The sequence below is a fragment of the Eleutherodactylus coqui genome, chromosome 5 (assembly GCF_035609145.1).
Source record: "Eleutherodactylus coqui strain aEleCoq1 chromosome 5, aEleCoq1.hap1, whole genome shotgun sequence".
Taxonomy (NCBI): Eukaryota; Metazoa; Chordata; class Amphibia; order Anura; family Eleutherodactylidae; genus Eleutherodactylus; species Eleutherodactylus coqui.
In genome coordinates this window covers 140,866,189-140,920,325 of record NC_089841.1, presented here as the reverse complement: position 1 = coordinate 140,920,325, position 54,137 = coordinate 140,866,189, and the positions used below count along the sequence as shown (strand labels likewise).

Below are 54,137 nucleotides of genomic sequence, written 5' to 3'. Positions count from 1 at the left end.
TCTCAGAACTTAGCCCTGCCCTCATCCCGCCTCCTTTCATTGCAAATAGTGCAGAGGGGCAGAGAGGAGGCAGAGAGGGGCGGGAGCTCAGTTCCTGCTCCTGGCTCTTCCATGCTGCCCCCCCCCTGCAGATGAGGACGACGTATATCGGCTCGGCGTGAAAACCGAGCCGATATACGTTCGTGTGAATCCAGCTTTATAGAGTGAAAAATATGGTATATGACAATTTGTTATGTTATTCAATGGGGAAGTGGTTGAACCTAGATGGTAAACCTCTAGCAACCCCTTTAAGTCTAAGGCATTCTATAATGCTACCCACATGAGGAAGCTAGAGTGCCTTGGACTAATGATACATACTAGTGTACAGCGTGCATCAGGTTGTCAGAGAAGTGGTGTAGCCATCTTTGTCCAGGAGCAGAGGGTCACTAACGCTGCCACAATGGCCTATCATTAGCAGGCCATCTAATATAGGTCCTAAAAAATAGCTTTGTCAGCGGACAGATAAGTCTTGAAAGCATACATTTCTGCTCCCAGCTATTGGATTACGGCTCCAATTCAGGAGGAATTTACGGTATTTCCGTATAGCAGATTCCATATGAAACAGAAAAAAATAGTGACAGCACATGCCTGATGTATACTCCCCTATAAGTACTGTATATGGTCTTCTTGCACTGCACCATGCTGCTGAGGTCACACATATACACTACTGAACTTGCCTGTAAATCCCCACCAAAATATTACTGAACATTTCATGCATATTCGGCATCAGGCAATAGGTAAAAATGCAAAAATTAGGAACCAATAGGCCGTATACAGCTGTGAAAATCTAGAGTCTGCTGTGGATTTTTACGTTATTTGTGAAAAGTCTTTAAAACTACATTAAATTGTACAATACTTTTTACAGAATTTTAGTACAAATTCTGCAAATGAAATTCCGCAACAAACATGTAATATGGGAACCTGGCCTTACGATTTGTAGACATTCTTTTCAATGGGATTTTCTTTTGCACTTTTGTGTCACGGAGACTCCCAACAAAGGAAAAAAGGAACATGGGTATAAAGAAGGCTGGGAAGGCTATATGGAGCTTTTAGTATTGTCTCCCTTATCCTTTCTTTACCAGTAAAGTGACGCTCCAGTGCCAGGACAAAAAGCGGGGTTCCATTAACTGTGACATGACTGCTCATGGGTTTCATTTTTTTTTTTTCTTTTTGTTATTTCTTATTCTTTTACTGCCTGGTTTATGGTTTTTTTTTCAAAGCATCAGCGATTGTCCATAATAAATGAATAGAGCGCTCTCATTTACATGGGTAGATTGCCAACCAACAGAATACAACCCCTCTGCCAAGAAAATCTAATGATGAAGTTGAATTTTAATTTTTTTCAGACTAGCCCGACTGAGCCCATAGCAGCCAATCACAGTACAGCTTTCATTTCACTTTTGACTGTATAAGAAATTAAAGTTACGCTGTGATTAGTTGCTTGGGGCAACAAAATTAGATTTTCCTTTTAGACAGGTTTCGTGATAGTGTGGTGCTGGGTGACTTTTCCACAGGCCACCCAGTATACTTGACATTCATTAAATTAACCTTTTTTTGTATTATTTGCTCTTGTATTAATTTACATATACAATAATGAAAACACTATTTTTTTTATGACAAATGTTACATGGGAAATGTAATGTCAACTTGTAGCATCATTCGGTAGTATATTTCATTGCAGGTGCAAACTCTCGTTAGCTATATTGTGACTCATGGTAGTTTCAGACAGGCGATCGTGAGAAAATTGCGGCAAAATCACATCTTTATTCATGCAGTTTTTGAGTGTCAGCGCTGCTTTTTCTTGCAAAATCATTGCGAATACATGCAAAAAACGCTTTGCTCACGCGTTTTTGACGTTATTTTCTCACAAGAAAGACAATAGGACTTTCTAATGTTTAAAAACGCATCACACAAAAATCGCAAGTTCGTGCGTTGCAATGTGATAAAACAAAGGCTCCACTGGGAAACATAGGCAGAAAAATGGGACATGCCGCAATTTTTATTTTTTCCACACATCGCATGAGTGAAAACATTGCAAATGTGAAGGAAACCACTGAAAAGCAGGGGTTTCACACTTCTGCGTTTTCATGCGATTTTATCGCCTGTGTGAAACCAGCCTAGGTTGTTAGATTGGATGCAGGATAAAGAGCCGAGTGTAAGCAAAAACACACATTAGAAAAAATAATTTTATTAGAGAATTCAGCAAACTTGAGCCTTTTCCTGTAAAACATGAAAACAACAGCACAGGCCTTGAAGAATCCTCAAGTGATATTTCTGAATATTTTAACTTTTGAGGAGTTTATTACACATTGTAACACGTGCAAACATCTCTAGAACTGCATCCTACTGAAAACTGCATATGGCGTACCACACATCAAAACCGGCACATCTGGTTCTACATATGGCTTTGCCTGTAGCAGGCCTTCCTTTGAAGACTTTCAGCCCATTGAAGTCAATGCAACAAAAACAGGAAAAAATAAATAAGTAAAAATCAAGCAAGGATGATTGTATATAACTTCTTGCATCATTACTGCCCATGTAAGCAGAGTCACAGGATATTTGTAGAACATATACTGAAGATGCCTTTTAGTTTTGTATAACAGAAAAGTACATACAATAAGATAATCAGAACAAATCAGCCTAAATTAACCAATGTTACAGAAAATGTGTGTGTAATTAATGAAACCAAGATGCTATTTCTTGTACTCATTCTGCTACAGCCGCAGAACTGTCCATGACGCCTACTTAGAAGACCCCATTATGTAGGATGAACATGTCATCAAGCCCAGGGCACTTGTCACATAGCAGATCCCTCCACATCACAGCAAAGTACTCCGTCACCGTGACAGTGTCAAGATAGTGAAATCCAAATTCCTTTTAGAATATAATTATTGGCATCATCATCATCATCCTCACTATTCATCTGCTCTGTCCTGGAAGAATTCATCAACATTTTGGGATTTATCCTCTTCAGTTTCCTAAAAGAAAAAAAAAACCTGATTTAATCATACAGCGCTTCTATGTGAAGTGCTCCTCGAGTAATGGAGAGACATCCCTCCACACCGATTGGAATTAGGTGGAAAGCAGCCTAGGAGGGTCACTGCAGTCACTGAGGCTAAAGGCGGCCTAACACCATACTGAAAGATGTGAATAAAATCGAGTTTCATCTATACTTTCGACAACATAGTATATAATTACACAGTTTGTTTTGCTTCTCAGCTAAACTTCCTCAATTGCTTTTTTTTTTAACCTCCTGAGCGATCTGTAGAACTGCAGCAAATTCTATCATTACTGAACTAATTTGGTCATTTTGTTTTAATTTTTTAAATGTAATATTCAATTGTCAATCTGGACCTTTGCAAAGGGAACAGCCACTTCTGCTTCAGGCCATTATTATGTAGTGGATTTGACATGGGATCTATACTGATTTTGTATCAAAAGCGCATCAAGGAAGTGTAGAGATCACGCTAAAGAAAATCTGCATCATATTCTATACAGCCCAGATTTCTTCCACAATACACATCTGAAATTCTTGTCTGCTTAGAAAAAAAAAGAAAAAGTGCCATTTCAATTTGATACAATCAGTATTGGGTTTACGGCATACAGATTAGCCCCATTTAATGGCTTTGAAAGTCTATGTGGATTGTACCATATGAACACCACCTTATAGTTCAGTTGCCATCATGAGTGGATACACTCCCCATGCAGTTTGAAACTTTGCTATGCTAAACCCCTTTTTCATTCCTTACTACTAGACTTTCTAGCAGGCAGCGTAGTTTTTGTAACGCTCCATGGCCGGTTTCACACGGGTGATAAAATTGTGCGAGATTTGTGCGTTGTGAGATGCACAGATATGAACCCTATTCTTTTGAATGGGGTCATACGCATGAACGAGGTTTTCCCGAATGGCACTGCAATGCGGTAAACAAATCGCAGCAAGTTCTATCTTGTGCGTGTTCTCGCATCGCATTGCCCATTGTTCTCAATGGAACCGACGGCAGCAGCGAAAACAATGGTAGAAGCTCCGCGATTCATGGACCCATATTGCCCTCACCCATGTGAAATTAGCCTAAAAGGTATGTTCACTCATGTTGGATTTATCTAGGGCATATCATATAGAATATGCTTCTTATAGTGGATAGGCATTGGGTATAAGCAATAGTGTGGATAGATATGTGTATTATGTTTTCTAATGGTTTTCGTAGGTGCGCCAACATTATGTTACAAAAGTATACAAATTATATTCTTATAAAAAAGGAAAAAACAGCACGCTTTGATTTATTTTCCGTAAATGTTGAATATACCTTTGGCTCTTTAAACTCCAGATCTTCCCCATATTGTATAGCAAAATCTATATGTTGGAGGACGATGTTAATGCATTCCTCATCTGATCGGTCGAATGGTAAGAACCGAACCATGCTGTAATCATCAATCTAATACAAAGAACAGAGAAAAAAATTATAAAAATGAGTAAGCTTAGCTTAAGGCCGGTTTCACATGGCCGAGAATCTCAAGAAAGTTTGGGGTGTTGCAAGACACACAAGACGCACACAAAATATAGACTCCATTTTTTTGAATGAAGTCACACACATGGACGGTGTTTTTCCTAACCGCATCGTGGTGAGGGAAAAAGAGATCAAGGCGTGTCCTATCTTTTCGTATTCCTCGACACACATCGCCCATTGTTGTCAATGGGACAGTAATACACATTGCATACCGTGCAAGGTTTCCAATTGAAAATAATGGCATGGTAATAATGCTGATCCTCTAATGCGCAGAGCCATGCCGGAGGATCGCTACTTCACCATAGTGATGGATGGCCCTTTTTTGCCAGAAAAATGCCTTACATCCGTGTAAAAACGCACCTTGGCAAGCACGATATCAGGCAGTTTCTCGGCCCAATATCGCGCTTGTCTGTGTACAGGTAGCCTAAAAGGCAGCCTTGGTTGTCCTTGAGCAACAGATTGCGCTGCAGTGGAGGACAGCAGAGGCTGGTCTATTGTCAGGCCTGTCTGTTGTTCAACAGAGTTGTAATATAAGAAGGAAAGAAGCCGGCAGTGCTCAGGCATATGTGAACGCTACTGCAAATATTTTGCACCATGAGGCTGCCCATGCAACATTGGAGACAATATTGAATCTGATATTTCCCTTCGCTTGCCCCATGACAAATTCTTCAAGACTCTTTCCTTATGACCCTTTCTACTATTCGTCTCCTTATACCTTCCTCTCCTTTTCTTGGAGCAATACCTCCTGAAGGGAACAATAGGACAGACACATGGAGCATCATAACCCTTGTTCTTCTCTGGTGCTGTTCGCTCTCCAATTAGCTATTGTCCTTCTAAGGTGACTCAGGACATTCCCTTTTGTCATTTTCAGGACAGAATTCACTAGAAGTGTGTCTTGAGATCATCATTTACATTCTTTTCAGTAGCTTTCTGTCCTTCGGGTGCCAGACCTACTCTGCTCAAAGCCACAGGAGCAGACTAAGGCAATTCAGTACCTAGCCCATGAGGCGCACAAACACACACACAAATTAATTTAGCTACGGCCATATCAGCGGCATCCAACATACTGTGGTGAACATAGTCCTAACATTACAGGTCTCCTGCTTTCCAAATCCATTGACAGACAGCTGGAGAGTAAGAATTAGCACAGCTCTCCTGCCCTTCTACATCTAAGAGCCGGCAACCGGAAGGGCTGACATTACCCGTTGGGAACACAGCAATCCAGCACCTGGGCCCCGCTATCCTGAAGAATGTCAAAATGGAATCTCCTTCTTTGCCAGTAACAAACCGGAGAACACACAGTACCTTCATCTTTTACTTTTTTCAACCTCTCTTCAGCCTTTTTAGAATAGAGTCGGTCTCTTCCTTCAACTCCTACAAGAATTACTTGCCCTCGGCCCGCCCGTCTATCTGTGCCTACCACCTGCGTTGTTACTGCACTTTTAGCACAATGAATATAAAAAAAATATTAACAAAAGGTCACAGCTTACCAATCCACAAATCGCCTTCGTCAACTTCTTAAATTTTTTGCTTCTCAGCTTACTTGTTGAGTCTTCAATCATCGAATACATGTCTGGGTCTAAAAATCTGTCAGTGGCAAAAGCAATGTGTTGAGGAAAAGCACAATGAAAAGCTACATATTAACAAGGAGGACTGTTTTAATCTCACTTTTCAATTTCCTTTTTAGCTTTCTTGTTCAATAAATCCATCTTGGTCATGATATTGCACTGCGGTACCTCCAAGGAGACCATGGCACTCAGGGCAGCCATGACACCAGAAATAAACTGAAAGAGGAAGATATGTAGACATTATAGCTAGCTGTACGAGGCCTAGAGAGGATTGTGCACTTTCTCTTCCCAATTCCAAATTAGAAAGAAGAATGGAATTGGAATGACATTTTAAAGGATTTCTTTGTAAGGCTGGTGACACACGAGCGTACTCTGATCTTTACTACGAACGCATAAATGTGGCCAGTGTCCCGGCCTGGCTACGGGTCTCCTAACCTGCAGTTTTGGTCCGCAGACCCACAGCCAGGCCAGGGCACATCTGTATTACAGATGCATTAATGTGGCCAGAATACACTCTCGTGTCAACTGCCTAAAGCGTACTTTCAAACACTGCATTATTATTTGGTATCCTTCGGGGTTTCATCTGGTGACAGTTTCTCTAGTTTTATATAGACTTCAACAACAAAGCTAATGTAAGGAGTTTGCAGAGGATGTAGATGTCAACTTTAGCATCAAAAATAATTCAAAGGGGGCTGCACTGCAATACTAACTTGGGCTGCTGCGCTATGGTCAGTGCTTTCTACTTCCTCCGCGGACCACAGTGACAGCAGCCCAGGTTAGTATTGCAGCGCAGCCCCCTTTGAATTATTTTTGATGCTGGAGGTGACATCTACATCCTCTGCAATCTCCTTACATTAGCCTTGTTATTGAAAATAATGGAAAAAAAATGTCCTGGTATACCCATTTAACCCCTTTAGTGGCACGCCCGGAAAATCTCAGGGGCTTGCTGTACTGACCATGCAGTTAAACCCCCAGAAGATTTCCGTGGACAGCTCTAGTGCTGAAATACTAGCCAGGACACACAGTTATTGTGCCACTGTACACGTTTGCCACTTCGAATTACCTCAGGAAAATCTCTGGGGCTTGCAGCACTGACATGGTAATAATAAACCTGCCACTGAAGGGGTTAAATGTTGTTGGTTTGACTTAGCCAGAAGTTACTCTTACCAGCTGCAAAGTTATGACACTAGGAGCCAGGGTCCATAAAGTGAAAATGTATAATATAAAGCATATGCATCGTGCTTGATCCTATGCATATGATGTACATGATTGGATTAATGTCAATTATTTACTATCCCAATGCAATCTGTAGAATTTTGTGATTGTGCCATATATTATTTTTCCTTTTTGGCCAAATGAAAACTGGATTTCTGAAGGTTCATTTTGCTGTTTGGATGTAAAACATACCTTGAAAGATTCCACCATAAACTGAGAATCAACCAGGAAAACTCCACAGACTCTGAACTCCCACTGCTGAAGCTGCTCCACCAGGTACTTCATAACTGGTAGATGAGTGTATAGTTCAATTTGACCTAGTGTAAATTCATACAAGCTAATTAACTAATTATGCTATAGCAATGTATTAGCCTTTTTTTCTTTACATTTTACAGCTATGTGGATTTTTTTCTTCTGCAAGAGCATCACAAAAACCTTCATTAGAGGGGTTTATCCATATAGGGCATTGAGTGAAGGCTGTTTTCACAGGTTAATAGAAGGCGATCCTCTAATAACGATATCTCTACAACCATGAGAATTTATCTAGTCATACCATCTGATTACTTACGGATCACCTTGAAGTCTGCTAGTCACTGTGGCATTTGCTCATCAGAATAGGAGATATGTAATGGTACACTAAGGCTGTGTTCACACCTGCACTAGGAATTTCCATCATAGTAGCCATGATGGACCCCATTGACTACAGTGGGGCCCATCAGGTTTCCAGCACGCTGCCCAGCCATTTCACAGGACAAAATAGTACAATGTGCTGTGATGTTTTGTACAGGATCTGTGCCGCAGGTGTGAACAAAGCCTTAGCATTAATTAATCTATTTGTTTAGATATTGTTGTAGCGAAAATGTTAACCATTTTAAATAGAAGATATACAAAAAATATATAGTCACCTGGGCAGTCAAACAGTATATAATCATCTTCAGTGTGGCCCAAGCAGCTCTCCAGCCAGTCAAAGTTATTAGCAAAATACTCCATACAATACACTAGTCCTCCGTTAGGACCAAATCGCAGGGATCCATCTTCCATGACATCATCTACTTCAATGAGCTCCCGGATATCTAAATTGGGATATAAAAGTCATTAGGAACACAGAAAATTGTAAGGCTCTACTCACACTAGGTGTCATATATAACAGTTATAACCAAGGCAGACCTGCTGCGATGGATTTATTTTCCAACTGATCCTATTGAATCCAATTGGGTCCATCAAGCTCTAATTTTTTTTGGGGTCAGTAAGAACAGCGATGCAGACTGCAGTATTCCTGCTGTCAAAATGCTGGAAAGTCCGTGAGACGCTTACAGCACAAGTGTCAAAAAAGGCTAATCTTATTGAAGAACGCTCCTAGTCTGAAATAACTAGGAACAATAAAACAGGGTAGCAAGAAGTATGTGGAACTCCGCTAGGTGATCTGGGGATTCACTGATCATTAGTGAGACTCCTTAATGGCCAATCCCAAACTCTGAGAAATATAGGTTGGATGATGCTCCGTTCTGGATCAATTTGAACGTTCAGGATGGAGTACTTGCGAAATCTCTGGATGGATCTAACCCTCTATCGCTGACTTGGGGAACAGACATCAAATACTTCAGTGATGTATATATATATATATTTTATTATGTTCGGTTAAGGTAGTCCCTAATAGTAGAGTTTCCACAGACCCCATTCTCTCTGTCTACATATGCCCTTATAGGTACCCCCGGAATCCCAGGGTCCTGGAGAATATCTACGTTGCCTAGAAAATGAGTTCATGCACAATCTACCAAGTTGAACTTGTTGCATCTTCCAAGTCGAAATAGTTCATCCTGTGTAGGACGGCGAGATATGAGGTGAGGTGATGGGATCTTACTTACAGACATCCCAATCAACTTATACAGCTCCATATAATTCACCAATGCTATCCTGCTCCAACAAGGTTGTTTCATGAGGGGAGATAACAAACCTCTCAAGGTCATTGATGCCCATTTGAAAGTGCAAAATTTAATAATTTAACGTGGCACTGCATGCATAATTATATATATAATTTTCTTTCTCAGATTATGAGACAAGTTTCTCTGGATCCTGCCCTTTGCCTTCTGAGTAATCTTGACGTGGATGCCTGGTCACACTATGAAAAAATTAATCCTACAGAAACTTTCTTCATAAGGCTATTGCTATCCGTTAGATGGCTGAGAGCCCCTTCCCCCACCCAATGGAAGCAATTAATGATTGCTTAATATATGAGAGTGTAGTTTATAAAAATAGAGGGCCTCCTGATAAATTCGCCCAGATTTGAGGTGTTTAGTGCTCTTCTCCCTCCACTGTTTGATGTACATGGGTTCCGTAGTTTGTTGGCTAGTGTTAATGCGGCTGATGCGTAGATCTGTACATTTGTTTGACTATTGACCCACCATTGTATAATTCTACTACCAAAACTGTAAGACAGCACAGAATGTTTATTTCTTTATTGCTGTGTTATTTGCATGCCATCTACATGGCCTTTGAAGCAATCTTTTCAATAAAACGAGTTTAAAAGAAAAAAGTTACAGTTGAACAACAAATAGATCTAAGATATCCTTTAGGTTTATTGTTCTGCAAAGATACTGGCGGTCACAAGCCTGCTATTTTCTGAATGCTTACTGCTCATTAGAGATGAGCGAGAACCCAAATGCTCGGGTCCGCGTTATTCGAGTCGAGCTTTTCGTAAAATTCGAGAGCTCTACTCGAGTAACGAACCCCATTGACTAAATGGGAGACTCAAGCATTTTTGTATGTGGGATGCCGGGTTCCGAGCTTTTTTTTTTTCTTTCTAGGGGTCTCTCCCTCCCTCTCCCCTGCCTGCCAGACAAAAAACTTGCCATTGACGCCCGCTGCATCACGGCGGGGAGGGGCCAAAACAGGGACGTCACAGTGGGGAGGAGCCAAAAACGGGGGCGGGGTCGAACACGGCTTGATGCTCGTTCGAGTAACGAGCACCATCGAGTACGCTAATACTCGAACGAGCATCAAGCTCGGCACAGTACGTTCGCTCAACTCTACTGCTCATGATTGGTCTGTGAAGATTGTAATTTGGGAAGACAATGTCATAAGTTAAAATGGCAAAGCATCACTCGATCTCTGGACTAGTCTGGGCCATCATTGATGTGATACAGATTTGTTTGGTATGAGCAACTTTGCAATGGCTGCAGCCAACAACAAAATACAACTTGGCCTATCAACTTTTTCACAGAGGTCTTTCTTCGCTTGACATCTGTCGCTAAAGCTGCCTTTTCAGATGTCCAAGATCATAGATGTATGGCTTTAGCCGAGAACAGTAATGTGCAACTTCTACATTAATTTCAACCTTTATGTAGTTTAGATACATATTTCACTCCACAAATTACCTGCCATGACTGGATAGTCAAAAAATTCAGCTGCAGGATCCAGATTTACTACTTGAACCGACCTGTTGAGAGCTTCGCAGTGTTGGACCATGGTAGAACAGTATGTGCTCTGCAGCAAGACAAACAAGTCACAAGGACAGATTATTAGAAAGACTAACACCATCATTCACAGTATGCCACAACATTATTATATATTGGGTAACATGTATCGATAATACACACATTGCCAAGAAAAAAATAATAATTAAGCACCTAGAAGCAGTTGTCGTTTTGCTGCAAAACTTGGCACGCAGATACATCTCGGGTAGATATATAAATGATTAGGAGTTGTGGGGTGATTAGATGAACGGTCTTGTCATCTGAGGCCCTAAAAGGTCTTCCACCCATAGCCTATAAAAAGGTTCTCAGAGGCCATTTGTGTGTAGTGACCACTTTTTCCGCTTGTGTAGAGCTAGTTGACCACTAGACGCCTCCACAGCGCAATTGAAGAGATTTTGCCCAGTTAGAGTTTGAGAGGAGGCGTATTATTGGGATGCGAGAAGCTGGGCCACTCTGACCAGACTGTTAGGTGTTGGGACCAGTGGATGAGTGAGGGCGAGCACACAAGGTGACCGGGCTCAGGACGCCCTTGACAAATCACAAATGGAGAGGACAAGCAGCTCCAACTGTTTCTTTGTCCACCATCTAGAGACAGGTGGCACCATTGTTACAGGCCCCTGTGTCTGACAGAACCATTTCCTGGTGCTTGGCTGAAGGACATTTGGTCTCACAGCGCCCATTATGTGTACTACCTTTGACACCCAACCATCGTCACCTCCGTTTGCCCTGCTGCCATGAACAACAAAACTGGACTACTATGGAGTGGAACAGGGTTCTCTTCAGCAACAAATCCAGGTTTAGTCTGGGCACTGACAACAGCCGTGTTCAGGTCTGGAGACCTACCGTAGGAGTGAGCGCCTCAATCCTGCCTTTGCTGTGGAACGGCATACTGCCCCCTACTGGTGTGATGGTCCGGGGGAAGGGGGGGGGGGGGGGATAAAACCTATCGCCAATAGAACATGTATTGGAACATCTGGGATGGGAACCTAGACAGCCTATGAGTTTGCACAATCCAGAGGCTCAGTTACTGCAAAAGTCGACTGATATGCTGCAGAATACCATACAGAACCTGTATGCCTCCATGCCCGCCCATATCACACCTTACATCCAAGCTAAAGGCGGACCAACAGGGTACTAGAGCCTCCATGCCCACCTGTATCACATCCTGAATCCAAGCTAGAAGCAGTACAACAGGGTACTAGAGCCTTCATGCCCGCTGTATCACATTTTGTATCCAAGCTAGAGGTGGTACAACAGGGTACTAGAGCCTCCATGCCCTCCTGTATCACATATTGGCACCAAAAGCAGATCGGAAGGGTCCACTGCTCAGGACCCCTGCGGATCAGCCGATTAGAATGAGCTGGAACATCTGATTCACTTCAATAGAAGAAAGCTGCTCAACCAATCTGCTACTGGTTACCAAATAATTTATTTTCTGGAAAACCCATTAAATAGCTATTCGAGCAGTTAAAGGAGATGTCCCGCGCCGAAACGGGTTTTTTTTTTTTTAACCCCCCCCCCCCGATCGGCGCGAGACAACCCCGATGCAGGGGTTAAAAAAACCACCCGCACAGCGCTTACCTGAATCCCGGCGGTCCGGCGTCTTCATACTCACCTGCTGAAGATGGCCGCCGGGATCCTCTATCTTCATGGACCGCAGGGCTTCTGTGCGGTCCATTGCCGATTCCAGCCTCCTGATTGGCTGGAATCGGCACGTGACGGGGCGGAGCTACACGGAGCTACACGGAGCCCCATAGAGAAGAGGAGAAGACCCGGACTGCGCAAGCGCGGCTAATTTGGCCATCGGAGGGCGAAAATTAGTCGGCACCATGGAGACGAGGACGCCAGCAACGGAGCAGGTAAGTATAAAACTTTTTATAACTTCTGTATGGCTCATAATTAATGCACAATGTACATTACAAAGTGCATTATTATGGCCATACAGAAGTGTATAGACCCACTTGCTGCCTCGGGACATCTCCTTTAAAGGGGTTTTTCAGGCAGTCCCGGCTGCTATAGCTGGAATACACTGGGGTCGGAATGGAAGCCGCTGCTCTGACCCCTGTGTAGTGGCCGATGCAGCTCTCAGTGAAATCAATGAGATGCGCCTGCATTTATAAGTGCAGCTCCCATTGATTTTAATGAGAACGAAACCTGCAATTACAAGCACCAGCCACTACGCTGGGGTCGAAGCTGAGAACCCGAAGGAGAGGGCAGGAATGGTTTTTAACCCCTTCTGCCTTCTCATTTCCCAAGTACACAGCGCTCAATGAGTGCTATGTACTAAAAAGTGGAAGTGTTTTTTGCACTACACAAGCCAGCGGTCACCTGGCCGCCGGGGTCTCTTTGCACAGGAGAGCTACAGGGTCCAAGCAGACCCTGATCAGCTCTTCCAGTGACTATTGTCACTCCAGGGAATGTTTCTCCCTGTAATTGGGGTTCCTATGTATGCCCCACCTACACAGTGGAAAAGTGTTAAATGAAAAAAAACAAACAAACATGTGAATGTCCCCCAGAAGTCTTATATGACGTCATAGGAGAGAACGTAAGTATAGCGTGAATACGCGCCCCACCCACCGCCGGCATCATATGACACTGCCGGCGCATCATTGCTGGAGCTACGCAGCGGATCCAGGAGTGAGAATGGGGTCATTAGGGGGGGCACCGTGACGGACTCCGCTGTGGTTTTTCGCTTGCGGGGCCCGTTACGACCGTGGGCATAAGCCCCAAGGATGTTTTCATTCAAAGATAAGCAGAATCTTTGAAAGTTTTGAAACACAAACAAATATGTAACCATTCAATTATTTAAACCCCTTCCCGACGTGTGGTGTACATGTACAGTGCTTGTAAGGGGTCAGTGTATGGAGTGGGCTCAGAAGCTACATACATAGTAGGTGTCGGACATCTTTGACAGCTGACACCCACAACAGCCATAATCGGAGATACCTCTCCGATCACAGCAGTTAACCCTTTATATGCTGCTATCAATTCTGACAGCAGCATTTAAATGTCCAGACACAGGACTCAGATGTCCTGAATGCCCACCTCCTGTTATGAGATCGCAAGATGTTGCCTGGGTGTCACGGCAGCCGGGGGCCTTCTGAAGGCCCACAGAGCTGCCATGAATCATTGCCTATTAAGATGTGTCTGTCACATGTTCTAATAGATTGCTGGTAAAAATAGAGTACAATGTAATACTATGATACTGTATAAAATGTTCAAACAATTGCAAGTCTAACACCCTATGGACACTTAAAAAAAATACATATAAATAAGTAAAATAGAGATTTTCTAATTATTAGAAAACATAAAATATATTTAAAAGTTTTTAAAAAATCCTAGTTGTCTCATCAAAAGATAAAGAATTAAAAAATGGTATCAGTGCGCCTGTAAACGTCCAGTTTATTAAAATATCACGTTATTAATGCTACAGGGTCACACCATCAGAAAAAAACTGCAATGCCAGAATTGCACTCTTTTGGTCAAGAAAAAAAATAGAATAAAAAGCAATCAAAAAGTCATCTGTACCCTAAAGTGGTACCAATAAAAACTACAAAGCACCTCGCAAACTACTATAAATAAATTACCTGAAAGTGCTGCGGAATAAGTTGGCGCTATACAAATAAGTCCGCCTCCCCTTTATAGAGTGGGATCGGCTCCATACAAACCCCGCACACCCAGGACATAACTGTACATCCTGGAGCCTTACCAGGTTAAAAGCCATTTTTTCTAAATTAATGCTACATAAAAGCAAAATGTGAATTTGGTAATGCTGTAACTTTACCGACCCACAAAATAAAAGATACCGTCATTTTCACTACAACTTGAACACTAAAAACGAAACCCCTCAAAAATTACACAATTGCATTTTTCTCATTTCGACTTAGAAATGTTTTACGTTTTCTAACACATGTACAGTAGATGGTACTGTTGAAAAATACAACTCGGCCCGCAGAACGCAAGCCCTCATGTAGCTACGTAAACGGAAAAATTAAAAAAGTCACAATTTTATGAAAGTGGAATTTTATATATATATATATATATATATATATATATATATATATATATATATTTTTTTAAGCTGCAGCAGGAAGGGGTACAAAAAATTCAATTTTTGAGGCTCATCCTGTAAATGTCCTCCCTTTCCATCAGATCTGACCAGTTTGGGAAGCACTGCACCGCCCCGTCACCATCAGCCCCCTGCGCTCACCTTCCCGCTGCCCGCCGGCCCCATCACCAGCTGCGCATAGCGAGGCATGGTGTCCGCAGTGCGCCCGGCGGCCGCACCGATAGCGCTTGCTCTCCACGTGCTACTACTTCCGGGGCAGTACGGTGGCCGCGGCGGTACAAATGCGATATGGCATAATGTCATGGAGTGACCGTCATTCGAGAAATCCATTGATCTCTAGATAACTGCACAAAGCAGTAACATGATAGAAAGCCATATCATGGGGATTATGTATAGCAGCAGGGCGGCGGCTGAGTTACATATAGGAATCTATACAGTAGTAGGTTCGGAGCTCAGAACGCTGGTGGTTGTTTGGCGCATGCGCAGTTATAGCCAATGCTGTACATCAGCACTCTATGACTTCTCTCCAGCAGCTGTAACCATGGAGACCTGGCGTGTTCCTAGAAGGCTGGTGAGCCGCCTTAGGAGACGATGGAGAGGCGCACAACCTGCAATGACCCAAGGTCTAAGAGGAAGCACATACCAGAGGAGAAGCACATAGTAAGGTAGCCATCTAGTAATGTGAGACGTGTAATAGCGCTGTGCAATCCTTACTAAACACAGTCCCATCTTTCCTTAGGACCTCAGCTTGCAGCCACAAGGATCTTGAAGAAGGTGAGATCTTACCAGATTTGTATATTATTCATTAAAGCGACCGTCCGGTCAGCAGCTTAAAGGGGTGCTCTGATCACAGGAAGTGGGACGTGACATCCTGAGCGGGAGAGGAGCGGGAAGTGAAGTGGCAACACGGCGCTCCCATTAGTGGCGCTCACACTTCCAACCGCTGATGACGACGTCTTTATATCAGACGCTGTAGCTAAACAGATCCGTCTTTGTAGCGAAGAGCTTGAAAGCAGCCAAGGAGTAAGTAGTGAGGAAAAATAAATAGCAGCCAGTCATCCTGCATATGATAGACTATGGGTGGTTTCATATCTGCGTTGAAACCTTCAGTCGAACGCTCTGTCGCAAATTCGGCGTATAATACCGGAAGAAAAAGTGCTGCATGCAGCACTTTTAATTCTGGCTAAAAGTTTGACAGCTGTGCGGAAAGTGAATGGACCCCATTATAGTCAATAGGGTCTGTCCGGAGCTGTTCAGTTCCATCCAGAGACAGAGCCATTCGGCCATATTGTTTTAAACATTTGGCATTATGGTTTCAATCATAGCTCGCAGCTTATTTAGATGAATATAAAAGGTAATGATAATGAATAGGGATGAGCGAGTATACTCGCTAAGGCACTACTCGCTCGAGTAATGTGCCTTAGCCGAGTATCTCCCCGCTCGTCCCGAAAGATTCGGGGGCCGCCGCAGCTGACAGGTGAGTTGCGGCGGGGAGCGGGGCAGAGCGGGCGGGAGAGAGAGATCTTCCCCCCCCGTTCCTGCCTGCTCTCCCCCGCAGCTCCCCGCCCCGTGGCGGCACCCGAATCTTTCGGGACGAGCGGGGAGATACTCGGCTAAGGCACATTACTCGAGCGAGTAGTGCCTTAGCGAGTATACTCGCTCATCCCTAATAATGAAAAAGCCCCCTCAGCAGGCAGAAATGGTATAGTCTATAGCTAATGCTGTGCTGATGCATCATGGAATAGATTTGAAAGTAAAAACTCTCAAGATGATGGCTGTTGAGCATCAAACAGGGGGCTGCACTGCAGGGAAGTGACTGCAATACGCAGAGTGTGACAGGCAATCCGGTGTGGAGGCAAGTGATGGAAAAATGTGTTTTTGCTGGAGTCAGATAAGGGACATGGCAGCAATATAGGCATAGCCGCATGTCTGGCTCCCAGCACACAGCCATCTCTCCAGAATACACGGGCAGATCGAGTCCACCAGAGAGGCGCCATGAAGGGCTGCTCTACATTCTGGTTTATAGCTGGAGGACCCCTTCTATGACATTCATATACCTTAGTAAGACATATGTCCAGGGGTCTTCATGAGACCACCTTTTAAGAAATACAAGTCATGCATGGGCAAACATACATCCATACCAACTGCTCACTTTCTTCTGACAGAAACTGATGACAGCACTGAGCCCGTAGGTCATACTGCACTTTGGGCATCAGTTTGGCCTAGAATTGTCAAAAATGTTATCAGTGTTTGTGACTGATTCCTTTGGCCCGGGGTAGAGAAACATTGCAAGTACTATATTTCTGTCCAGCTAATAAAGCTTCTGCATTGCCATCTAGTTGCAGCTTACCTCCAGAGCTGTCATGCCCATCCCGTCAGGGGGATGTCTATTCAATTATAAAGAGGGAGATTTATCATATGTGCAGTTTTGCTGCAACTATTTCTTCCAACTTTTTGGTTATGTTTGTGCTTAGGATGCGCCTACTTCTTCAAAATGTCACATGCAGCTTGTTAAAGTAGGTGCAAACACCTTCTTTCTCTGTGGTGTGAAACTTGCTCTGACAAAACGCCTCCTCAGCGCTGGAACAGCTGTGTGACTTTATATGCAGCTTTTAAAAAGTGGCGCACATTATAAATCAGGTCTGAACTGCTGCGCCACTTAAATCGCACCCACAATTTTAGACTGAAATTAAAATGGTAAAACCTGGTGTACAGATTAAAAAATGAGGCGCATGCTAACTAGACCAGAAAAGTCTACATTTTAGGACGAAATCCAGGCACACCAGCTTTGATAAATCTTCTCCAAAGTTTCTTTAAAAAAAGACCCTCCAATCCAAAACTAAAATGACATTATTATGTTGCAGATGTTTAGTAAACATACTTGGTGCCCTCCTTGGAGTCCATGCTGCCTCCGTTCCTCCACTCTGGTCCCTCGTTCCATTCCTCATAAAGCCATATTCAGACGACTGTATGTGGGTTGCACCCAAGAAACTCGGATGCGACTCATATCAGACAGGACACGGAATAATTTAAGAAATTTACTACATCTATAGTAACAATCTGATTTAAGTAATATCTTTTTTGATGATATATTTCAAAATTGCAATACCCATTAGGTGAATGGCAGAGGATCGCTCAGGCAGCCTGACTATACCTCAGAGGGGGAGTCAATAGGTTGGTTTTAAGCAATCCCAAACCCTTTTTTTTCCCAGGACGTTAGTGCAGCCAATGTTTATGGTAATGAATACACATTCTTGGCCAATCAAATGTCACGGCTGTATAAAGGTTCTGCACAGGTTAACAGCATTAGTGAAAGCGGAGAAAGAATTGTGACATTTTTTTATTTTTTTAAGGAGCTCATGAGGATGTCATTTCAAAGGATCCACAGAAAGGATGCAGATTGCAGATCAAAACTATCAAAATTCCCAGGGCGATGAAAAAGGAAGCATTTCTGCAGGTAGAATATTTACTTTGGTTGATACATATCAGGAAAGCGCAGATGAAAATATAGATAGTATCCAAGTTATAGGCTTTTTACTAAATAGTATTGCCAAGTCTCATGGCTCATTCACGGGGCTGTATTATGGCCCCATACAAGCTCCAAATTGTGCAAGGTCGTAATATGATGGCCATAGACGTCTGTGAGACCCTACTGTACCCCCACAGGCCTCCAGTTTCAAACTTTTTTTGTAGGATTCATAAGGAGATAATAGGTTTGATACAGGAGAATACCGTTACACACCGAGGTACCGTATGTTGGAACATACGCTAATTATGGTTCCATAGTACAGAGCCATGGGGACTCTGTGCTGCTGTACCAGCACCATCAGCCCTGACTACCAGTGCAGATCAGACATGTGATAGATGGAGACATGACTTTAAAAAAAAAAAAAAAAAAACAAACACTCCCATATGGCTTGAAGAAGTGACAGCAAAGCTGTCTAGCCATCTTTAACCCCTTCATGACATGGCCTATTTTGGGCTTAAGGACGCAACAATTTTTGGCGGATTTTCTTCTCCGTTTATCAAAAGTCATAACTTTTTTATTTTTCCGTCGACGCGGCCGTATAAGGGCTTGTTTTTTGCGTGGCGAACAGTAGTTTTTATTGGTGCCACTTTTGGGTACATAGACTATATTGTAAAACTTTTTTAATTTTTTTTTATGATAGCAGGGAGAGAAAACGCATCAATTCTACCATAGATTTTTTTTAATTTTTTTTTACAGCGTTAATCATGCAGCATAAATGAGACATTCCATTTTTTCTGCGTGTCGGTACGGTTACAACGATACCAAAATTCTTACATTTTTTTTAGGTTTTCCCACTTTTCTGCAATAAAACCCTTTTTTTTGGGAAATCTTTTTTCTATTCTAAATTGCTGAATTCAAAGTCCTGTAACTTTTTTATTTTTTGATGTACGGCACTCTATGAGGGCTTATTTTTTGCGAGACGAGCTGTAGTTTTTACTGGTACCATTTTGGGGTACATATGGCTATTTTGATCACTTTTATTGCGTTTTTAGTGAGGCAAAATGCTAAAAATTAGGATTTTGCCTCAGTTTTTTAGCGTTTTTTTTCCGTGCACAGTCAAAAGCATGTGCAACTTATTGTACGCGTCGTTACGGACGCGACAATACCAAATATGTGGGTTTTTATTTTTTTTTTACCTTTTTTTATGCTAATCTGAGAAAAAGCATAAAAAAATGTTTTTTTTTACTCTTTTTTTACATTTTTTTAAATTTTTTTTTAATCTTTGTTTTTTTTTACACTGTTTGTGTCCCTCTGGGGGACTCTGACCACTGCCCTGATGATCGCTGTCATAAGGCATGGCAGAGCTACTGCTCTGCCATGCCTTATCGCTTATACAGCGATCACAGGCACTGGTAATACAGGACGCCGGTATCTGGCGTCCTGTTGCCATGGTGACAGGCCGGGCTCTCGCGATGACATCGCGAGTTCCGGCCGGAGACACAGAGGGAGCGCGATCCCTCTGTGAACTCTTTCCCTGCCACGATCTACTTAGATCGCGGCAGGGAAGGGGTTAAAAGCGGGGGGCGCATCTCCGATGCCCCCCCGCTGTTGCAGCGGGACGCCGGCTGTGACTGACAGCCGGCTCCCGCTGCGGGATAGTGCGGGATCATATGTGATCCCGCACTATCTCCAGGACGTAAGTTTACGTCCTGTTGCGGGAAGTACCAGGCTGCCAGGACGTAAACTTATGCCCTGCAGCGGGAAGGGGTTAAAGACTTTTTTGCTTTTAAAGTGCAACATGGGTAATTTCCTTTTATTCATTTATTATGTAGCTATCCCCCCAGTATATATCAGTAAGCCAGTGTTGCCTTAGTTAGTTATTCCTTTCTGAAACTCCCACCCTCTTTTCCCTCAGATTGTCATGTGATCTCAATTCTGACCAGTTCAGATGTACTTGGGGTTATGTATTCATTTTCTAGTCAAATTGCACACAAACTGCCTAGAATGGGAAACGGGCACCCCTGTCACAGTTACTGATGATGATCACACAGTTCCTGTCACACAGTTATAATAAAGGAAATCACAGCTCATCATCTTGACTGGATACTAATGGTCTGTAGGTTAATTAGATAAATCTAGAAGGTAATGATAATTAAACTGACCCCCCAGCAGGTAGAATGGTATAGCCACATCTAATGCTGCGCTGATGCATTATGGGGTACATGTGAAACTGAAAGTAATAACTCTCACCATGAAGATGGTGCCTGATAAGCACCAGACAGGGTGATGCACTGCTTGGGAAGTGGCTGCAAAACAAAGACAAGGCCTTCAGAGTTTGACAGCGGGTGGATCGGCATGGAAAAATGTGTTTTTGCCAGATTGTCTTTTTAATATACTCTGGCAGAATGGATAGCTAGGGAGTCTTTCACACTGTGCACTTAAGTCCAGTGTTAGTTCTGTCATTGCTATATGACAGAATACGTATGTGCTGTATGTGTTCTACATAGAAAACTGCATAAAGACGAATAGCAGGATGGAACCACAGCTGTCAATATGTGAGACGGGGACTTCTTTGGTCTTCATTTGACATACCATAGCTTCCGTCCATATTAGTCTTATAAATTGGATAAGGGACGGTTCGAATTCAGGAGGCACTTAGTGTAAGGTCATTAGCAGAGGAGAGAACGCAGGTAAGGGGGCAGACAAAGATGAGGGAGAATATGTAGGGCAGTGCAGCGCTGCGGAGGGCTTTATGGATGAGAGATATGAGTTTAAATTGTATTTATTGGATGGGTAGCCAGTATAGTGACTGGCGCAGGGTGGAGGCGTCAGTGTAGTGACTGACGCGGGGCGGAGGCGTCAGTGTAGTGACTGACGCGGGGCGGAGGCGTGAGTGTAGTGACTGGCGCGGGGCGGAGGCGTCAGTGTAGTGACTGGCGCGGGGCAGAGGTGTCAGTGTAGTGACTGGCGCAGGGTAGTGGTGTCAGTGTAGTGACTGGCGCAGGGTAGTGGTGTCAGTGTAGTGACTGGCGCAGGGTAGTGGTGTCAGTATAGTGACTGGCGCGGGGTAGTGGTGTCAGTGTAGTGACTGGCGTGGGGTAGAGGTGTCAGTGTAGTGACTGGCGCAGGGTAGTGGTGTCAGTGTAGTGACTGGCGCAGGGTAGTGGTGTCAGTGTAGTGACTGGCGCAGGGTAGTGGTGTCAGTGTAGTGACTGGCGCAGGGTAGTGGTGTCAGTGTAGTGACTGGCGCAGGGTAGTGGTGTCAGTATAGTGACTGGCACGGGGTAGTGGTGTCAGTGTAGTGACTGGCGCGGGGTAGTGGTGTCAGTGTAGTGACTGGCGCGGGGTGGAGGTGTCAGTGTAGTGACTGGCGCGGGGTAGAGGTGTCAGTGTAGTGACTGGCGCAGGGTAGTGGTGTCAGTGTAGTGACTGGCGCGGGGTAGAGGTGTCAGTGTAGTGACTGGCGCGGGGTAGAAGTGTCAGTGTAGTGACTGGCGCGGGGTAGAAGTGTCAGTGTAGTGACTGGCGCGGGGTAGAAGTGTCAGTGTAGTGACTGGCGCGGGGTAGAGGTGTCAGTGTAGTGACTGGCGCGGGGTAGAGGTGTCAGTGTAGTGACTGGCGCGGGGTAGAGGTGTCAGTGTAGTGACTGGCGCGGGGTAGAGGTGTCAGTGTAGTGACTGGCGCGGGGTAGAGGTGTCAGTGTAGTGACTGGCGCAGGGTAGTGGTGTCAGTGTAGTGACTGGCGCAGGGTAGTGGTGTCAGTGTAGTGACTGGCGCAGGGTAGTGGTGTCAGTGTAGTGACTGGCGCAGGGTAGTGGTGTCAGTGTAGTGACTGGCGCAGGGTAGAGGTTTCAGTGTAGTGACTGGCGCAGGGTAGAGGTTTCAGTGTAGCGACTGGCGCAGGGTGGAGACGTCAATGTAGCGACTGGCGCAGGGTGGAGGTGTCAGTGTAGTGACTGGCGTAGGGTAGAAGTATCAGTGTAGTGACTGGCACAGGGTAGAGGCATCAGTGTAGCAGTTGAAGAAAAAGATAAGCTTGGCTGCTGCATTTAGGATAGGTTGCAGAGAGGGGAAAACTGATTAGTTCCGTACAGCTGAATGCTAATCTGTGCAAATGTTTTTGAGCTGTTTTCATATAATTTTATATTTTAGCATCCTGACCTTACTATGGGCCAAAAACGATATTTATGCAGCATTGCCCGAATCTACAGCACCAGCAACATGAGAGCCCTGACTGCAAAACATTGGCATTCACGGATAACGTGGTATGGCATGTTGAAATATGATGGAAAGTTTTTATCGAGTCATACTTGAGAGGTTTTCAAGGATTTTTTTTTATTGATGGCCTGTCCTTGGGATAGGTCATGAATATAAGGCTGGATTCACACGAACGTATATCGGCTCAGTTTTCACGCCGAGCCGATATACGTCGTCCTCATCTGCAGGGGGGTAGGCTGGAAGAGCCAGGAGCAGGAACTGAGCTCCCGCCCCTCTCTGCCTCCTCTCCGCCCCTCTGCACTATTTGCAATAAAAGGAGGCGGGATGGGGGCGGGGCTAAGTTCTGAGAATTAGCCCAGTCCCCGTCCCGCCTCTCCCCATTGCAAATAGTGCAGAGGGGCAGAGAGGAGGCAGAGAGGGGGCGGGAGCTTAGTTCCTACTCCTGGCTCTTCCAGCCTCCCCTTCCCTCCCCTCCAGCAGATGAAGATGGCGTATATCGGCTCGGCGTGAAAACCGAGCCGATATACGTTCGTGTAAATCCAGCCTAAAACTGAGGTCCGGCACTGGGTACCCCCGCTGATGAGCTGTTTTTGTCAAGTTGCTATTGGCCAGATCTAGCACAGCTTCTTTTACTGCCAAGTGGAATGAAATAGTACTGCAAGGTCAAGCTCATTCCTTTGAATGGGACTCAGCTTGCAGTACCATTACAGGCCACTGCACAGTATACAGAGCTTGCTAATTCCGATGCACAGCGGCTTCTGTAAACAGCTCATTGGCAGGAGTGCAGCGTATGGACCCAATCCAATATTGATGGCCTATCCTGAAAACAGATGGTCAATAAAACAGTTAACAGAAAACCCTTGAAGATGCATAAATGTTCCAACAGAATATGGAATGTAAGGCAATTTCTGTAAACTTTTTTTTCCACTTGACAAAACAGCTGTAAAATATTTTTAATATGTGAATATGACCAGGGCCTCATTTACATGGTGTGGGGTCGGAAGTTTGCATACAAAAGTGTGGAGCTGAAAAGACATTAAAGTTGGGAACTGTATATATAAACCATAATATTAAAACCACTGACAGGTGAAGTAAATAACATTATCTCAGTATAAAGGCACCTGCCAGAGGGTGGGATATATTAGGCAGCACGTGAGTCAGTTCTTCAAGTTGATGAGTTGGAAGCAGGAAAAGTGGTCAAGTGTCATGATCAGACTGGCTTTGACAAGGGCCAAATTGTGATGGCTAGATGACTGGGTCCGAGAGTCTCCAAAATGGCAGGTCTTATAGGATGTTCTTGTAGGGTATTCCCGGTATTCAGTAGTTAGTACCTCCAAAAGTGGTCCAAGGAAGTGCAACTGGTGACTCGTTGTCAGGGTCTTGGATGCCCAAAGTATGATGGTATGTGTATTTACCCCTCTGCACTGATCCCATATACAAGTTACTGGAATGCAAATCACTAAGAAAAAGGTGTCAGAATACAGAGTGCATCGCAACTTACTTTGTATGGGGTTGCAGACTGGTTTGTGCCCTTGTTGACCCTTGTCTACCACCAACTTTGCCTACAATGGCCCTGTGAGCATCAGAACTGGACACAAAGCAATAGGAGAAAGTGGCCTGATGAATCACATTTTCTTTTAGTTCACGTAGACCAGCGGTCCCCAACTCCAGTCCTCGGGGACCACCAACAGGTCATGTTTTCAGGATATCCTATAGTAAGAACACCTGTGGCAATGTCTGAGGCACTTACAATAATTACATCACCTGTGCAATACTGAGGAAATCCTGAAAACATGACCTGTTTGCGGTCCCTGAGGACTGGAGTTGGGGAACACTGACGTAGACAACTGGGTGCATCACTTACCTGGGGAAGAAGAGAAGCCAGCAGTCTGGGGCTCTAAGCAATGTTCTGCTGGGAAACCTTGGGTCTTAACATCTATATAGGTATTTCTTTGACATATACCACTTACCTAAACATTGTTGCAGATGAAATACACCCCTTCGTGGTAACGGTATTCCCTAATGACAGTGGCCTCTTTCAGCAGGGGAGTGTACTGTCCCACTGCCAACATACTTTAGAAATGGTTTGAGTAGGATGATAGTTTAAAGGGACACAGTCCTCACCTTTGAGCCCCATAAACTACGTTTAGGTTGTGTGAACTAGTACCCCATTCCAATTCTGTGTCTCCATGAAGTCAGCGCAGGCCAGCATAGAGATGAATGAGAGATGTGTTAGCAGAATCAATTAAGCTGCTTGTGTGCACTGACTTTGTGGGGACACACCGCTGGAACGGGGCACTTGGTGAGTATGAAAGATACCTCTGGGGGCTCCCTGCTCCATCATCTTTAACTCAAGGTGATGGCAGTGTTCCTTTAGGGTGTTTACTTAGCCTTCAGAATGCCCAGATCTCTATCCTAGCCAGCATGTGTGGTATGTGCTTAAAAAAAAGTCCAATATATATGAAGGTCCACACTTGCAACTTACAGTACTGAAAGGAACTGCTGCTAACATCTCGGTGTCAGATACCACAGGACACCTTCAGAGGTCTTGTGGAGTCCAAGTCTTGACAACTCAGAGCCATTTTGGAAGCATGAGGAGAAACTACACAATAGGTAGTTTAAATGTTACTAGTTTATCGCTTTCATATATAGACCAGTGTAGAACAGATGAATTAGAAAGCACTGGAGAATGGGCTAGGTGGGTCACAGAATAGGATTTCCGACTGGTTTCTCCTGAGAATTTAATACATGCATTCTTACACCTATATTCAAGACACAGATCCTATTCCCAGCGTTGGTCCAATGGACCAAACTAACAGAAAGAAACAGAACCCTTTCCAATACACTGTCTGACGTCTAAAGATATTCTGATTTAAGGCTGTACAGCTCCGATGTTGGAAGACATCCGTCAGGGTTCTCTTACTGCATATATTGCCAGCCTCTCTGCTGTCGGAGCGTATCCAACATGTCACATCATGCAGTACTGGCTTTAGCCAGCATATAGCGCCATTGTATAACAGCAGAAAAAGTAGTCCTGCTAGGAAAATCTGGATACAAATTGGATTGGAAAGGGTTAATTAAGTATCCATTTCACTAATGACAGTGAATAGTTCTGTTACAGTACTGTTTTTGGCAGCTGTGATATTACTCGTTGACAAAATCTTCATCTGTACTGTGGATGGTCTGCACTGCCCTCCGTCAGACATATACAGTACAGATTTTTTTATTTTTTTTAAACTCCTGCTTTTCCCACGGAACCCGTGGCCTGGACAGCTTCCATTGACTGCAATGGAAGTAATCTGTGTGGACACAGCAGAAAAATGGAGCATGCTGCGATTTTTCATCCTGGAGCAGAAAGCGCAATTGGTTTCTGCTCGAGTGCTGCGGAATCCAGCGCAGTCACCCGCTCCGGATTCTGTAATTATCTGCCCATATGCATTCGGCCTAAAGCTAGGTGCCTGCAAGGCTCGGGCACATCTCACATCGGACAGGACACAGACGTCAGTTTGTGTGCTGTTCGAATTACACGGGCCCTACACACTGACATGCATCGGCGTGTTCTATTTCTCATCCGTGATAGGAACAGGACATGGAGGAGTTTTTATTTTACGCTGACCCTCAAGCGGTGTGTAAAACAGTCAATGCGTATAACCTCATAGACCTATAATGTGGCCATATGCTATTCGCGAATTAACATGGACAGCACGCAGCCCCAACACAGACTAATGTGGGGGGAGGCCCAAGCCAAATAAGGTTGCTACATTGCTGACTTATGGACAGAGAATTACTGACACCGGGAGAAATTACATAATGGCATAAAGAAACATGGACAAGCTTTAATGTGAGCTGAAACTGAAAATGTAATTACTGCATTGTGACTATGTAGGTAGAGGAGTTTATAAATTGCTTTATAGCTTTCACGGTCTTAGAACTGTGCTATTATATTGTATATAGGTTCAAAGAAAGTTCATCTGAATCTTCCATCTTCAAGAAAAAGCAAGAATGAAATAAAAGGGACATTCCAGAAGGTACGGTTTTAGTAACATTTGGGTTGCAATTTGAATAAGAAAGAGGGCACCAACATGGTGTGGCATGCTGTAGTACACAAGGTATTGTCCCATGGAAACATTACTTCTATGGGAGAGTATTTCTGTGATACAGTGACAGAGAGCAAACGGCAGCACAGAGTGCCTATGACCCAGGGATCTGTGTGTCTCCATACACATTGCTATGCTCTGTGAAGGAGGCCTAACAAAATGACCTGCATATTAAGAAGGCATTTTAATAACAATTTTCTTTTCATTTCTGTTCAGAGTACATAGAGCAGCTAAGACTACTGAAGCTTCAAGGACCACAGAAGACACGCCAGAGCAAATCACGCCTTTCAATGAAATAGACCAACCGTGATGGCTGAAGACAAAGTATTAGAAAAGGGCTTTTTTTTCCACCTGCTGTGTTTGTTGACTAAGGCTGGTCTAACACAGATGGGTCGGATTCCGCAAGAGAGAGGCCTCAACGGAATCCGGCTCTGACCGCGGCAGGTGAAACCACGTACCAGTAATTTCTTTACTGCGGATGACCACGGACGCTAGCCATCGGTCATGTGTAGTAGAGATTTTTTTTCTTGTTTTAGATATTTGTATTTCCTGCACCGTCGCTAGGCAATAACGCAGGTACCCGCGGCCTAGCCGAAATGTCAGTTGCGGAGGGGCCATATGTCAAGCGGCTTCCACTGACTTCAATGGGAGCCGTCCATGTGGATTCCGCACAAAAATAGAACATGCTGCAATTTTATTTTCGCTGGCAGAAATCGCAATAGCTATCTGCTCATCTGATCGGATATGTAAATGTTCTATTTTTCTTTTTTGTGTGTGTGTGCGTAATACCGTGGATCGTCCACGCAGGTGATGATCGCGAATTATGCAATTCAAATCCGGTCATTTGAGACCAGCCCTAAACATGACCTTACTACAATCCACTCCATAGATAATGCATGTATGCATCTTTTCTTTCATGAGAATTTGATATAAAAGGGCTCTAAATTTTTTTTTTTTAATTCTCAATAGTCCAACAGAACCTGTTAGCATGTTTGAGCCCCATAAACTAAGTTATAGAGCTCAAAAGGAGAGGGAGATGTTTCCAGGGAGCTTCTTTTTTTTTTTTTAAACTCATTCGGTCCCACGGATAGATAGAGGGGGAGACAGACACTGTTTGTAGTTAGTTTACCATTTCTCTATTGACTTCCAGCTAACATCTGACCTCAGATGTTTTTTTTTCCTTAAGGGGTCTTGTCATTTAAAAAAAAAACAAACAAAAAAAACCCCTAAACTTTCCTACGGTATTCCTCCCTTATCAGTCTGCTTACCACATCATCTTCTGGCTCCTCCAGTCCCCCAGATGACATCACCTCCACCCGTCCGGATTCTCTTCCTGTTATGGAGCATCCATTCTCGGCCCTCTCCTTCCTGCAGGTCAGTGTACATTACGTCACTAATGATGTAGTTAGTGGTCACTGCCTAGCAGAGAATGCCGAGACCGCTGTCTCGCCACGAGTGTTCATATACTATTGTCGCGAGACAGCGCGCAAGCACAGTTTCGGCAATAGCTGGGCATAAGATTTGGTATTCCCCGCTAGGCAGTGAACTTTACATCAGTAGTGACGTAGCGTACATTGACCTGCAGGAAGGAGAATGCTTGTGAATGGACGCAACGTCACAGGAAGAAAAGGATCTGGCTGGCTGGAGGTGAGGTGACCCAGAGGACTGCAGAAGCCTGGAGAAGATGTGGTAAAAATACTGACAGGGGAGGAATAGATAAGTATAGAACTTCTTTAAGGCAACAGGGAAAAGACTCCAGGTAAAAACACCACAAAACAGTGTTTCTATACAAAACGCTATGTATGAAAACGGCACAAATGTTTTTTTTCCTACTTTAACCCCTTCCCGCCCCAGGACGTACCGGTACGTCCTGGGAGCCTGGTATTTCCAGCTACAGGACGTACTGGTACGTCCTGGGGATAGCGCGAGATCACATATGATCCCGCGCTATCCCGCTGCAACAGCGGGGGAGCATTGGAGATGCGCCCCCCGCTGTTAACCCCTTCCCTGCCGCGATCTAAGTAGATCGCGGTAGGGAAAGAGTTCACTCCCTCTGTGTCTCCGGCCGGCCTGTCGCCATGGCAAAAGGACGCCAGACACGGGCGTCCTGTATTGCCTATGATCGCTGTATAAGCAATAAGGCATGGCAGAGCAGTAGCTCTGCCATGCCTTATGACAGCGATCATAGGCATAGTGCTGCAAGTCCTTCAAAGGGACTCAAATAGTGTAAAAAAAAATAAAAATGTAAAAAAAAAAAACCCTTTTATGCTTTTTCTAATATTAGCATTAAAAAAAAAGGTAAAAAGAAATGAAAACCCCACATATTGGGTATTGCTGCGTCCGTAACGACGTGTACAAAAAGTTGAACATGCTTTTTATTTTGTACGGCAAAAAGCGTAACAAAAAACGCTAAAAAACAGAGGCAAAATGCTAATTTTTAGCATTTTGCCTCCCCAAAAAATACAATAAAAGTGATCATAAAAGCTGTACATTCCAAAATGTAACCAACAAAAACTACAGCTCGTCTTGCAAAAAATAAGCCCTTATAGAGCTCCGTACATAGAAAAATAAAGTTACAGGACTTTGAATGCAGCTATAGAGAAAAAAAAAAAAAAAAAAGATTTCCAAAAAAAAGGGTTTGTTATTGCAAAAAAAGTGTAAAAACCTAAAAAAAAATATTAGAAATTTGGTATCGTAACCGTACCGCAGAAAAAAATTGTGTGTCATTTATGCTGCATGATTAACGCTGTAAAAAAAAAATAAAAAAAAAAATAAATAAATAAATATATATATATATGGCAGAATTAATGCGTTTTCTCTCCCTGTTATAAAAAATTTTAAAAAAAAATTATATATATATATCTTACGATATAGCCTATGTACCCAAAAGTGGCACCGATAAAAACTACAGCTCGCCACGCAAAAAACAAGCCCTTATAAGGCCGCGTCAACGGAAAAATAAAAAAGTTATGGCTTTTGAAAAATGGAGATGGAAAAATACCCAAAAAAACCCAAAACAAAACGCTTGGTCCTCAACGCCAAAATAGGCCATGTCATTAAGGGGTTAAGCCAAAAAGGTCCCCGAGATCACACCTCCACTGCCAAGACATTCATGGCATATCACATCATTTTGTACTTTCCCTACGAGTTGTGTTATACTGCCAGGGTGCAGTAAGTCTGCCTGTATTTAAGATCCACCAAGACCTTTAAGACTAGCTTATTGTCTGCCTGGCCACCTGTATGTTGTTGGACATTAACAACGGTGTCAGACAGTCCTCACTCACTGTGTGGCCAGTAATACAGAGAATGAGGAAAAAGGTTCTTGACACAGTATTAAATGAATAAGCAGAGATGCTTTTGGTAAGAGACCTTCTACATGGGTGGAATTGTCCTGCCGAATTTGCCATCCTGCATGAAAATTCCACACCAAAATGTGCATGTCCGATGTCTGAAATGGCAGAATTCTACCAGCAATTCTGCATGAAAATATGCATTTAAATGTGCAGATTTACGAGACAGCAAATTCCACTGCGTCCTGCAGAACAATCTGCGTCTGTGTGAAAGGTCAGTAACTGTGCTCTGGGATACAGCCAGAAGTGGTATTGGTGCATAGTCAAGGGTAAAACAAGCCAGATAGGACATGAAGCTTAGGACATATAGGAACTGAAAAGGCATTTGTTATTTTAATTTGTATTTTTGTTACACCAGTGGAAGTTAACATTAAATGTTATATTTACAATGTTATTTATTTATACAGAGAGGTTAATTTAATGTGGCACACTTATTTAGAACACATGTAAACTAAGAAATCATCACTAGTTAGTTTACACCAAAGCAGCAGTAAGTGAAAATCACTTTCCATTGAATACACAGGGGAAGAAAGCTAACATAAACAGCCTAAAGATGTTCACTGATTAAATAAGTGGGAATGAAGGTTAAAAGGCAATGAAAAGTTCAAAAGGATTTGTTTTAGGACTTCTTGTACTCAATTCTTTCTACTTTGACATCATCTCCAATCAGTTGGTAGACATAGGTGACGACTGTTGAAGCTTGGATATCCATGAGAACAAAGGAAGGAATGATGTTGCTAAAAGCAAAGAGAACAACATTTCGTCAGTAACTGAAGACCATTATTCTTAGAGGCTTCTAGAAATCTATTCATTTCTATGGAATGACGTAAGCAATCGGGTTAAACCTATAATTAAACTTCACCATTATGAGATACTGGCGATTTAAATTACTACAGGCATTTCATTACTGTGATAGGAGAAGACTGCCATCAATTATCAGAGCTCTTCTTCCCCTCTGAAGTCAGTGCACAGCCGACTGTGTTAAAGGGATATCTTGCATTTCGGAACAACCCCTTTTCCATGCACAAATAGTGATATGCTCTCCTCTGCTCACTTTCCCATGCTGATGCTTAGTCCCTTACTTAAGTCGGTGTTTACAGCTGCAGTCCATCTGGTTTATGGGATGCCATAGGGGCTGCAGCCAATAACAATGCTCAGCAATCAAATGCTGCAGCCCCTATGACATCTCGTAAACAGTGTGGGACTGCAGTTGTAAACGCAGACCAGAGAACCAAGTAAGGGAGAGCCAAGTAAATGACAATTTGTTAAGGTTACTCAGTAGGGAAGATGTTACAACTTGGACAACCCCTTTAAAAGGTACATTCACAGGATGCATTCTGGGGTAGAGTCTGCCCCAAAAGCCACTAACTAGTCTATAGTAGAATATAAAAATGTTAAAACACTATACACAAATTTTTGGGTTTGTGTTTTTTTTTCTCTATAACACAACATGCTATGGCATCTTTCCCATAGGCTTCTCTGTATGGACTTGGGGGGGGGGGGGGGGAAACAAATCTAACATTATGGCGCTAAATAAAACACGTTAGAGTTTTCGTTAGCCACGTTAGGGTGGGCCTAAGACATGGAGCACCTACTGAACACAGATGGCCTGAAGCCCTTTGATCAGCTTCAAACTGAGTTCACACTACCACACTCACAAGTCTATAACCATCTACAACTCAGACATGCTTTATGCGCAGAAACTAGATCGTCTAGTATACAAGTTAAATGCCTGCTCCCAGCAGAACGGATAGGCAAGGAAAATACTACTGTAGTGGTGATCTCCATCTTGTACAATCTGTTATTGGGCAGAATTAGCAAATTGTCCCCCATCTACACTGAAAGTGATAGAAGCTCGACTGAACAGGAACAAAGGATGGGGCTTTTGCGGTTTATTCGTAAATTATTAAGTGAGGCGCATCGTTTGTCTTCTCTTTATACAATTCACAGGGTCTATAGAATACCGGACGTTTTGTATAAAATTAGCCAATAATCCACTATGTCCTAGATGTAAAATAAATCAGTCAGATCTTTTGCGCATGATGTGGAGCGGTCCCAAGCGAATGCGATATTGGACAGAGGTTCTGAATTTGATCACCGGTCAGATTGGAGGCCTCTCCTCTGGTGTGTGCGCTGGGTTATGTTACGGACTTACCACTGGAAGGGGAACAACAACTGACGATGGCCCGGCTACTATATATTGCTCATAAGTTGATAGCGCAGTAATTGCTTAAAGAAACCTCACCACGGGTAGAAGAATCCCAGAATTGGATCAATTAGTTATTTACCATGGAAAAGGGAATATACCGCAAAAAGAATGCTATTCGCAAATATGAAAAATTGTGGGGAAAAGTAGTGTTTACTACACCAGGATTAGCATATCTACATTTAATTATAGATAGAATAAAGTCTGGGTTAATTATAATGCGCTGCTACTGTTCGCACGCTCCATTTAATATGGAGTGTTGGGGTCTCACTCTGAAGCACTTCTTTGTAATACTTATACTGAACAAGAGGTTTTTTTCGCTCTATGTTTTGGGTGGAGGATGCAAGGTGCAGCTACGTGAAAAGACACGATGGGCACTAAATAGAGAAAAAGACCAAAGTGTTTATTTTGTGCATGTGTACCAGCTTTTCAACTCTTGTGTATTGTGGGAAATGAATTTTTGTTTCTTGTTTGTTAATTGAAAAAAAAAATACAATAAAAAACATTTAAAATAAAAAACAAATTCCAATAATGAAAGAAGAAGCAGCTAGTGTTTTATTCAGGCATTTTTAAAATGCCAGAAAAATCAGGAAGTCTGCCTCTGCGAACAAGCATCTGGATTACAGTTCAGATACTAATTTAACAAGAAGCAAATTACTCACGTTTCTAGAGCATTGTATGCTCCTGTAGCAGATCCAGGGTTAATATAAAACTTGTTTTCATGTTCAAATGCTTCAAATTTCTGTGTGTGTCCTGAAATCATTATATCTACATCAAGCTGCCTCTGCAACAACGCCAGGCTGGCCATATCACCCCAGGGAATCACTTGGTGGCCGTGGATTAACCCGATTTTGAACTGGCCGACAGTCACAACCTTTTGTTCTGGATAGTTCAAGTTCTAAGGGACAAAAAGACATTGCATTAAAAAGTGAGCAAAAGTCACTAACCAATTAGTTTTACAGTAAAATACAAGATTGGTGCCTGGACTGCCACCAATCTGCAGAATAAAGGGAGTGCTTGTCCATGAAAACATTACACACCAATATTATCTTCAGACATGTTTAACCCCTTAGTGATCAAGCTATTTTCTATTTTCGTATTTTCCTGCCCCCTTTTAAAAAAAATTGTCACTCCTTTATTTATCCATCAATCTAACTGTAGGAGAGCCTGATTTTGCGGGACGAGTTGTATTTTTCAATAATAATACTATTTAATGTACCATAAACGTACGGAAAAACTTAAGAAAAATTCTAAGTGAAGAGAAATGGAATTTTAAAAAAAACAACAAAAAACACGACATTCCGCCATCTTTCGGTGTGTCTTGTTTCTACGGCGCACAAACAACATGGGTCAGTACAATTACTACAATACCAGGTTTTTTTGCTGTACTAATATATATATTTTTAAAGATATTTAATTTTTAAAATTCTTTTCTGTCTCCATCTTCTGCGCACAATAACTTATATTTTTCCATCGACATAATTGTGTGAGGGGTCATTTTTTGCGGGATGTCCTGCAGTTTCCGTTAGTACCATTTTTGAATACGTAAGACTTTTTGGACGATTTTTTTCATGGAAACAGGTTGACAAAAAAAATCTGACAAGCAGTCTATCAGGCCAACCCACGGGGATGGCTTGATAGGCATACTGCCAAGACAGCCCTGGGGCCTTTCAGAAGGCCCCCAGTTGCCATGAGACCCGCACTGCTCCCTGCGATCTAATTTGAGGGGGGAAGCCTACAGGAAAGGGTGCAGCAGCAGACTACACAGGCTTTGTTTGTAGTCTATAGCTATGGAGACACATAGCTCCGCATAGGAGCTGCACACATAATGATAAAATATTTTAAATTTAGATTAACTGCAAAAGACTTTCATTTTTTTGTTATACGCAATTTAGCAGTAAGAAAAAAAATGGTGGCAAAAGGTGTAGCATTCCCTTTTATGGTAAAATTGAACGATTACTACAATGTAACCTCCAGGAGAAAAGGTTGCAATATATTCAACATTATTACCTTTAACTTTTTTCCCCTTTAGGACCAATGCTGCAGCCCAGATTAACCCCGTGTAGAGGGCACAGCGCTAAACTAATGCTGCAGTGCCTTCATTCTCGGGATCAGTGGGGATCCCAGAGGCTGGACCTCTACCGGTCATAAGGTGATGACATATCGTAGCAACATGCATTCGCTGTATAACATGGAACAACCCTTTAGTGACGCATACAGAGAAAGATCTAGCTTGTTGTGAGAGGCAAACAGACTCTGGCTGGTTAATATAGGCAAAAAGGTCATGTTCTCGGATTCTGGGCACTCTATGAAACCTCTTCAAACAGCCAAGCATTCACTGGCACCTGTACTTGAAAGGCACAAATGAGATGTGACCATATAAAGGTCAGAATAGTAGTAACAAGTGTACTGCATGTATTTATCTAAAATATATATATTTTTAAGACATAGAATATACAAGATAAAAATAAATGAGAACCTCATCAAAGTCTCCTCTGACGATGTGAACGTCCCCAGCCAACGTCTTGAGGTAGTCATAGCTTTCCTTGGTGCAGAGATTCCCAGTACACAAAATATGTTGTATCTTACCAGGGACAAGTAATTTTTTGAATTTTGCTGGCAAGCTGTTACAGCGATGTGGGATGTGCAGATCTCCTAACACCAAGACCAACTGCAAAGTTGCAAAGAAAAAGGGAAAAAAATGATAAATATAACTTATACAAACATTCCAGATAGCAATTAAAGTGGTTGTCCAAAACTATTGATGACTTATCCTCCAGACAGGTGCAGTGCTGATGCTCTGGATCCCTGTTCATCAGCTGTTTGCCTTGGTGTGCTATCAATGTGGCCAGAGCCAGAAGCAGACAACTGTCAACATTACGGCAACCTAGGTTAGTATTGCAGGCATAGCTCCCGCTGAATTCAATGGGAGCAGTGACTGCAGTACCAGCCCACGCCACTGTCCTACAGACAGAGCTGTCTGCTTCCAGCTCTCCTCTGCACACAGGACCTGGCAAACAGCTGATCAGCTGGGATCCCAAGCGGTCATCAATAGTAAAATCCCAGACTGCCCCTTTGAAATGTTTGGTATGCACAGAAAAACGGACTTCTTGTAATCGTGATGGCATGCAAACATTATAGGATCATGTAACATAGATATGGATGAAATCCATGCCTTGTGTTTACTGTCACTACATGCACAGACTTCAGTTATAAATGTAACATGACATTGATTATGTAATTTGCGTAAAGCACAAGATTGACAACGGATAACGTGTCTGGAACAATTTTCTGCTCATGGAGTAGATGGATCTTTCCACATGATTTAAGTCATCTGTAAGATACTATTACAATAGATTAATAAATGCATCACTGCACATATTTAGTTATATTACACACAGTGATTATCACAATCATAGGAGTTCAATTCATTGGCTGTAAATCTAGACTAATGTAAAGTAGAGGACCAGGGTTCTGCAAAACTAGGATATTGCTGTTAGAAAAGCGAGCGCCGGTAATACTTGCGTGCGGTCACACGTGGCAGGAATGTGTTGCAGAAGTGTCTGCCACAGAAATGCTACGTCTGAAGAGGTTTTCAAGAGTCAATCCAGATGTATGGAACAGCTTTTCAGTCGCTGAAAATTCTGTAACATGTAAACCTACTCTTAGTCTGTTTTCTCGGTCGAGAAAATCGCGCATAATTCTTTTGAATGGGATCATACACATGAGCGACAAAAGTCGCAGCACGTTCCATCTTCGGGCATGCCCTCGCATCGCATCCCCCATTTTTCTCGATGGGCCCGACAGGAGCACTGAGGTTTCCCCATTGAACACAGTCAGCCACAGCGGTGGTTACCTACTTCCCCAAAATAATACAAGGAGATTTTGATATAAAAAAGCTTCGCATCCACAGGGAAAAATCACGTTAGCAAGCGCGATATTGTGTGAAGTTAGCCTTAGTATGGTCTCATACAAGCGATAAAATCGTGCGGTTTTTGCGCAATGAGAAAGTGAGTAAAAACGCAGAATTATTAAACCAATGATTTTCAAATGGTTTCCTTCACATTTGCGATGTAAAAATAAAATAAATCGCGGCATGCCCTATCTTCCTGCAATTTTTTCCATTGCCCCCATTTCCATACGAAGCCTCATTTTTATTGCATCGCAAAGGACGAACTTGTGATTTTTGTGCAATGCGCTTTTAACATTAGAAAGTCCCATTGACTGTTGCACGAGAAAATCGGAAGCTTTGTTTTTGTGAGAAAAAGCACTGACGTTAAAAAATCCCGGGAACAAAGACGCGATTTTCTCGGGGCAATAACGTGATCACTGGTGTTTAACTACCCTTAGATTAAAATTTGACACCAAAAGCAATCATTGACCGCCAGGAAGAAGAATCAGCGATACGACATATAGCTGCTTCCATATTTATTGCTCCATCCTTAGGGCTTTAGACGACCGTATTTGCGCGCATTTTTGTTCATGTAACATATAGATGCACAATGTGGAGAATAGAACTCACTGATATCAATTGGTTTGTTCTAACGAACGTGTTGTGCTCTAGCTTTCTGCGTATTGCACAGCAAAAGCCCCCTAGAGATCTATGGGAGGCACGCAAATGCGCACTCAATACACTGCACAATTCCGTGGGAAGAAGGAGAAAAAGAAAAGAAAAAAAAAAACACAGCTGGACCTTATTAGCCTTTTAAATCAGGGTGGGGGCGTTTTGTGCGCACATGTAAACAGGTCCTGCATGCGCAAACAGTACAGTACTATGCATCGATATGTGTGCAAATCCACCTTTTTCACGGCGCAAATGTGTTGCACTGAAGTGTGCACAATTGCGCATATGGACGTCTGAAGAAGCCCCTAGAGCTACAGACATTCGCAGCCGTTCCACTTACATGGCCTGAAAGAGCAGTCTCCGATGACTTTTCCCAACATGCATGTTGGAAACTGAAGGGGCTACTAGCCCTCCTACTATTAAGAGCGGTACCATGTTTGTACAGAACCCTGTACTCTACCATACATTCACATGGAAAGATTTTGTACCAGGGAGGTCACACAGCAGAGTATTTGTGTCCCCCCCCCCCCCCACACACACACACACACACACACACACACACACACACACACACACACACACTAATGAGCTTACCTCTGGATAGGTCATCATTAGTCGATGGATGGCGGTCCCCCGCCTGCCCCCCCCCCCCCCCATCCATCAGCTGATCATCCGGCACGTGAACAGAGGAGGAAGTGATGGCTTCACTCCCATTGAAATCAATGTGAGAGCCGTGCTGCTATGGCACTTTTTGCTCCTCTCCTGGTCGGGACTAGATGGGACGCCCTGACCAGCAAAGAAGCAGGAAGTGCCGCAGAAGCACGGCTCTCCAATTGGTTTAATTGGGAGTGAACCTGGTGCACACACTTCCTGTGCTGACAGATAATGACAATTTACAGTCTGCTGCACTGACAGCGGACCACATGATCAGCTAATTGACAGGGGTCCCGAACGGCAAACCCCTAGTCAACTACTGATGGCCTATCCAGAGGCTAGATCATCAGTGGAAACAAAAAGCAAAGCAGAGGCCCTTTACACTTTCAAATATACTTTGTACCCCATTTACTAAGATTGGCATTATTTACGCCAGTCTAAAGAGGAAAAAAAAAAAGGATAATAGGAGTGGTTTGAGCCATATTTATCAAAAAGTGTATACCTTATAATAAATATGGCACATTTTGGACTATCCTACAGTAGCAAACTGAAAATACCATTTTCTGGCTTTTATTTCAGGCCAGGTTCCTAAATGTCTGGCAGTCTGGCTTTCTTTTCTCTCTGGCTTCGCAGTGAGACTGATCCCATAATTATCTATGGGATCGATTATGAGATCCAGCGTGTTAAGATGCCAGTTGCCTCCCTGCCAGGAAAGCGTTCACCTCACCTCCAGCTGGCTGATTCTTCTGCTTCCTGTGGTGTTACGTACATTCACAGGCAGTCTTCTTCCTGCCAGCCAATGTACGCTACATCAGTAGTTCACAGCCCAGCACAGAGTGCCGAGCTATTGCAGAGTCTGCTCACGAGTGCTGCTTCTGCAATAGATCAGCATGATAAACATTGAAGATGAATGTGAGGAATGCCAGCTTCATAACAAGCCGGCCAGCTTGCGGTGAGCTGCCCGGGGGACTGGAGAAGAGACTGACAAGGGAGAAATAGGCGATTATAGAGGTTTTTTTAAATGAAAAAACCCCTTTAATGTGAGCCTGTGTGTTTCAATTTTTCACTGCGTTCATGAAGGTCATGTTCACATCTGCATTGTGGGTCTGCTTGTAACAGAGGCCATGCTGCTGTTCCTCATCTATTGTACGATTGGTCCAAATCGTCGCAGTCTATCGCTCTTCCATCAAAGTAGTAATAACGGCAAAAACAGCGATGCATGCTGTGCTAACCTTGCATTAAAAACTGAGCCATCAGCCCCCAAATGCAGGTATGAACAGACCCGGAGCATGAGCCAGCAGTCTGGGGGCCAGGACGGGAGACGGAGATGTCCTGCTGTGCGATCAGGAAGGTTTTTAGACTTTGAATGTATATATATTTCCATTCACCGTGGCCAAGTAGATGTCTGGATAAAGTTACTGAATTGAAACATATATAATAGAAAGTTGCATAACTTATTTATACAACAATGAGGTTTAACATGTAAGGCAAGTTTGACATCTGCGTCAGTACCTCTGGCCAGAGGTCCCATCACAGATCTGGCTGCAAATACTGGAAGAAAAAGCGCTGTATGCAGCACTTTTTCTTCAGTCCCAAAACTGGGTGGCTTGGCGGAAAGCGGGCAGACTCCATTATAGTCAATGTGGTCCGCCCGGCACTATTTGGTTCCATGCAAAGACGGAACCATTCGGCCACGGGGATTCCCCTTTCCTGCTTCTCGAACGGAGCAGGAAAGTGGAATCCCCGGCACAGATGTGAGAGCACCCTTACACAGAATGGGCGCCCCTATTCTTTAGCAGGAGTTCAGGATGACCGCAAGGATTCCCACTTGTTCTGCCTGCAAAAAGCAGCATTATTCCATTGGAATAAATGGGTTGTCCATAGATCCACTGATGCCAGTAGATGCATTAGCCCCTTCGGAGTGGGAGCCACTTATTGTGGCAGCTCTCCATTTTGACTTCTAAAGCCGAAGTTGTTCCAGATTAGGGCTCCCCTTTTTATATCACTTCAAAGCTATTAAAGCACTTTTCAGACTAACAAACCACATAAACAACAGGATTAGGACACACTGAAGCCTTAGAAATAAATAAAAGCAACGGCATACAAAAAGGGCTTATGAGACCTCAGCATCTTAGATCTGACCCGGACCTTGTGATTTATCCCAATTATTAGGGCAAATTCATTAAATCAGCAATGGAGATTTGACAGCAATAGGATTGTGTCGTTGGCCAACTGCTAAGAAGGATCTGCATGAAGAAGGTCCGCTACTGTAGTGTGATGTGAGAAATGCTAAATAGAAGTAGATACACAGAATCCCAATCATCGGTAGCTCACCAGTGTTAGTGCGTGATCAGAGGAAACTTACTCTGTGCCCAGGCTTATGGAGGAGTTGATTGCAGACAAGGGAGTATGAAAGGGTGAAACATGAGCGATGTTAAATAAAAGAAAGCAAAAGAAAATGGGTGACAAATTAGGAAAATGAATACAAAAATAATCCATCTGGGATGTTAAAGAAGAAACTCTTAGGAAACATTTAAACTATAAGGGAAAAAAAGGATGTTCTGAAGAAGCAAAGTTATACATGATGATTGATGGACTTACGTAATACCATTGTAATTAAAGCAACAGCATCCAGGTTGTGACATTGTGCCTTCACTCCATAGGTTAGGTGTCACCTGCGTCAGAGGGAGTCTATAGCCCCCAGGGCAAATCCAGCAAAGAATGAGACTGGCACACAGGGTCTCTGCGGCCCCAGATCCACAAGTACCCCAAACGGCAACGTACTACTCAATATTGTTAAGTTGAAACTAACAAAAAAAAATTCTCTATATAACACAGAGGTATCCGGATGGACAATACGGCCCAATATAACAGAGCATATATGGAGCCGTAACACTGCCCTGTACAGAACTTTACTATGACCAGGGCTGAGGATGGGTCATCAACAGTTGGTCATTGGGGGGTCCCGCTGTTCAGGATCACCACCAATCAGCTGCTCACCAAGCCAACTGTTATTCGGAGAGAAGGGTGGAGCGTCTCCCATTAATGATGTGATCCTGATAGAATAGTTGTTAGTAGGGTGCTGCCAGTCCAATTACCGTCACCATAGATAACGGGGCATAGAAACGCTTCATTGTAAAACGGAGAAAATCATGGACCTTCGGCACAACCCTTGTAATGTGAAGCGCATAAAAACAAAGGGATTAACCCAATTTTTTCTTTATAAGTTGATAACAAAAATCACGTGTTTTGCGGACACAGACCCTTCTTCAGAAAATGACAGAAAGAATATTAATAAAATGAATGGATAGTAGAAGGTGGGAAGAATAATTTAGAAAAAATGGGAAGACAAAAATAAAATCAGTAATTAAGAGGATAAAACAGATTTAACCCCTCAAATAATGCAAACAGATACAATAAATTCATGAAATACGATCTACCTGCATTATTTAAGGGGTAAAATCTGATTATTTCTCTTAATTATTGATCTTATTTTTGTCTTTATCTTTTAAATTATTCTTTTCTCTAATGAAATAAATGAAATCCTTTTGAACATTTATTATTCTTCCCACCTCCTACTATCCATTCATTGTATTAGTATTCTTTCTGCCCATGCATATTTGTGCCATCAACTAATAAACAATAAATTGGGTTCATCCCTTTGCTTTTATGTGTTTTATATCACAAGGGTTGTGCCGACAGTCCATCATTTTCTCCTTTTTACAATTAAATTGTCATTTGTGACAGTCGGAAGCAGACAGCTCTGCCCGTAGAGCAGCGGCCGGGGACGGGATCCTGGGATTTCAGGCACTGCTCCCAAAAAGCAGACTTTAAAGGGGTTTGTCAGAGTTCTAAAAGTTTGGCTGTTCGCTGTATCGGTCACTTACTGGTCACGTGACTACATAACAGGGGACCCCCTTCACCTGATAAGATGACGTGTCGCCTATTGACGGCTTATCCTGGAGCAATATCCACAATAAGCAGGACTAGTTTTAGTGGTGAACCGGTGGCCACCATGATGGAAATCACTATGAACCACCGCTTCTGTTGGGCGCTGTTCATGTCAGTCACATGACGGCCACAATAATGCTGTTATTTACGTTTTTACCGTTTAAATAATGTAACAGAAAAATTGAAATTTTAACGCAACGCAGAAAAAAAAAAAGCCCTGCGGATGAGGCGGACCGCCACATGTTAATTGCGCCCTAATAATCTGAATGTCTACGGTGATCTACGAGGAGGATTTGTACGAGATGGGGGAGGGGGGCTGGTAATCGCTGCTGCAGTCAACCGACGGCGAGTCAGCACGACCTTAGGGTGACCACTTATTGCCTCTGTACTCTACTGCACTGGTCACATGACTAGAGTCGTCCTGCGGGCCTGGGGTAGGGCTGTACACGGCAGACGGAGGGGCCACTAACACAGGAGCCCGGCAGTGCTGAACTCCAGCAGCCGCCAGTGCAGGACACCTACTGCACCGCAGTCATATGACAGCACCAACACCCATCCCCACAGGCCTGCGTCCGCCTGCGCCCACAACGCCACACTCCTTCTAGTCCTCTCTGCGTTGTAAGCTGCAGGCAACAGTCTATTATATAAAGCCGGACAGGGAAGCAGTCTGTCCGTGTCCGAGCGCCGCACAGAACATGGAGAGCTTACCATCCTGCAAACCGGAGCCGTCAGTCAGAATGGAAGAAGCGAGAGAGCACTCTGTCCAATAGGAAAGCAACAACCGATGCCAATCACAAGATGGCGCCAACAGCGATTTGACAATCTTTACAGCTCGCCAATCAAGAAGGCAGCACGTGACTAAAGATCTACGGAGCACAGGAAGTGCCAAACTTGCACAACAGTAGGCAGAACTGCTGCGTGTGCGCAGAGTACGAGGAAGAGAGGCGCTCCCTTCACGTCACGTGACGCATTCCCGCGGTTTTATTTTCCAGTCAGGGGGTTCTCGCACTAGAGAATGAGCGGGATAGGCGGCTTGCAGTGAGTGGGGTTTACCTCAGTCAATGCTACTAAACATGAAGTGTGTCATTCCAGGAGGGCATTTGAAAGGTAGTAGCACTCTGTCTTCTTGGCTGACAACTCTGATAAGAATTTAAGAGTAACCTGACTAGAAATAGTCCTGTACTGTAATCCATTAGAGCGTCTCAATGACTGATAGCCAAAAAGGGTTCACAGTAGTGGAAGGTTTGGGCCTTCCATCGGCATTGGGAACCACTGTAGCTGCGGGCAGGAGCTGCAATACCACACACAACCTGTAGAGAGATGTGGCGCTATTTTTGGCAGACAGTAACTGTACTTTTCTAATGTCTCTGCAGTTACAATCTGTTTACACGGCACGGCTGTTATCCCAGGGAGTATGTGCTTTTACACAGGAGCCATAATTGCTCAGTGAGTGGAGTCACAGCGCACCAGAGTCCTCCGGCCGGCTGCATTAGAGTGAACAGGCAGTCGTTCGTAGATGAAGAGCTGCCTATTCACACAGTCGGGTCAGTGTCAGGTTTTTATACATCGAATGAACAACAAGTTAATGATGGTTCATCGCTCAGTTGTCGGCCGCATGTACGGTGAACAATTCTCCTTCAGTATTGCACGATCCAACAGCGAGCTGAGCGTAAGCTGTGCAGAAGTGTCCGTCAGCCATGTTAGCCCTGCACTGGAGGGGTCAGGCGACAACATGCTGACCATTAGCGGATCTAGTGATGACATCCCGGCACATCTGATCTGAGCTTGTTACCCCGTGGGGCGCATCTGGCTTATGTCAGAAATAACGTGTGGCAGCAACTGCACAAGATGGCAGCTGAGAACCAATGAGCAGACGGACTCTGAGGAGGTATTAGTGTATCTTGACACCACCAGGAAGCTAAGGGTTTGACAGGGTGAACGCCCCTCTCACACCCCTAGTTCCCGATTGGGTGACGTCAGAAAGGTCCTACCACTGATCTGGATTATGATTTCTCCAGCAGGCTTTGGGGTATTTTGTCGCTTCCGAATTATATCGTGTGCACACATCGTCGACCAGAATCAGACACAAATGCTGGTCTAAAACCGGGAGAGTCTCTACAATGTGTAGAGGCTCAAGCCTTTTATTATAACACATGACAACCGCCCTTCAATGGGCGTGCAACAGATTACATCAGTAACATATAAGATTCTCATTTGTCGGATCATATAGAATCCCCCACCTCTCTGCCCACCCCCTTCCAAGTGCTGAGGTAGTATGGACTTTTGTCCTAGCTGAAGTCAGCTCCGTGTAGTGATGAATCATTGTTTAAATAGCTTGTGTGAAGGAGTGGAAGGGGGCTAGGTAAACACTCAGTGTTAAACACAGGATATACACGACACTATGGCCCTTTAACTCTTAGAGGCTGGTTGTGCAACTCCTATGTACTTCTATGTACTTAACTAACATTACATCAGACATCCATTGTCTAGCAAATACTATGATTAGATTGTGTGTGTGTCCTTTAAACTCCTGAGCTAAAAAGTCATTACAACAGCAAAATACATTTGGGTTATATTAATCGATAGACATTTTATACCAAAATAATCATCATGTCTATCACAATCCCCCCTTAAAATGTCTATCCTCTAATTATCTAATTTTCACAGTTTTCTGCGCATGAGCCTATAACTGGAGCGCGTTGAAGGTTCGTTTTAGGGTCTTCAAGGGGGTGTAGGACTTGTCCACTCCTTCTGGGGATGCATCCAGCAAACTCATGGTGGGAGCGGCTTTTCCAGCATCAGTTTCACAGGTCTCTCTGACACAGGGGATAACACAGCAGACTAGAACAGAAAAGGTAACCATCAGTTCACATACAACAGCGACGCCCGTCTGTGCCAGGATCCTTTACCACCCGCTCATCCATGGCGAGTGCTGGTCCCAAAAGTTAGCTCTTTTTAGTCAGTGCGGTCAGCTTCTTAATGGCAACTGCGTTTTTACCCGCGGGTCACGTGTCATCTAGGATGTAGGTACAACAAGTCTCCCCTATCATCTTACAGACACTCCCCTTTTTAGCTAAAGTCATATCTAAGGTCATTCTATTTTGAAAAAGTCATAGTCGAGGTAGGTCCTATTGGTCGACTAGTCCCTATAAGGCGTCTCTAGTATAATTTATAAACCACTGCTAATTATAATAAACATAATTAATCCAGTCAACGTTTATTTACCATAATGATCAGGAAAATGGACTCGAATCTAGTTTTAACTTGGTCTCTAATTTTTAAAACTTGTCAGGTACCCCCCTTGGCTATCCTATGATGTCAATGTATACGTGTAGATCAAAACTACCACCAGGGGTCTCTCTTCTCGCTCTAGCATAATGTTACAATACTAGTAGCGTGCACAGGTACGCACGGTGTGGGACTCCCTAATCTTCACCCACACCAATGTCCCTCCTGGAGATAGTCCTAATGGTGAACACGTCCAGGTCGCCTCACCCTTGCGTCAGGGTTTTCCCACTGCCCGTAAGTCCCTACTCCTAGGAGGGGGGGATCCCTACCTCACCTCAGAGGGAGGCCATGGATTCCCTGGGCTCATTTCCGGGCATCCATACCCTCTATCTGTACAAGTTAACACCCCACAGGGTGTGCCCTCGCCGGAACCTAAGGTCTTCTGCACTATCCCTTGGCAAATGGGAATTCCACTGACAATCCATCTTAGGAGATCGGGGCAGGCACAGTACTAGTACATTTCTCCTTTTCTTTGGTAGCGTATGTGGTTGGCAATATCGGAACTGGCTCTTCATCTTTTTTAAACAAGGGAAATATTGCTGAGTTCCCCAAAAATCTCCCTCCACCCTGCCTAATTGCCTGGCAGGTGTAGTTTCCAGGGTAGTCAGTAATACTCTCTCCGGTGCAAAACACTTAAGTAGTTATAGAGTATTCCTTCTTCCATTTCTCACGGACAGTGTAATTAGCGGAAATGTTCGTGAAGAGACTAAGCATCTACAGGGAGATTTAGGGGGACCATCCCCGAGTGTAGTCGGGCACTACCGCACACGCAACAGTTAGACTTGTTGCTCCTGTTAGCATTGTACCTCATCAACTCCAACCAGAGATTCTGGTCAGAGTAGCCAGTCGCTACTGTCAAGGTGTCCTCAAAAGGTAGGGTTGGCTATGATCATCATGTTCGTCAAGGTCTTTATCTTACGGCGGAGGGGGTTAATTATGGGCACGGGACTAAGTGAAGGCATCCATTCGGCTGCATCTACCATACCCCTTATTTTAAACTTCCCTAAGGGATCTGTCTTCCCGTACCGGTATGTCCCCCCCCCCCCCCCCCGTCCCCCGGGCTTGGATCTCCCATGGTTAATGTAAAAACCACATTAAAACCAAGCAACATACTAAGTTCAGCCTTCCAATACCTGCTGTCCTTATCATTCTCAAGGAGGGTTATACGACTAATTAGGGATTTCCCGCTCTTATCTTTCTTATTTAAGGCACTTCGCGGTTTATAGGACCAGTCTATTCCTGTGTTACATCCCACTAATCCCCAATAACGGCAGTCTTCTCCCCAGACGTTATCAGTGGCGCAAACATATTGTATTCCCCGGGTATGCAAGTCATATAACCAGCTGGACTGAGCTAAATCTGGCCTGCGGTGGGATCCTGTGCCTAGACACGGGACCACAGTACAATAGTCGAAGGAATATGCGGCTACTTGAGCATTGGACGAGTTATACTAGAAGGTAACCATACCCTCATATTCTTCCGACTAAGGATTCCAGTTGCCACCCTCCTCTCTCACTAGCCCTAACCAGAGTAACGTCTTTGGCACAACTAAGACTGGTCTCCCGGATCTGAAGCTTTCTTACAGTATGAAGCATGGATCCATGTAAGTCTTTTGGCTAGTTTCACAGCTGTGGCAGTAGTCAGAAGCACCTGGTAGGGGCCATCAAATCGGGGCTCAGGAGGGTGCTTCCTGAGGAACTTCTTGACGCACACTCAATCCCCAGGCTGCAAGATATGTCCCCCAGTGTCTGCCTCTGAGTCTGGAAGAGAACACCTGTGCATAGGCTTTGGTTAGTTCTTTAACAACGGAAATCACATACTCAGTCAACACATCAGATTGTAATTGTAACTACTGAGGATAGTAACAACCTAGCCTTGGGGCTAGCCCAAACAATCTCGTAGGGAGATAATGTATAATCCCCCCTGGGTTCATATCTAACACTGTATAAGGCTATTGGATGACAGTCTTTCCAAAGTGGCGTCATTTTTAAGTATCTTACTTTTAGCGTGCCACTACGTCTCTCCACCTTGCCACTACTCTAAAGGTGGTACAGTATGTAAAAGGCCTGGGATACACCCAGAGCAGACATGACATGTTACATTCACCTGCGAAGTTTATACCTCTGTCTGACTCTGAATCACTTCTGGTACCCCATATTCACAGTTTACCTCGTTCATGAGCTTCTTTGCGGTTACCTACTTGTTTGCCTTGGTGACAGGGTCGGCCTCCAACCTGCAAAGACATCAACAACAACAAGCACGTATTCATACTTCCCAACAAGTGGGAGCTGAACGTAGTCAATTTGCAATCCCTGAAATGGGTAGAGTGGTCCCAGCAAGTGTGATGTGGCAAATTTACTTCTGCCCTGACTCACCTATGGCATAGATCATGCTAAACCGGACAAATGATGCAGCAGCTACAGAGAACCTAGAAGTCGCCCAACCTCTTTCAAGCGTCGTCGTCATTACTGCTTTACTAGGTGGGTCTTTCCGTCCATCAGCTGGGCCATCATGGGATACAGGAACTGTGGTGGGCAAGTGCTGTTGACCGTTCACCACACGCTGTCCTGTTTCTGCTGCTCCCATATTAGTCCATTTATTCTTTCCTTCCTTGCTGGCTTGTAACTGTAAAAGTCTTTTAGCATATCAAAGTCCAAATTTTTGTCAATGTCCAAAGTTTCTTACCACTGACTCATGCTGTCAGTATCTTTCTTCTTTCTTCCACGGCTTGAGGGCCGCTGCCTTTGCTATGCTGTCAGCGAGGGTGTCGTCTCTCGCCTCTCCAGTGTAGGAATCGGTGCGAACTCTCAACTTTGTCAGGTAGAAGCAGGGCCTCCATGCGACTCTGTACCGCTGCACCATTCTCAATTGGTTGTCCTGTTGAGGTAAAAAAACTGTCTGGCCTTCCATATTGGGCCGTAATCATGAGCTATGCCAAATGCATACCAGGAGTCAGTGTAAAGGGTTGCCGTCTTACCTCTCGCCACTCTACACGCCTTAGTGATGGCCTTCAATTCCGCTTCTTGTACTGAGACATGCGGAGGCAGAACTTCTGCTTCTAGGACATCTTGTTGTGTGACCACTGCATATCCGATGTGGAGTCGTCAATCCTCACCCTGATACCATCTGCAAAAAGCTCAACATATGCATTATCAACAGAGGTTCTGGTAACTGTTTGCATATGTGCAGTTTCTTACTGTATTAGTACTAAATAATCATGTTGATGTTCTATTTCACATGGCTCGGAATCTTGTAGCACAAAATCATTTATTTATTTATTTTTTTCAAACCCAATAGCTGATCTACAACACCTAGATCATCTATGACCCAGATCACCTATGCCTCCCCCCTTTTGAACCGGAATACTCAATGGAAAAAGAGTCATTGCGTTCAAACTAGTAAACCAAGAGGCACAAAAACAAGGACTTTGTAGGTCAAGGTGACATTGTATACAGCGAAGTCTGAGCGAAAATCTCCTTACAAAAAAAATGTGTTTTTTTTTTTCCTTTCAGGTCGCAGTTAGTATTTTTTAACACAAGGGGGCGCCACACAATTCAAATTTTACGTCACCCAGTGTAATAGTATTTCAGGGTATGGCCAGCGTTTAGCTTTTACTCTCCTGTCGGAATATAATTATAGCTTCAGTGTAGACTGACACTAGAATATACAAAAGACTTAAAGAAAAACTAAAGAATACGGATGACTTAACATCCTACTCTGGGCAATTCAATCCCTCTTTCTTCACATAAAAAGTAAAATTACTTCACCAAATTGCATGAAAAAGTTTGCTGGGTGACTATTGGGAAATTATTCCATCTGTAGGAGCCTTCCATAACATCATCGGTCTGAGTATCCATTGGAGAAGCGGGCAGTGGAAAACAGAGCCCCTGGGAACATGAGAGAGCGTCCCCTGTCATGTATTCCCGGTCTCTGCCCCCCATGCATCAACTCCAATCTTCCATGCACTATAAACCAGCTTAGTCATCTACTATGTCCCAAGCTGCATCTCCACAAAGGTTTGTTTCCCTGAACTTATCACACATCCAAAGTAGCCACATCTTGGAGCGTAACAAAGTCTGGTCAAACAAAACCTTACTTCAGACAATCATGATGTTAGCACTGGATACAGTGGCATTGGGGAATATAGGCCTCCCAAGTGCAGCAAAATGGCCACCAGAGGCAGAAAGGGGCGGGGCTACAGATCTCCCAGGTGAGGCAAAATGGCCGCTGGAGGAGGAAGGGGCGGGGCCAGGTCCTGTCCCGGATGGGGAGGGACCGGAAGTAACATCACACACCCTGAAAGTGAGCACATGGGGGGGGGAAGTAACTTCAGGGTGGGGGCAGGCCTCACTACATTTACTGCAGAGTCACACTATGTTGGGTTGTAAACATTGCAAGCACGGCCGCCATTACAGGGAGGGGCTGTAGTCAACACAAAGACATTACATTGTTCATTAGCAATACACATACCCCCCCTACATGCTTTCCCCTCTTGAATCTCTTAACTACATTATACCTCCTCCTAGCAATCTAAAAACACCTTTCTTTCTGCTAGGCTTCCTGCTCATCTTCTGAAAACTTTCTACAGCCTATCTTATCTGTCCATGACCTGACATTTCTTTCTGCAACTTTTCCTGGTCCTTTCCCATCAGCAACCAAATCACAAGCTCTATGGCCTTTGTCCTTGCTCACTCTGCTCAACTCTATGCTACCTGCTTATTCTAGCCTATTCGAAGTTTCTGGACACAATAGTGTTCCTCTTGTAAAATCTGCTTTCTCCAAATCCTTCCAATATAACCTCTTTCCCACTCAGATTACAATGCACATTAATTCTACAAAACACAGGGAAAGACAAAGTAAACAGAAAGGGTTAATTGGAAAAAAGCTTTCAGTTCACTCTTATCAGCAGCCCTCCCCCCAACAATAAACACTGCACATTCTTTCTATAGTACCAAACAGACGGGATTACTGGAAAATACCCACAACGGCTCAAGGTATATATCTCATCTACCTTTATAACAGCCCACCGTATACTAGTAATCCCCAAGAGCACTCCTTGTACACGATCTAGACAGGACATTTAGCTATACACAGAGACTGACGATTATTTTCAATGACCAAAACCTCAACAATATTCTGGAGAAATCAGCCGTCACAAAGCACGGCTATACCTTTCCACATATGAGAACATAACACGCTCAATCATAAAGGTAAGTATACGTATCATAAATCTTCCTAACCTCACACTAGTTTTACCTAGGAGAAAGTGTCACTGGCGTGTTCCCTCAGACGTAAACAGCCGAGTCCGCCCTCCCAACACATTAACCCTCACAGAATTTGTCTCTTGGTCTTGCATACACAATTTTTAACCGTCTCAGACATAACAGCATACAAAATACCCCTAGACAGGTAACATGGTGATTTTTCCGAGTGGACAGAACTAGAGTTATTACCTGTCTTTCAGTGAAGGTCCAGTCTGGATCAGGAACAGGCAGAAAAGCAGTCAGAACCCAGCTCACATCGGTAGATTTACATAAAGCAATCTTACCGTGTTCTGTAGATTTTCGGGCCCCTGAGTTCTGCGTGCCATCTGCCGATCTCTGTACGTTCCAGGCTGTGACCTCACAGATGCACTCGCTCACCCAGGGACTCCACTGATCTGGATTATGATTTCTCCAGCAGGCTTTGGGGTATTTTGTCGCTTCCGAATTATATCGTGTGCACAAATCGTCGACCAGAATCAGACACAAATGCTGGTCTAAAACCGGGAGAGTCTCTACAATGTGTAGAGGCTCAAGCCTTTTATTATAACACATGACAACCGCCCTTCAATGGGCGTGCAACAGATTACATCAGTAACATATAAGATTCTCATTTGTCGGATCATATAGAATCCCCCACCTCTCTGCCCACCCCCTTCCAAGTGCTGAGGTAGTATGGACTTTTGTCCTAGCTGAAGTCAGCTCCGTGTAGTGATGAATCATTGTTTAAATAGCTTGTGTGAAGGAGTGGAAGGGGGCTAGGTAAACACTCAGTGTTAAACACAGGATATACACGACACTATGGCCCTTTAACTCTTAGAGGCTGGTTGTGCAACTCCTATGTACTTCTATGTACTTAACTAACATTACATCAGACATCCATTGTCTAGCAAATACTATGATTAGATTGTGTGTGTGTCCTTTAAACTCCTGAGCTAAAAAGTCATTACAACAGCAAAATACATTTGGGTTATATTAATCGATAGACATTTTATACCAAAATAATCATCATGTCTATCACACCACCACAGTGTGTATTGATTGCTGGCTGCCGTCCACTGTTAGTGTTAGGGATGGTGTTCCTTTTTAGGCTTACATTAATTGTTGTAAATAATTGCATGTTACAAGATGGAAATATTAAAAAGTAATAATCTAAGCCTAAAAGGAACATCATCCTTAACCGTCCACGGCAGGCAGCAATCAATACATATGATGCTACTTTACATGTAGCACTGCCGTGGAGATACAGCCGCCTCCGTGCAGGACACTACGGATCTCGTGATCCACCGAGAGGAGGCGGCATGGGAGCTTTCACGTTGGCTGTGAGCGGGGAGATGCAACCGCTTACTGCAGCGGCCGACTGAAACAGCAGCTGCATCAGCCAAGTGAAACAGCAGCAGCGGGGAGTGAAGAGCGGCATGTGCTACCGTAGCGCCGAAAAGCAAACTGCTGGAGCGGCGCCCACGACAGCCCAGCCTGGGGAGTTGGTTTAGGAGCTTGGACGCCACATGCTATGCGGGGTATTAGCAGCCGGGAAAACGGACGCGGGGACCACAATTCACAGCAGGGGAGCAGAGAGCTGTATGAACAGGTGGGGAGTCAGCAGGGGACAACAGCAGCGGTGGGACGGCATGGGAGCACTAAAAACAGCCGGGGAGCCAGTAGAGAAAGGGAGACCTGCAGTGCTGCTTACAGGCCCGGGGCTGACAGAGGCGACAGGATAATTTAACTTAGCTGGCAGGACCTGATGGTGAGCCTTCTCTCCAGCCAATTACCTTCTGGGGACGTTCCTAGGCATTCTGTCTTGTCTCCACCAGGACTTCCTGGTGGCGTCAAGATACACTAATACCCTTTGAGGATATGTACACTTGGGGAAGATTGTCCGTGTGGGCCGTCCGCACAGAAAATCCGCAGCATTTGGAGTAGCAGCAATGTAAATGAGATTTTCAAAATCTCGTTCACGCACTGCAGAGAAAATCCGTCCGAAATTTGTGCAAATTGATGAGTGGTGAAGAATTCAATCACACCGCATGTCAATTAGCGCGGCGGTGAATTCTACACCAAAATCCACACCACACAGATTTTATTACACTGTGGATCTGCTGCAGACACTCCACAGCAAATTCCGTCCTGTGTGGACGTACCCTTGGGCCGGTGGCATACAGTCAGCAACCCTGCGTACCTGATTTATAATGTATTGCAGATGTTCACGCCAACTCGCCATCTGCAATGTGCAGTACGGTTTCTTTTTTTAAAATAATCTGTTTTTCCTGCGTCGTCGCTAAGCGATGATGCGGGTACCTGCAACCTTTCCGCAATGCCAATTGCGGGTCAGACGGATTCCATTGATTGCGGAATCAGCGCTTAAATAGAACATGCTGCGATTCTATCGCAGGTGAGCGGACATGTAAATGTTTTATCTTTCGAATGGATTTGGAATGCGGTGGATAATTCATGCGGGTGACTATTGTGGATTCTACAACTCAAATCCGGCCGTGTACCACTGGTCTTAGGCCGGGCTCAAACGAGCGTGTGGTTAAACGCTGCATCTATAAAGAAAGCTGCCGTCTACCGCTGAGTCGGCGTTTTTATAAAAAAAAATTTTACTGCACATGAGTGTATCTCACACATTCTGTTATGCGTAGTCTTCCTTTTTTTTTTAAATTTCCCGCTCAGTCACTTAGCGACGTTGCGTATAAACGCCATATAGACACAATGTAATAGCGTATGTACAGCATTTATTACGAGCCCATGGAGAACAATGGTGCTCTATAGCGCGTAATACATGGTAAAATAGAACATGCTGCAATCTTTTATATGTGCACATTATACACAATCTATATACACAAGTGTGAATGGATTAATGAAAATCAATGTACTTTCATTGATTCCATTCCCTGCATATTACGCACGTGTACATCGCATGTAGTGTACTATTAAATTACACTCGTGTGAGCCCAGCCTCAGGGCTTATTCAGACAGGCGTATATCGGTCAGGTATTCACGCCCGGCCAATATACGCTGCCCCTTTTTGCAGAGGGAAGAGGTGGGATGGGCTGGGAGCTAGTGCACTGAGCTCCCGCCCCCTCTCCACCCCTCGCCACTGTTTGCAATGGGAAGGGTGGGGGTGGAGCTAAGTCCCACCCCCTCCCATTGCAAACAGTGGCAAGGGGTGGGAGCTCAGTGCACTAACTCCCATCCTGCCTCCTCCCCCTGCAGAGAGGGGCAGCGTATATTGGCCGGGTGTGAATATCCGACCAATATACGCCTGTCTGAATAAGCCCTTAGTATACGTCCCCACAGGAGGTATTTTCTGCAGCTGAAAAGCCATAGCAAAATCTGTATGTGTTACAAAGGGGGAAATCTGCAGTGAAAATTGCAGTCTCTATTGATTGCTGATTTCAAATCTTCAAGCGTCATCTGCATCATTGCCTAGCGATGGTGCGGCGTCATCTGTACTGTGCATGTCCTGGCTGGCACATCCGCATGACAAATCCAAACAGGTACGCAGGGGTCACCAGACGGCACCAGATTGAATTCTACTGTGGGATCCCGCATGCGGAATCCGACTTGGCTGTGTGCATTTGGCCAAAGTCAAGATGGCAGTCTTCTATAGGCAGTTTCCTATACCATCAAAAGGCACTTGGAAACTGAAAGGTCTGGTAGACCAAAGGCCACTATAGAATCGGATGACAAGTTTTAAAAGAGTCAACAGTTTGCGTAATCAGAACCTCACAGCGCAAAACCTTCAAGCACAGCTTAATGCAGCAAAAATAAAAAAGTTTCCATTTCAATTGTGAAGAGAAGACTTCTATTTGCAGGTTTGGCTGGTAGAGCATCAGTAAGGCCCAATGCCCATGGCTGGATATGAATTGCGGAATCCAGAGCGGGCGTCCGCCTCTGGACTCTGCAGCAAATACTGGCCATTGCATGCAATGTAAAAGTGGGTTCCCATGCCCACGAGTGGAAATCAATAGCAATTTTCTGCTCATGGGGAAAAAACGCAGCATGCTTTATTTTAAGCGGAATTCTGTGCAGATGCCTTCCATTGAAGTGAAGGGAAGCCGTCTGATCCGCAGTGACAGCTGCGGATGGGCCGTGGAATTCACGTCATCACTTAGCGACTGCATGTTGTCATCTGTACAGCACATGTGCAGGCTGGCCCGGCCGACAGATCCGCAGGGGGCAGCGGGTCAGATTCTGCTGCGGG

General features: G+C 44.0%; 3 protein-coding genes across 3 annotated transcripts; 1 reads left to right on the top strand and 2 right to left on the bottom strand.

Annotated features, from left to right (window-relative positions):
- Positions 1-2,207: 2,207 nt before the first annotated feature.
- Positions 2,208-15,225, bottom strand: GPN3 (GPN-loop GTPase 3). Its single transcript, XM_066603259.1, has 8 exons — positions 15,011-15,225; positions 10,702-10,810; positions 8,233-8,400; positions 7,520-7,644; positions 6,213-6,328; positions 6,035-6,131; positions 4,344-4,472; positions 2,208-3,017 (listed from the first exon to the last, which is right to left on the bottom strand). The coding sequence occupies exons 1-8, from the start codon at positions 15,197-15,199 to the stop codon at positions 2,955-2,957; spliced, it is 996 nt and encodes a 331-aa protein (XP_066459356.1). The 5' UTR covers positions 15,200-15,225; the 3' UTR covers positions 2,208-2,954.
- A 182-nt stretch (positions 15,226-15,407) lies between these two features.
- On the top strand, positions 15,408-28,034 carry FAM216A (family with sequence similarity 216 member A). Its single transcript, XM_066601923.1, has 6 exons — positions 15,408-15,534; positions 15,609-15,643; positions 18,223-18,326; positions 22,491-22,603; positions 26,511-26,584; positions 26,870-28,034. The coding sequence occupies exons 1-5, from the start codon at positions 15,461-15,463 to the stop codon at positions 26,560-26,562; spliced, it is 378 nt and encodes a 125-aa protein (XP_066458020.1). The 5' UTR covers positions 15,408-15,460; the 3' UTR covers positions 26,563-26,584; positions 26,870-28,034.
- Positions 28,035-30,317: 2,283 nt separating this feature from the next.
- VPS29 (VPS29 retromer complex component) lies at positions 30,318-42,230 on the bottom strand. Its single transcript, XM_066603258.1, has 4 exons — positions 42,087-42,230; positions 34,689-34,880; positions 32,872-33,107; positions 30,318-30,740 (listed from the first exon to the last, which is right to left on the bottom strand). Exons 1-4 carry the CDS (start codon positions 42,087-42,089, stop codon positions 30,623-30,625), a joined length of 549 nt encoding a protein of 182 aa, XP_066459355.1. The 5' UTR covers positions 42,090-42,230; the 3' UTR covers positions 30,318-30,622.
- Positions 42,231-54,137: the final 11,907 nt, after the last annotated feature.

What these genes read in the sequence shown, in the direction of transcription:
- GPN3 (XM_066603259.1), bottom strand. Translation starts at nt 15,199, where the DNA reads ATGGATTTCTCGAATGACGGTCACTCCATGACATTATGCCATATCGCA. An exon ending in TGACTATCCAGTCATGGCAG is followed by an intron (nt 8,401 to 10,701) that starts GTAATTTGTGGA and finishes ATCCCAATTTAG; the next exon opens with ATATCCGGGAGCTCATTGAA. An exon ending in TGGAGTTTAAAGAGCCAAAG is followed by an intron (nt 3,018 to 4,343) that starts GTATATTCAACA and finishes TTTTTCTTTTAG; the next exon opens with GAAACTGAAGAGGATAAATC.
- FAM216A (XM_066601923.1), top strand. Translation starts at nt 15,461, where the DNA reads ATGGAGAGGCGCACAACCTGCAATGACCCAAGGTCTAAGAGGAAGCAC. An exon ending in GAGGAGAAGCACATAGTAAG is followed by an intron (nt 15,535 to 15,608) that starts GTAGCCATCTAG and finishes ATCTTTCCTTAG; the next exon opens with GACCTCAGCTTGCAGCCACA. An exon ending in AAAAGGAAGCATTTCTGCAG is followed by an intron (nt 18,327 to 22,490) that starts GTAGAATATTTA and finishes TTTATATTTTAG; the next exon opens with CATCCTGACCTTACTATGGG.
- VPS29 (XM_066603258.1), bottom strand. An exon ending in TCAGAGGAGACTTTGATGAG is followed by an intron (nt 33,108 to 34,688) that starts GTTCTCATTTAT and finishes TTTGTCCCTTAG; the next exon opens with AACTTGAACTATCCAGAACA. An exon ending in GCATACAATGCTCTAGAAAC is followed by an intron (nt 30,741 to 32,871) that starts GTGAGTAATTTG and finishes CTTTGCTTTTAG; the next exon opens with CAACATCATTCCTTCCTTTG.